Genomic DNA, 72,089 nt, shown 5'->3' on the forward strand with positions numbered 1-72,089 from the left:
CAGTACAATGCCTTCTTATTTCATCTATTTGTCTTTCATGGGGAGAAGTCAGTATAAAGCTTCCTTCTTCTGTGGGAATCACTGTAATATTTATTTTCAGAAGAGTTTGGACATTTTTTTATGACAGGTTGATTATATTATGAAAAGAAAGGTTAAGAAAAGAGGCTGAATGCCATTGACTCGATTTCCAGAGCATTATTTTGGGGGCAAATATTTAAAATTGTAACTTAAAATGTTTTAAATCATATAGTATACTCAAAATGCCAAATAATAAGTTGAGAAGAAAACATTCCCTGGAGCAAAATACCAGAAACTCTGGAAATGAGAAACATTCAGTGAACAAATCTATGTATCATTTAACATTTCACATGCAAAAAGAAAATATCACTTGATCTGGAGACTTAGTATACAGTCATCCACATGCATAGCTTTGCTTAAAGCTAGTCTTGACCATAGGAGCTAGGGGTATCAGAAGTTGTCTTATTCATTTAGAAGGAAATTGCTTGCCTTTGAAGATCTGTACAGACAACACCAGCCTGTGCAAAGACTGGGACATTGCCTAGACTCTCCAAGGGGGAATTGCATAAATTTGAAGCAGCAGATAGCTGTTCTGTGAGTACTCATGGAAAAGTGTGTCTCAAACTGCTTTTAGGAGTAATATAACTGTTCATACGAATTTGGATTTGTGTCTGGAATGTTTATCTGATACCTACCATGAATGTGATGGAAAGTTTAAACAAAATTTCTCACCTCCCCCATGGAAAACATTTTAACAGCACTGTACATTATCCAGCATTCCATCTTAGATCTTTTTTTTTAGTGTTTAGAGTAAAAAAAATGGGTTACATGTATTCATTCATATACTACCTGCTATGAAAGTTATTAATACAACTGACTGAACTGCATTTGGCTTTTATACTGAACCTAAGTGAGTACAGAATACTAATGCAATCATAAAGGCTCTGCAACTACAGCCATTTGTCAGTTTTGAAGCTGTATTTACAGCTAGATTGGAATGACAGTAATAGAAGGATTTTCCAAACTCTGTTCACTTCTGGTTTTCTTACTGTAATTTTGTGCATCACACTTGTATCTCTGATTCAAAATTTTACTTAATTCTAAAATCATACATTGTTTCATTTTATATTCCATCAAGCTAAAGCAAAAGACTAAAGCTGCACTCTTAGGCCATGAATTGCCAAAGTGAAACATAGTTAACATTATCACTTTCATCCTGCGGATAAGTTCTAGTCTTCAACTCTGTTGACTTTCACCCCATAGGTAATGGGAAACCTATATTACTATATTCTCTCTTTCCAAAAAATTGAAAACAATTTTCTCTTCCCACAAAACCTGAAACATTAAAGATTATCTCCCACTTTAACCAAAAGTCAAAATCTTTTGTGGATTTTCAAGCTACGAAATAAAGTACACACTAGATGTACCTCTAGGATAGCTAGGAAAGGAAGGGAAAGGAAGATAAGGGTAGGGGAAAACAGTCATCAGTCTAAATAAAGCAAGCTGCAGCGTTTAGTTTTCTAACATCTGCTTTGAATATTCTTGTAGACTAATTGCTCTCCCCTGTTTTTTCTATCTTTGGTCAAAGAAATATTTCCCAAATAAAAATGGCAAGTTTTATTGTATAGCTGTGAGAAAATTTGATTAAAAACCAAAACCACAACACTTTGCCATGCAAAATATGTCATCCTAAATTTTAGAGGGGATTAATCTCTTTTTTTTACCTTTTCTGTTAAAAGAGAGCATACTCATAATATAGCTGTAAAAGTCTTAATTTTTTTAATGGAGAATAATTTGAAGTACTGTCACAGATGAACTGTATATGTTGTTCAGCTTGTCTTTAATTTAAGAACATGCTAGAGAGGACTGATCTCATTTACATCTAATTTTGGTCGAAAGAATACCTGTTTATGATTTCATGTCCTTTCCAATATTATTACTAAGGAAAAATCAGAAATGTTTTTCTTATTTTTACTTATACAGACTATCTTCCCTTCAGTATATCTCATTTTTTCCTTACTTTAATAATTTCCTTCAATTTACATAAGAACATTGGTAGGCTGCAAATTAATGCAAGTGGGAAAAAAAAAAAAAAAAAAAAAGATATGTTAAAATGCAGTGGTAGTCAAAGCAAACAGAATGATAACATGACTAAGGAATGGTTTCATGATAATAACAGAATAATTATCATGCCATTTTATAAATAGATTGTAAACTTTCACCCACAATGCTGTTTTCAGCCTGGACCCGATGAAAACACTGCAAAAATTATATTCTGGTTCCAACGGGAAGGATTTCATTCACAGAGTGCTGTGAACAGTAGTGTCAGCCAGGAGAGAGCCTTTCCTCCCTGCCCTGTTAATGGTGCACCAAAGTTGGGATTGAATATTGGTCAGGCCTGAGGAATGTGAATGACTGGTATTTTTCTACAGTATTACACTACGTTTTCACAATCTTAATATTCAATAAAGTTGTATGTATAAATAGATAGATAGATAGATAGATAGATAGATAGATAGATAGATAGATAGATAGATAGATAGATAGATAGATAGATAGATAGATAGATAGATAGATAGATAGATAGATAGATAGAAATAGTGGTAGCACATATTCTTGCAGAATGGTTTTCCTCTGTTTGTCCTCTGTGCGTTTTTTTTTTTTTTTTTAAACAATGTTCCTTTATTTTAAATCTGTGCATTATAACACTGGTTATAGTCCCATATCAAAATCTACAGAACATGATTATGACCCTCTAGACTCCATTTGGTTTGACCTTACATTTTGAGTGGGAAGCTGAGGAAATCAAAACAAAACCAATGACCCTTCTGCTTTTTGTATTGCAGTGTGATGAATATTTTGAAACATATGTTATGGTACAGATTCAAAAAGTAGCTTAAATAAATTGTGCTGGCATCCAGTGTAGTATAATCATCTGAAACTGTCACATTAATGGTTTCAACTTATCCTGCAAAAGCAAAATATGATAAAAATAGCCAGAACAATCAATCACTTACTGTAACAGTAATTCAGTGTATGGAAATGATTGTTTGAATACTTCACTTATACGGGATATCAGTTAGTATTTGCACTAAAATAGATAGTAAAACACTAAAGCTTGACTAAGAATGATTCCATAATTCCTTCAAAATAATGCCTGTTCCTTAGAGGCTACAGTCTTTTGTATAATCAGTACCAGCACAGGTTGACTGCCAGAATCAGTTAACCACCAAAATCCTCAAACCTCCCCAGATTTATATATATATCTGCTTGTCAAACGATGCTTATAGAAATCAATAGACTTACAACTGATTGCTGTCAGATTCTCATGTTTTATTTCTGATGAATCTTTTTCATCTTATTCATTGTTCTGCTTGGATTACATAGTGTGAAATGAAGCAAATTTGGTCTTACTTTTAATAAAGTTAATTTGAAGTGGATCAACACTATGGTGAGGAGGGGAACCAAAAGAAATAGTGCAGTCATGGTCTATATTTCTTCCCTGCCTCCAGAATTACCAATCTTTAGCTTCTAAGTAGATTGAGGAACATCCTAATTTACTACTTAGTATGAAAATAAATTAAAAGAATAATTTACTGCTCATCACACAACTCCAATTTTATGAAGCTAAAACAAAGGGAAAAAATATCTTATTGTCTGTGTTACTAATTATTTATATGTGTCATTAAAAGCTCAACATTTTGCTTACTGCAGATGTATGATTCACCACTCTTCAACTACCACCCACTGCTTTGGCCTTCCTTAACTTTAGATGTGGCTAAAGATGATTTTGTAAAGATAGCTGGATGTATACATATTTCTTCTAAACCAGCTAGCTAAGAAATAAATCCATTCATACCAGCAGTTCATGTTATTATCATCACAAACACTTGTTACATATTTCTATTTCTTTTCCTCTTCTTTGTGCTACAGAAAATGCATGGGTGAGATTCCTTCCCTTTTTCTTTTCTCTACAGCTGACTAATACCTGTGAGTATTCAGGGAGAAAAATAATACTTAAACTGCTCATTTTGAAGTAATTTTTTTGGTAATATTTTTATTTTATACAGGAAAACAAGCTCGTAGTTAAAAAAAATGCAGTTAAAGTAATGGAAAAATACAAATATTAGAAATGTTGGTATGATAATATGTGTCATGCCATTATCTTGTCAGAAGCTTACAAGATAAAGCATGCAACAAAAGATAAATTTGAATCAGGAAAGTAGTCAGAACATTACACCATTTGCAAAAGAAATGTCATGGAATAGTTCATAAATCCACATTCAGCTGATGTAATGTAGTGAATTCAAATAACAATAGTTGCAAAGATTGCATTATCACATTACCCACTTCTACCTGTTTAAACATTAAGAGGGAAAAGTAATACCTGCCACTATTTACAAAGCAGCAAATGAAAGGGCAAAATGCTCCTATTTTTTGTGGAAATGACTGACCCTTGTTCTCTAAGAGAACAGTTTGATGCTAATAGGAAAAATAAACAACAGATGGCCGGAAGGGAATTTTTTTTTTCTTTTAATGGGTTTTCACTTAACAGAAATCCATAGCTTAAAGTAGGTCATTGTTAGCTGATGATAGAGAACTACAATAGTTCCTAGTAGTTTAGATTAACTGATGAGAAAGACCACCAGCCTGCAAAGATTGCTTCATTGCCAAGGAAAAAATAAATTTTTAAGGACAATTTTGGAGCTTAGGTTCTCTGTTTTAGAAGAAATTTCACCCTTTCTATTCTGTGTGTTTTGGCTTCTGACAAATAGAACATAAATTCAAGAGGTTTATGTGTTTGATTTTGGGTTTTGTTTTGTGTTTTTTTTTTTTTTTTTTTTTTTTTTTTTTTTCTGAGCTCTAGGATAGAAATGTAGCAATCACCTAATACCAAAATACAGAAAATAAGTGCAACTTGTTATCATATCTGTTTTCCATCCCTCATCTGGATATTTTAATACATTTATTGCCTATATATTGGGGCTTGCATTTTTGAAAGAAAATGGGTTTTCTTTTAAGTGATAAAAGCAAGACATTAAGATGTGAGGCAGCATTGGGAGGCATGAATTGATAACTGCAGTGAAATATTGTGAATATAACTTGTACAGCACAGAACAACATTCAAGATAACTTCAAATCCTTTTATTTGTGTAGATGGACCAGGAATCAATCAAAACCTGCAGAATATTTTCCAGCACATAATTTCATATTTCAAACTCACTAAAGGTTTCTGATACACGGAGGACAGCAAATAAATGAAGCTTTTTTACCACCAATAATCTCATCCCTAAGCATTTAAGAATCTTCTTTTTTTGTGTTACTGAAAGCTAAAAGAAGCACAGCTTCTGACTGTAGTCAGAAAATACTGCTTCTCATAACCTGGGTGTTTAACTTCTATACTGGCTCTTATGTCACCACAGTGCCTTAATGTAGACATTTTTCTCAAACTCAGAAGGTCCAAAGTTCAAGAGAGAAGAGAAATGGAAATAGAGTAATAATAAACACAAAAAAAAAGAAATAGGGAACTCATTCTTTCTTTCTGTTGGGAAGCCTTCCTGTAAATTACAATATAGCAAATAAGGGATCCAACAGGGAACACCCAAAAAAAAGATAGTCCAGCAGTGAACTGGAAACTGAAAACAGTATAACAGAGACTGACCTCCAAAAAAGCAAACGACACCAAGAAAGTTGAAAAACGACAAAATGTATGGAATGAAATATTACAGCTAGCCAGGACTCTCCAGCAAAAGGTAACGATTCTCAGGGGAAAACTTTAATTTGAAACCACTTCTTCACATGGAGATCGATAATTGAGGAGGGGCAGGGTTCTCTTAGTAGCACCAAGGGAGGCTAAAACCTGCAGACAGAGGAGAAAAACAGGGAGGGATAGCCTAAGCCTAGTCTAAAAGGACCTTTACACCCCAGCAAGAATAAGAGCAAGCCAAAGATGGATCAGAAGCAAGGAATGTGTTTTTATTAAAAACATAAAGTAAAATTCTGTCTCTGTAACAACTTCTAGAGAAAATAGCAGCATAACATTTGGATGACTATTCACACAGATTAGGGAACTGAAGAATTAAACACTTTCACTCTATTTTAATTTGATTGGTTCAGCAGACAATCATGGAGACAGTGTCAAAAGTCTTTGGGGATTATGAGGGAGCAGAGGACAGCTCTACTGGAAACCTGACTTTTTTTCTGTAGAGTAATTTCTCATCCTTGAGCATTTTCTAATTCTTCACCTCTAGTATTAGAGCAGAGGTGAGAGCACAAGTACTTATATATTAATTCTATTTTTCATATCTAAGAAAGAGACAATGATGACGAATATATACCAGCATAGAGAGTGAAAATAAAATTCCATCTAAGTTTGGTGTGAACTACATTGGAAAGAATAATCCCAAAGACAAATAATGATGACAGAAGGGGAAAGAATGTAATGCAAAAAATAACAGGCTTATTGGTATGCTAAAATATATCTTAGTGTTCATCTGTCTAATACTTACAATCAGAAAAATCAGAACAAATGAATGATAACAGGCCAAGTAAATTCAAAACATTAATAAATGCTTTCAAACAATAAACTTCTATGTCAATATGCCCTGGAACAATGCATACTGTTGAAGTACATCTCAGTAATACTTAATGTAATGGTACAGATATACCAAAGGAAAAGTCAGGAAAGTTTTTTTGTTCTATTGATCTTATTGAAAAAGTGACATTCTTGTTTATGAAAATTATAAAATAATCATCATAATTTACAGAATTTTCATAGTTTTAGTAGTAGGCATGTAAACAGCAGAATTTAAAATTTATTTGTGAAGAGCTGCTTTCCTACAAATAGCTATTGCAACAATTACCACTATAATAAATAAAACTTGTTGATCAATGCTATTTAATGAATTTATTAACCTAAAATGAAGCGGAAGTGTGCATGGTGAGAAAAAATTAATGTTTAGCTGAGAAAAGAGATGTGATTCAGAAGCTTGTGGGCTGTGCATGTTTTAATTATCTACCCACATATGAAGTTGGTGCCTTGATAGAATGAAAGGAAAATGCTGAAAGGATTTTTATTTTGTTAACATCTAGTAGCTAGGGTGAATCAAGAACAGATAAAGTATTGACTTGTAGATTCTACTTTCCTAGTGTAATTCAAAACAAGATTAAAAATTTAACATTAACTTGGAGATAAGAAATACCAGTGACTATACCTGTATAGTATATATTTCATGTCACAAACAACCAAACAAATGCAAAATCTTCTGTTGTTAACCAATGCCATGGATGAATGATCAACCACTAAGTAAAACAATGATTAATACTTTTTCTTATGGTGATAGCTTTGCTCTTCTTAATTCTGGTTTTATATTCAATACTGAAGCCTAAGTTTCTAAAGCTTACTTTTAAAAAGATGTTTAGGAACATTATTTTTTAAGATGTTGGTCCAAAATTAAATAGGAATTGAGTATCTTGATATTTTTCAAGAGCTGATCCCAAGAGTCCTGAAAAATTCATTAATGTAATCCAACTCTTAATGATAGGAATGTCTGGGTTGGTGTGGCAATACCTAGATTGCATTATTCAAGAGTACAACAAGATAGTAATTCAACTTCTTGAGAAGAGATCCAGGTGTAAAACATACTTTCATGCACAGATTTAAGTGGAAGGAAATCATACAAGCAGACCAAAAGGAAATGGTACAACCCCTTTGGTCAAGTGTGATCTAAATTGTTGGAAAATTAAGACCTCTGTAGGTGCAGTTTATGTCTATCAGCTGGTTCCATATTTTAAAAGTGTTTATGTTTATACTACTTGCAGCTGAATAACTTCAACTTGTAGTTTCCACTAGAACATATTCAAAGACATTCCCATCAAAATGTTTGAAATTTGGTGAAATAAATTTTAGAGGACTTTACAGGGATATATGGACACTTAAGTGTCTCTTTGAAGAGACAAGCTTAGACGGGTTTTGAAATAGCACCTAGCCATAACATTCTATTGAAATGGAAACTTGACATATAGAGAGTGATATAGTGCACTTACAATAGGGCATAGAATGGGGTACAGTCAGAGATTAAATATTTAACTGCAAAAGCAAAGACAGAAATCTCATGTGACAAGACTCACATAATAGTGAAGATGCTTACATTCACTTGGTACTTATTTTAGATTCTACAGCTCTTTAAGAACTGGAGTTTTGACTCTGGAGAAGTTGATCTAAGTCCCTGCTTAACTTCTCTTGTAGTCCAAAGACACACTGGGAGAGCTATCTAAATTCCATCCAGATCACTAATAGCTGCTATTCATTAGAAGTTTTGAATTTAACAATTTGTGTTTTCTTGTTGTTGCCACTTAAATAAAATTTACCGCAAATCTTGGCCACTTTAAGAACCACATTGCACTCAATCAGATTTCAAATAGGAACATTTTTAATAGAAACGTTTATACAGTCTAGTTTATGCTATTTTAAGAAATTTCATTGCATTCAGTTTTTATCTAGTAAAACTAAATTAGATTGTTAACATTTATTGCTATTTTCCCTTATTACTTAAAATTACCTAAAAAGAACATATAAAACATTAAATGGAGACCAGAGGCATTCTAACAAATTATCTTATTACCTTTTCCTAACTCTCTAAACCTTCTGGGTTACTTTGCTTTTGTGTATCTTTTGATTCTATGCATTGCAGAACAACTGGATACAATTTGATACCATATAGGAAGGGTGTAAGATCTCACAGTTCTGTTTTGGCTGTACATATATAAGTAGCTTTCTAAGCTACCTGACTATGTTAAAACTTCCACAAATTTAGCCTGTGGTCCAAAGAAATCCTGCTAGAGTTCCTGTGTTACCACCCGTTCAAATTCTAACGTGCTTAACTCAGCACTTTCTAGGTGCACTACACATTAGATTCCACGCAGATCATCGTGCACTGCTGAAAAAAGAGGGATAAATTGCCCTCTAACTGAAATTCATGGAAGGTGGCAATCACCTTCACTGAAGCTACTTTACAGTCCTTACCCTTATTTTATTCTATGGGGCTGGAAGAAAAACTGTATTAACTTTTGTAAATGCATGAAGTTTGTTGTTAATTACAGCCTTTGATGATGGGCTGCATACTTGTTAGATGCTATTTCAGCTCATAAAGCAAAGAAGGGAATGTAATAGTCACCAGGAAACAGAGAAATATTGAGGAAATATTGGGTGGAAAATAAACAAGTGAGCAGAGGAAAGAAACCATAAGCATGAGAAAAACTAAATGGACAAAGGGAAATTAGAGCATCAAGGCCTGAGATTTAAACCTTTACTAAAAAGCATAAACAGAATGGTATGTCTTCGCTGCTACTTTGACCATCAGCCATCTAAACCTTATAGTTAACAGGAAAGACAGACTTGTTGCTTTATCCTGAAAATACCCAAGGTCAAACTAGTCAGCTCTGCACTGCTTAAAAACACAATGCACCACGATGATGGGTGCTAGAATTCACTTATATGATAACAGGTTTTGCAGTTAGCTTAGTAAAATAGTTCTCTGATTAATGCTCATCTGTCAAGAAAAAAAATAAGGAACATCTAGAAAATGAATTGAACACAAAGCAAAACTCTGTGTAAATGGTAGGACTGTTTTTAATAAGCCTTAATTAAATTATGAGCTTATTGGCACAGGGCATTTTGAAGATGAAAAAGGATATATTTACTCAAAAAGAAATTAATTAATGGAGAAAAAAAACCCATGCAGTGGTGATTGAAAATGATTATTTGTATACTGTCTTAATCTTCTGAAGTTGCTATCCCTAATTGCTTGGCCTGAATGCTACAGCAAGAGCTGGAAAAGTCAAAATATTTCAGTCATTAATAGTTAGATATATATTAATGACAGTTTGCAAAGAAAACTTACTGGGGATGCCCAAAATATCATAAGTTTTATAAAAGAAAGGGAAAAGTAAAAAAAAACAAAAACAAAAACAAAACAAAAACAACCAAAAAAAAACCAAACCAAAAAAAAAAAAAAAACAGGGGAGGGTTCTGAAATGTTTTTTAGCTATCCAATCTTTTCCTGTTAACAATCAACTTAAAGTTTGCCTCTGTCGTGGTTTAGGCCTGGTTGGCAGCCAACCACAATGCAGCAGCTCTCTCTCCCTTCCCCTCCAGCAATGAGAAGGGACAGAGAGCCAGGCTTGGGGTTCAAGATAGGACTGGGATGGGGAAAAATTTCCCCTTTATGATCACGAGCAAGAGGCAGACTCGTTAGGGGAAGAAAAAAAAGAACATACATTTATTACAGACACTAACAACACATAACAGAGTAAGACAGTGAGAAGCATTGCCACATCTTGAGAACACCTTCCCCCCACCCCTCCCTTCTTCCCGGGCTCAGTTCTGCTCCCGATATCTCTACCTCCTCCCCCAGTGGCGCAGGGGCAGGGAATGGGGGGTGCAGTCAGCGCTGCCACTTCCCTTATCTTCGGTGAGGGGAGTGTCCAAAACTTGTTCCTCCTGCTCCATCGTGGTCCCCCTCTCACAGGAGACAGTCCTCCACAAACTTTCTCCACCATGAGTTCCTCCCATGGGCCGCAGCATTCCCCACACTGCTCCGTCATGGGTCACTAACTTCCTCCGACTGGATTCCCTCCCACGGCTGCAGCCCTTCCCGAGCTGCTCCGGCGTGGGACTCCCCCACATGCTGCAATCCTCCCAGTGCTGAATTACAGCAGCAGGGCTGCCTTTTCCCACAAGACCCCGGCCTTCTTTGGGCACAGCACCTTGATCATCTGAGCAGGAGCAACAGGCCGTAAATCAATGTCTGCTCCACCGTAGATCTTCATGGGTGGCAGGGGGGTGCCGCCCTGCCATCTCACCACAGGATACAGGGGGGTCTCTGCTCCGGCACACCTCCCCCCTCCTTTCTTCCTCCGTTCCTCCACTGACCTTGGTGTTCATGCAGCTGCAGCAACTCCTCCTCACAAGTCCGACTGCCTGTCACCACGTCCCTTCTTAAATACGTTATCGCAGAGGTGCAGCTGATTGGCTCAATTTTCCAAACAGAAGCGGAGCTGACTTGGAGCTGGGGGAGCTTCAAGAAGCTTCTGACAGGGGGCCACCCCGATAGCCCCCTCCCCTGCCACCAAAAAACTCCACCATTCACTCAACCCAGGACAGCCTCTTCCAAAGTTACCACATTGTTGTATTAACACTTAATATTGGTCTTGTTTTCTGTATAGGAGTATTGTTAGGTATTATTTATGGTTATATGAAGGATTTTTCCTCAAGGACCTTCTCATTTTGAATATCCTAAATACTTTGATAATAGTTCAACAACAGATTTGACAATAGAAGAATTTGTATTTGCAGGAAAGAATGCTTATGGGTTTTGAATATGAGCCATTTTCTAGAAGTTATTCTAGAAAGGGATCAACATCTGTTGTGTGTCCTTAACAGAGGTGGTGCAAGTACTTTCAGAAAACTATTGTCCGTATCTTCCAGCATTTCTGGACAACATTACAGAAGGGTAATATGTGACATTTCACCCTGCTCTGGCAACCAGACATCAACAAATCAACGTATTTATTTAGCACCTTTGTGCCTGACATCTCTAGGAATCTCCCACGTATTCTCGGTTACTTTAAACCTCCCCCAAAATACTGAATTTTGCAAGCAGTGCTGCTAGTATGCTAATATGTAAGACTCTATTTATACTTTACAGACTCAAATAAAACCCCTGAATAGAGCTACAGAAAAAAAAAAAAGACAACGGGGCCTATTTACAAAGTAAATCATATCAAATTTATGCTGAGATGGGCTGCTTGCCTACTTAAAAGTTCTTTGGATGATTTCTGAGCTGATAAGTAACACTTTTGTACATGATATATCATACGTTTATACCTCTAATCCATTTTGACATGACATTGAAGGTACTTATTCCATTGTCCTGTCTTTCATTATCCATGTTCTTTCTGCTGAAAATAGTTACTTATCATAAGTTCATGTCTGACATATTCAGTGAACAGATCTACAGCTTCCATGCTTACAAATTTGCCTCTAATCCCTGGCCCAAAACAATTATAATTTAATATTTCATTGCCATTTTCAACACACTACACAGTAAGGCAAAGTTTAAAGTTGTGTGAAATCTGAGAAACGCTTTCTCATAAAAAGTGAATCTTCTTTCTTTTGTTCTTTCTTTTTTTTCCCCCATAATGAACTGGAGAAAAACTTGACAATTTAATCTAAGACCCATACTAGCCATGACTGTCATGTGATTTTGAGACTAAAAATATTTATTTTCTCTTCCAAGGTGGTTTTGTTGTGCTGTTACACTGTAGGAACGAATCGGAGTCAAAATACGGTTTAGTCTTGGATCACTCTTCGTGTCTGATGTATTAATATCTTCTCACTAGTGCAGTATGGATTATTCAAACTATTTGTCTCTAACCTAAGTATCTATTAGATTAGGCACTAATCCTTTCTTACTCTTCTTCACAGAAGTACAGCCAGTTTCACAGGGTACCAGTGTGATTAAATGGCAAAAACGGATACTTTGCTCTGTTCTTAGCAAGTTTAACCCATCACTGAGGATTTTGAGATAGTGTGGAGGGAGCACAGCAGTTGATACACTTCCCAAGCTATTGCTGCTGTTCCATCGTTTGAGGACTGTGAAGGTCTGCTTATGAACTGGTTCAAGACAGTTCGATTACAGTAAGAAACAAAGTAAAGTTTTCAGCAGCTCTTTCATTATATAACCAAAGCCTGAATTGTTCCAGGTGGAACTGTGAGAGATGTACACATTTATACCACCTCATCTACTGTTACTGGTCCTTGCTGGAGCGGTGGGGGTCTCAGGAGACAAGGAAACTGGAGAAGTGACACACTGTGAATCACTGATATCTGAGCTTTAGCTTATTATATTGAACTCCATTATCAGTAACAGCCACAAAATTCTAGCGATTAATCACCCTGAGTCCTCAGCATCACTGAATATCTGAGAGCAAAGGGGAAGGAGTATGGCCAATAACAGCAAGCTGAAATAACATTTTCAGGAGAAAATATGTTGGAAGGATAAGCAGAAACCCAATCATCCTTACAGAATGGGTTGTAAACATAAAGAAACATTTCACTCCTGTGAAGTAGAAAGTTCTGCAGATTTGTTAGAAGGCAGTCTGCTCCCTTCCTTTCTCCTCCATCCACATCTGTTAAGTATTAAATTTTACAGACAGAGAAATAGAACCAAGACTTTTAATTGTGTTTCCTCTTTGAAATTTTTGTTAAGGAATATTAGGAGTTCCCATGATCCTGTCCACTTGGTAGGTTAATCTATGTGATAGCCACCTATAAATTATGCAGCTACTTCTTGACCCAGGCTTGTACCCACTTACTCCTTTGTTGCCTGGAGGTTTCCACAGGTGGTGAGCAAGGAGCAGAGGGATGCTGAGAGAGCAACCACCCACAGGGATATTGCCATGTCACCTCTGCTCAGTACAGATGTCAGCGTACCCCCACAGTATTTGTTGCAGTGCCACAAAAATCTATCCTGGTTAAATCCAAACATCTTGTTTTACCACTGTGCTCAAAAGCAATGATTCTGTTTTGATCCTAGAAGAGCAGCACCCTCCTCCACTCAGGTTAATTAGGTGTGCCTATAGGCTCATAATGTGGTGACGTTTCTAGACCCCAAACCATATTTGACTGAGCATTTCTCTACAAAGTACATTACCGTACTACACACGAATTTGCAGCTCCACAGCACTTCAGATATCTGGCTGCTATGGTGTTGCCTTGTCCGTCTTCCCTTATCTGAAAAGAACTGAACTTTGTAAAAACAGGTTTTTAAAAATCCCGTACTCCCTGAATAATATTATTTTATTATTATACTGAACAACTGATTTGACCTATATCAGGAATTTCTCAGTTTCATGTACTATTCCAAGCCTATGTTGCCTTAATGAGATAATTTGTCCCTTTTTTAAAAAAATCTATTTCTACAATGGAAAAAATAAATGAGTAACTCTTCAGCTACAGAGTACTGCACAGTCATCTGCTTATACATCACTATATTGATCTTTACATTATTTTATGTGTTGATTTTATGCATTGTGTCCAGAGTAATGATAATGAGTAGAATTCATATAATCTTTATTATTATTATTTATTATATTATTATTTATTATATTATTATTATCATTATTATTATTATTATTATTATTATTACATCTTCAAGTATCATATAGCATAGGGTTTACTAATTCATAATATACTGAATATCTTGCGCTCTTTTGAATTCATTACAGAGTTCAGAAATCTGACTTTTCAAGTAAGAGAAAAGAACCAGTTATTCTACTGTAAGGAAAAAAATAATTTAAGTAAAAAACAGAACTAAGCAGATAATTTGCAACAACTTACTTGTCTATTTTTTTTTTTTTTTTGTTCTGTAAAATGTTGGTAAATGCATAATAAAGTCTCCTTACAAAAATGATTAAGTTTTCTTACACTTTTTCTAGATGTTTTTAGAAATCTGAAGAAATTATGCAGAAGGATGTAAATGATGCACACTTTGTTTATGAACTGTGTGCTAGGTTGTAGAGCTAAACTAGAACAGAATAACCTGCAATACAGCAAATAAACTTTTCTGTATGTAAACTGATAAAAGGAGTTAATTCCAGAACAGTAGCTCATGAGCAAAATCACAAGTTGTAAGTCCTCACATCTAGGCCTTATTAACAAGTGTAACAGTCTGGAGGTGGGGTTTGGACTGAAATATATGAAAATTTGTATATATATATTTTTTTAAAAAAAAAAAAAAAGAGAGAGAATGAAGATATTTCAGTCAGATAAAGTAATGAGAGGGGTAGTACATTTCTTACCTTGTGTCTCTAAACATAATCCTGTTTCAGGCGCCTTTAAAGACAGTCTCAGCACTGGATTTGTCCAATCTCAAAAAAGGTAAAAGATTAATAGTGCCAGTGATCCTATAATACAGTTTGAAGTACACATAGAAGTGCTTGTGCCCCATAGCTTACCTGGGTTTTTTCCAACTATTCTAGAAGTATTATAAAAGGTCTTACTTTTACCTAAAATAAGTGTCTTGCATATGGCAAGATCAACATCTGAGAAATTTATCTCCTACTACACTTTTGACATAATAGACTATTTTTAGTTACTCAAAATGCATGTAGTATTTTCATTTGAGAAATCATCTGTTTATAATTACATATTTTAACTGATTCATATTTTTCAATATGACATTTAAAGCAGCTATATAAAATGTGCTTTAACAATTGTTAATCAACATTGGTTAAAGTTAATGGAAAGATAGTAAACACTTAATTTTCTATGTCAACAAGAAAAAATGTCATAGCATAAAGTATCATGATAGTGTCAGATCACCAATTCAGAAAAGTTATTTTTGTTATGTTGGTCTGTATTGCCACTGAGGTAGAAAGATCACTTGAAGAGTGGACTGAATTCTGTGTTAGCATCTCCTAAAAGTTGTCTGAAAGTTAGACGTGTTTTCTTTTTAAACTTTGAACTTTCTACAGAATAGTTATTTCCTGTAGTAAAACATGTATCCAGTTTAATAAGTATCTAAAGAGAATCTAACCATGTCTAGCAGTGTAAGTAAAATTGAAGAAACTGACAAATAATCAATGCCCAATCAAATGAGGTAAACCTTAAAGTTATTTGATAAGAAAAATAAGATAAACTTCTTCATACTGAAGTAAAATTGGTCACTAGAATTTTGATAATTTAAATTCGCTAGACCTGTTTTGTATCTCAACCTGGAACACTGAGTCATTCTTATCACTGAACACTTCCTTTGGTTTCTATTAAGCTTCTAAATTATTTTCTTTCCATGTTAACAAATGATATAGCAAGTTCTGGTTCTAACATGTTAGTCAGGTTAATTTTTCAGTGTATGGTACCTCAGGTTGTTTAGAGAAATTATTTAAACACTTCATTCTACCCTTAATGTATGTGTGTAATCCCCCAAAAGAATATCCAAGAATAGTTTTACTAAAATATTTGTTAGGATTATCCACAGTTTAGGATTAGTTTCTGAATACCTTTACTGTGAATATAAGGTTTGCTATTTTTTTTAATTTCCCCTGTGTCTAATTAGGGTATTAAATCATGGTCTGCACAGGAATTGATAAATACTTTCTGATTCTGCACCATTTACCTTGCTTGTTTCATAAATAAAAAGAACTCTAATGGTAGTATATAGAGGAGGGAAAAATTGTATTTATTTCTAATGCATCTAATTTATACTACACATACATCTGTAGCATTTGCATTGACCCCCAGAAAACTACTCATGAATAAACATGTGCTACTTCCTATATGGACATGTGAAAAGGCAAAAGACAAATCAAGACAATATCAGCATGAAAGAACAAGACTGTAACACTAGCAGGGACCAAAGTTAATTACTTTTTTTTTTTTACTGTTGTTTTTAAATGCTTTCAAAAGGTTTTTAATAAATTTTAAGTACATGAATTGAATTCTTTAAATACCTTGCTTGTAAGAAGCATTAACCCTATTAATATGTGGCAAGCTGAAACAGAGACTAAGGAAAAGTAGATCATTAATTTATTTCTACTTCAAATACATCTGAATAAGCAAAGACCTTAAATAAAAAAAAAGTATTCTTTTTATGTGCATAATTTCTTAATATATCTCATTTCTTGGGCCTGCCTGCTGACAGTCTTGTAATGTGTAAACTGCATTTTCAGCATTCATGCCCTTTTTCCCCTTCATATCCCAACCTTTATAGAAACATCATGTCACAAACACAGTTGCTGGGAGAGAGTCAAGGGAATAATTTGAGGATGAATAGGTCATCAACTTTTACTGTATACGATGCAACTCTGGGCCATCTATGACTTTTAGAACGTATTTGATATTCAAGTTACTGATTTTACTGATTTTGAATATAGCATAAATAGGTCAGTGTCTCTGCATGTATATATGTATATAAAAACATGCACCTATGTATTCCTAACTTTTAGCAATATATGTATTGTATAGAATTTGCTAAATACTACTTAATAGTCTCTAACACCCATTTCTGTGATAACTCTTCTTTGTTGGAGTACCTTTAAATAAAAGCAGCAGAACAAAGGGATCAAGTCAATTCCTGAACAATTAAATTGGCCATAACATCATTTTCACAGCTCCAGAACACCTTCTGGATCTGAATGTGGTTTAAGCTGGCAGTATCATAAGCATAAAACTATGGTCTTTCTATTATTTTTTTTTCTTCTGCAACAGTTCTGCTCTTTGCAACACCTGCCAAAAGGTCTAAACAAGACAGAAGAATAGATAGGACCAAAGCTGATACCAGCTGTTCCAGAAAAATCAGAATAGAACACAGATCCATATCCTGGAAATTGAAAGGCAAGGGACAAATTGTTTTGGGGGGAAACATGAAACCAAATGATCTTTTAATGGGACTTTGGTTGTGAAGTTCAGGATGTTCTTGTGTGATGTACAGGAATCTGTCTGTGCCAATGACACTTGAAAATGATCCTCTTTGATTAGCAGCACAGACCTAGCCCGTTCTTAGTAAAACATATGATCTTGCAGTGCATGTCTCATAGAATTTTTGTATGCGATATTATGTCATATTGTGATACTGTTTCCAGATATTAATTTCCTTTTGACAGATCAAAACAAAAGAGATTGAACTTCCCCAAAGAAAAAATAAAAGCCACTCACTCAATATACCATACAGGTCCAGAGCTGGGTGTGCTTTTAGCAAAAACTGTTCTTGCTGCTGGAAAATGGAGCTCTGTGGAGAACTGTGTTGTGACCAGACTGAGCTGAAGGACTGCTTTTGTTACTGAATCAGAAACCATATTATCTTTTCAGATTTAATTCCAAACTCTTTTGGTTAAGATACAGTGTAAACACAAAAAATGGTGTTTTAACTTCTAAAATTAATTGTAGTCTTTCTTGCGTTTACAGCTGTCCATTGATACACCCTATTTATCGGAGGTGCTTTATGCATTTGGTCAGTTCAAGATACCAGGAACAAATACAACCACACTGTTTGCAGGACTGTGCGGCATATAGGTGTCCTGCATCACATGATATGGCACTGAGATCTGCACAAATGGGTTCACTGGTCTACACCAAGTCAACCTGGGGAAACTATGGCTCTGTATACCTCTTAGCTATTGTTAGTAGTTTCTGCCTAGTATTATGTACCAGGTAGAAATGACTGAATGGAACAAATAAAGACAAGACTTTTACCTTGTCTACCTTCATATTATTCTTTTTATCCTTTTACAGGCTGGAGGAAGTTTTATCTGTTCTCACGCAGACTGGATGTAACTGTTTGTTATAATAATTTCCCCAAATCACCAGCAACTTAATGGGGTATTTATTTATAACTTGCTCAGCCCTAAAGTGCATATGTGTAAGATCGTTTCCAAGTACATCATCTTACTGGCTCTCACCTCAGGCTATGGACAGGCTCAAAGGACAGCTTTTAAAACCTGCAGATCAGAAGGCTCCAGGCATCAGTCTACAAAGATGTGGGAAATCACGGAACTTAGCTGGATTTTAGGCCTCGTCTTGGAAAAATATCTGTACTACACTACTGGCAACATGTGCACTATAGCCATAGCAGCAAACCAAAGTGTCCTACAGAGATGCCAAAGCTGGGCCTCATTCAGCTAGCCTCAGCTATGAGCAACAGTCCAGGTACAGCAGGAGAGTAATTACTTATCCTGCAAGTTACATGTATGACTTTAGCATAGATTAATCTCTCCTCTAAATCTGCTTTCAAAGCACGTCTTACTAATATCTTCATTGTTCAGTTAAGGTTAACCTCAGGAATTTTATAATTATTCTTAAGAAATGGTAATGACAAAAATAGCAACAGATTGTTCTACCTTTCTGTGAATTTTCTTATAGCTGGCAATTGCCAGCCCTTCAAGTCTTACTGAGGGTTTCATTTATAGAAGAAAACTGGCAACGTACAAGATTTTTATCGGTTTTTACCTAATCCCTATTGGGTCTTTTTATTCCAATTATAATTCTTCTAAAGAGCTGGAACTTTCTATTTTTCTTTCCATAATTACTTAGGAAAATATTCTGACAGCCTGACTGTTATAGAAGTCTGACTGCTAGAAAACAAGCATTGTGGGAAGGGAGAACAGATACTATTTTACCTAATGCTTACATCCATGGGTCTTGTAGAAATGCACATTTGTAAAAACACATTCTGAAAGACATTTCTACACAGAATTAGCTGTACTGCATATGCAGATGAGATGCTCTAAATAAGCAAACACAACAACTTCTTATTCAAAAGTTAGCCCACCAGAAGGATACTTCACAAAAAATTTTCCTGCTTTGGCTTTTTACCAGTCTCATTTAAAATTTTCATTTGAGACAGTTTGTGGTCAGTGTTTGAATTGTACATAAGTTTCTAGTTCATTTATATTTGAGATACCACAAGCTAAAAAAAAAAAAAATTAAAAAAAAAAATTAACAAGTCCATGAAAATGTCCAATTCAATTAAGTTCTATGCATCAGCTCCAGATTTGCTAAGGTTCACTCTGAACTGGGAGGGGCACACTGGAAATTCTAATTCACAGGAGGAAGTTAGGTGAATTATAGTCTCTGCCAGTAAGACAGATTGAACAAAATGGTTATTATGTTTTTGTATTATGGCTTTTCAGTTAGGGAAGTCTGCCCTGAAAAATAATAATACCCTCTGGAATATAAACTGAAGACTAGTATTCTTTGATTCTTTAGTGAAAGTACCAAAAAAAGGTAAATTCTCTATGTCTGCTCCTTGCTTACTTATTTGATTTTTTTATTTCAAATTTGATAATTCCATAAAAAAATTTATGAGACAGAGACACACTCCCCACTTATCTTGATTTTAGATATTTTAGTTTTAACATCATATTTTTCAACTGAGTAGCTAACCATCTGTGTATATATTTCTCAGGAGGAAAATCATTTACAAATAAATGTAATTTAAACATTCTCAAACTTGGGAGTAGACACCTACTGCTTTGCCTGGCTTGCAATTTGCTTTCCTGGTTCTAAAATTCTCTTAACCTCCCTTGTGTCTTTTTTCTGTTGTTTAGCACTACATACTTCTCCTTCTCATTTACTCTCTTCCATTTTCTTGAAGAAAGATTAAATCTTACCACAAATTATTCCTGACTTATCACATTGAGCCATATTTTATGGACAGAGCAAGATTTGGCCTATAATGTCAATTGGCACATAAAGCAAATGGGATGTCATTTGTAGGTTTATCTCAAAGATTTGTAGGGATATTTTCAAATTGCTACTGGCAGCATAGATTTCTAATTTGCCTTCTATTAAGGAAACTGCTCATAATTTCTAAAGAAATGGTTAAGACTTCCTGATTATCAAAACCTTGGTGAATATCAAGCATTTTCCCCTTAAAATCATTGTAATAGTAAAGAAGCAACAGGGAATTATGATATGTCTGTGTCTAAATAGCCTTAGCAGGTTCTTTTTTTCCATAATATTGCACAATATTTTAGTATGGGTTTAAGCTTCTTAGACCATTTTAAATCAAGAGGAGATATCTTACTAAAATCCTTTGATAATGTAGTTTTCTCTTCTGATGTGGCTAAATACTATTATTGTATTTGTAGTGAAAGACTGTCCAGAACACACAGTAATGACTGAAGTCACATTCTCATAGGGATTATACAAACATACAGGATGACATGACTCTTCAAAGTGTATGACGAAGCAATTAAAAATAAATAGTAGTAAATTTTATTTTATGCAACTTACTACTATCTCAACAGTGAATCAGTCTCACTAAGTTACATCTTCTCTAACCATAGAGTTAACAGTGATTGCACATCATGTTTACTGGAGTCAAGACAGTGACTTTACCAGGACAGAATTTCGTAGTTCTGCCTGGTTTACCACAATATACCGATAAACCTTATTGTATGAGGGAGCCATTACTCTTCCTGCTCAGTCTAAATGCATAGTATGTGAGAACCACAGGTTCTGAAAAACTGTTAAATTTAGTACCGTGGTGACAATTTTAAAATAATTACTAGTATAGGCACATCACATGATATTTAACGTGGCTTCCCTTTTCCTAACACATTTAATTTTATAAAGAGCCAAACACATATTTTTTCAGTATATTAGACTTTCATTTCTGTATCTTAACTTGTAAAGTAACTGATCTTATTTCACAAAAGGACTTCAAACATGCCCATGGAAATAGGGACTTTTCCAGCAAAGTCATTACACATTTCTTCAGTGGAGGGTTTATTATTTGTAAGCAAACATTTGCTACTGGCAAAATCCCACCTAATATATTCTTGGCTTGTATGTAATTCTCTTTTTCATTTTTATCATAGAAAACATTAATTTTTTTGAAGTTTCACTTTTATAGTTAAAATATAGATATGAGACACTTTTTTTTTTTTTTTTTAAGATACCAATAGGCAATTGGAAATATGTCTTCATAAAATTACTGAAGTGTTCATATTCATCAAAGAGGCCACAATTTTCTCATGAACTCTGTGGAGTAGTCTAAGATGATTATTCTCCGTTTCACTTGTAATAGAGATCATAAGTCTGGAGTATTGTAAACACCAGAGTAATCAGTTCAGCTCGTGTCACTACACAGCAGATTTGGGGGGAGAGGGGGGTTTGTGTAGCCAGTAATTTTAGTACATTAGCATGGCCCATCACAATAACAAAGGGTTCTGCAGAGAGGGTTTGACACAGAAAATACAGTGCTTCTGCTTCTGAGAAAAGGCTTCCTGCTTTTGTGTGTAGAAGGATTTCATTAATGAGTCATTCCATAAACAACAGATGGTATGAACAGTTAAACACATGAAGATACACATGAAACTAAGACAGAAGGTCAAGGATCCCAGCGGAGTAGCGCAAAGGCTAATAGAGCTAAAAAAGAGCTAAACATCGCTTCAGCTGGTGTAAACCAGAGTAAGTGTTGACAACAGCCAAGCTATTTACGTACTCCGTGAATCCTCCCTAACTGCTTCTCCTTGTGTCAGCCATGTGTCTGCATCGTTTTTTCAGATATTCTGAATATTGTCAGTTATATTTTAGTAATTCATCAGCATAAGGTGTGTGTTTTGATCCTGTCCTGGTTTCAGCTGGGATAAAGTTAATTTTCTTTTAGTAGCTACTACAATGTGTTTTGGATTTAGTGTGGGAATAATTCTGATAACAAACTGATTTTTTAGTTGTGGCTAAGTAGTACTTATCCTAAATTAAGTATTTTTCAGTTTCCCATGTTCTGTCAGCAAGCTGGGAGGGAGCACAGCCAGGACAGCTGACCCAAACTAGCCAAAGGGATATTCCATGCCATAGAACACCATGCTTAGTATATAAACTGGGGGGAGTTAACTAGAAGGACAGATCGCTGCTTGTGGTCTGTATGGGTATCGGTCAGTGGGAGGTCAGCAATTTCATTGTGAATCACTTGGGGTTTTTTGCTTTTTTTTTTTCTGTTCGGTTTTATTTCTCTCTCTTTCTGTTATATACCTCTTCATTACAAATATGTATTTTCATATTTTAATTTATTTTAGTTATTAAACTGTTCCTATCTCAACTCACAAGTTTTGTTTTTTCTTCAATTCTCCACCTCACCGCACTGGGAAGGGAGGAGTGAACAAGTAGCTGTGTGGTGTCTAGTTGCTGGATGAGCCTAAACCACAACAGATCTGCAGAGAAATGCTATGAAACTGAAGCGTTTCTCCAGGGCTGATTGTGCAAGAGTAAAAGAAAAGAGCTAAGGACATGGAAAGTTTCGGGCTCATAAGGATCAGCAAATAATAAAAGGGACAGGTCTTACAAGAGTTTTTTTCCAATTGAAAAAAACAGGGATGTGACAACTTCTCACTGACTGCACAGTAACTTTAAAAAACCTAATCTAGCTGTAAATTACTCTGCTTTTGTGCAGGTGGCAGTTTAGCCATGAAGTTCACTGCAAACTAATTTACCTTGCAGAGATTATCCTGAACAGTTGCTGGTAAATGATTTTTTGCAGAGGCATTAAGCTTTAAGCAGAAAGGTAGCAAATACACTGTTGACAGTCATTCCACACAACAACTATTGTGGAGTATGTTCATGAAGACAAAAAAAAAAAAAAAAAGTGGAGATAGAAATAAATAGCAGAACAGAGAGCTGGAGAGTAGTCAAGCAACGTAATGTTAGTCTGTTTGAACAATTTAAACAATTTTTCATCTCTTTTTGCATTTAGTCAATAAGATGTCCCTCTACATTTGATCATCTATGTTCAGTTCAGTCCTAAGGTAATGTCTTCTAGATAATCATATGTATTATTCACCACTATATCCAGTCAGCTCCAGAGAGGAAAATAGAAGAGAAAAGATGGAGAAAATAAGCAATTAGAGTTGTACAGAGCATGAAGTTGTACTAAACCACGGACAGGTCCCAGGAGCTTCATGGCATTGTGGTAAGTTAAAGCTAGACAACAAAAATATTTGAACAGAGGAGAAAAGTGGTTAAGTGACCAGGAGAGAAAAATGTTGAGGGTAACACAGCAAAGTCAAGCAGTAGATTATAGTAATGAGATCCATGTTGTTACTGTAAAATGGGATTTTTATGTCTAAACTTAATACTCTTTACCACAAAAACCAACTCACTTGGGTGGCATCCCTGGTTGCCATCCTATCACTTTTGCTTCTTCCCTCCTGCTATCTTATCTCCAATGACCCAATGTCCTTCTCATGCTTCCTGCTGTATGAATTGCTCTGCAGGAGTGGAACACTTTCCTCTGCTCATAACCTAAGTAGTGCCGCCAGTCTGGTAACCCTAATAAATAAAAAGGACAGAACATGTTCTAGGCTAAAATTCCGCCTCATCTGCAGTTTGAAGTTGAAGTAAAATTTTAATCTGAGATAGTGTTTTACATTTATGGGTGGGTGGAATGCTGCTGTGCTGGAGAAAAAATATCTCCCTCCCTAAGGACACCTTTTACAGTTTAAGAATGAAAGAAATGGGACAGTGATGGGGCTGTATGAAAGAATACATCCTCAAGATTTCATAACTTTTGAGCTGATAGCACAACAGAGTGAATCAACATTAAACTGCTCCATAAAAAAAAAAAAACAAAAAACAAAAAAACAAAAATCTACTGAAGTAAAATAGTCATATACTGCAATTTCGTAGACTACTTCACTAAATCTGGGCAGTGCTGTTTCATAGGATGCATACAGAAATGATATTTGAAAGGCCAGTCTTCACTGTTTCATGGTTGTAAAAATCAGAGACAAAACAAAGATAAGGACACTTGATTTGAGCAGTCTCATTACGAGTTTGATTTGGCATTTTTTATGTTCATGAAACACCACCGACTGAATTGTAATCGGTGTTTAGGATTTTTTTAAATGTCTGAAAGTATGTAATGATATGACTTCCAAGAAAGATATGACAGTGGAAAACAACCTCTCTCCAGCAAATGCTGTTGAAATGTAGAGTAGGGGAAAAAGGGCTGATTATGTTTCTATGCTGAGCTAGCACCTTCCTTGCACAAAGAGAAGTACCTCCTCAAGTAATATGGCATTTCTATATAACTGCACATCATTTTACAGCATGGAAACTGAATCATATCCTGATGCCAATTTTAACATTTAAAAGCACGCATAAAAGGGCTTTCCACTATTATTTACAGTCCTTGAAATGGTTGAGGACATTTTGAGTGAAAAGATGCTTAAAATGAGTATAAAAGGGATGGTTTCATGATGACAGAATTGCCATAGGCCTGCCCTGGGTTAAGGACATGTTTAAATGCTAATATGTAGAGTACTGTGTAAATATATCCCCCCTTATTCCTCCCTTTACAGTTCATTCAGTAGAGGTGCCCAGTAGAGATCCCCAGATTTGCACATTTAAGAAGTAAGAGCCAAGTGTTTTTTGGTTGAGAGACTGTGAATCTGAATTTCTCCTTCAGCATATAGGATAAGGCTCCCCTGTTTAAAGAAGTTTTTGACTGATGTGACTGCATATTATTTGATTGTGGATTTAATCTTATGCTAAACAAATTATATGAAAATATTAATGCAGTTGTTTTCGTATGTGCATTCTCCTTATTCCTCTAAAAACTTTGATGTATATACATTAACACAAATGATTTTTGAGACAGTTTGGCTTTTTTTCCACTGCAGAGCGTATGTATTCACATGCCAAACAGAGAATGAGAATTAAATTCCTACTGTATTTTCTAGAGCACCACCTGTTCCTCTCATAAGTCCAGTTCTAAATAACTATAGTTTGCCAGCAGAAATTGAATGGAAGAAACAGAAAAGGTCAAATTTCAAGCTTATCGATAAGCCTAGTTAATAGTCCTCAGAATTTATCCCTAAGGCCTAAATGTGCAGGCAACTACATTGTACAGAGGAACTGAAAAGATTTTAAATGCCCTAATACACACACACACACACACACACACACACACATATATATATATATTCACTTGTATTACATAACTCCCTTCTAAGTGTTCTATTTTATTCCCTGAAGGATTTGGTAATAATTTTTCTTCACATGTGTTTCTTTTTCATTATAAAGATTTGATGAATTGGTCGGGGAAGAGAACACTGCAAGGTGACTTAGGCAGCTATTCATACAGCTTGAGTTTTGACTATTCAGTGGAAGTTCACACTTAGTAATTTGCATAAGAAACCTGTGGATATGAATATGTCTATAAATTGTTCTTTCAGCCAACATGAATAATGGTTTGCAACATTGTACAAATAGGTGAAAATCAGTTCTGCATAAAGCCCAAGCTTTAGAAAAAGGCTTAAGGTCAGATTCAAACAGTGCATAAGCCTCATATATAGTAAATCTCACCCAGATAAAAATATCCCAGTTGAATCTGACTAATAATCTTGTCAAGCTCAGTAGTCTAAAATATTGAGCTTAGTCCTTCACTTGGAATGAGTGTTGTATTTGATGCAGGTAGTTAGAAAATTTCTCTGTTGTATCAGTGTTTCTTCTCTTGTCCCAGTGGGATGTAAGAGTGACATTTCACAGACTAGAACATGCAAGTATAACTTATTCCCTGGTCAACAGCCTCTTGCCATGATAACATTTTATCACTAATCATTATTTTTGTTACACATATTTCATTTTAAAATCTTCCATTCTTCTATTGAAACAATACAAATATTCTTGTGGACCAAGATTGTAAATGAGCACACTCTAGTTTGAGATCTAATTTTTTTTATTTGAAATCATTGTTTTTTTACCAATAATATCCAAAAGCAAATTTTTCACTCCCAAAAAGTAATTTAAGAAACAACAGCTGCAACAGCTATGACTTTCCTTATCATTCTTTACACCAAGACATAACAAAGTATTTACTTCAACAATTTTGATTCATTTAAGAATTTAGCTGAGCTTTATATTTTTAAAAGATATCTTTTTTTTTTAATATTTTTTGAAAGATGCATAAATTTAGATACATTCACTGGCTGAAATGCAAACATTATTATTTTGCCTTTTAAAACTTAGTACAGTGATGGTCATATTTTATTCTTTCAAAGAACTCACAAGTTTAAAAAACCTGACATGCAAATATGAATAATTCAATAGTACCATATAATTTTAAATCAAGTACTAAAATACTAAACAATCACACCAAGTGATTTGATATTCTGTGCTCAATGGTAGTACTATGTATATGTGCAGAGATACATTGTATTATAATTGTGAAATGCATTTTTAGTCAGAGAAAGCATGAAGTGGCTTTTCATTCTAACCTCAGACTTTTCAAAAGCTGAATCTTATGGTGAGTTTTGTGATGCCTCTTCTTGGACCCTGAGATTAAATTTGCCCAGGCCAAGAATTCTTCAGTTGAGAAATGTGATTATGAAGTCTTAACTGAACTCTCCCACATAAATTTTAAATTTTTATCTAATAATTTTGCATACGCTATGTATTTGTGTAGGGAAAGAATATTATACCATGTGACAAACAGAAAATAAGTGGAATTATGTAATACTATTGTTGCTAACTTCATGTTGCTTCACCACACTGTCATTGTCTTTAGTATGGCAGAGGCTACATCCGATCAGTCTAAATAATGATATTTTGGCTGGCATCAGCTGTTAATTCAAAGACCACTGTTAATGATATACTCCTACTTGCAGGAGTTCAAGTAATACTTCAAGTCTGAATAATTACTTCACAGGGTCATCACACCTTGCCTTTCTAACTTCTCTGGTGGAAGAGGAAATGGCATCTGCTTTTGCAGGCCTTATTTTAGATGTATCATTAAACTTTTTTATTCATATCTCATGTAAACAAAAGGTAGTATATGCGATTTTTAAAAGGTGATTTTTTTTTTTTTTTTTTTTATAAAAGGAAGCTATTTTAATCTAATTGTATACAGGGTATTTCACTGGGTATAAGTCATAAAACGCAGGCTGCCAGTGGGCAGCTTCACATCTATTATTCTTCAGTGATTTACCTGCCATGAAAGAGTTGATAAGTTCACACAGAGAAGGTGAGAAGTAAGACCTATAAAGTCTAAATGAAAACTTTGTAAGGCATAAAAAAAAAGATCCTTTTTCAATCATTGAGCCCGTCTCATGAAGGTTGACTTTTATATGATGGATGAACATGGACCACTACCCTTTACTTTAGTATACCCATGTCAGACTACCTCATACAGAGCAGTTTTCCTGATTAGTCCGCCTTATGGAGACAGATGTCTCCCATTCTGGTTAGCGGCCTATCTTATGGTGACAAAACGTTCAAGTTCTAGTCCCAATAACTGAAGTAAGCAACTGCCTGGAGGCTGAAGTGTGAAATAAAGTGCAACAAGCATCTCATCTGAGTAAATATTTTTTCTTTATAAAGTGTTTTCTTGTTTATTTATTGAATTTGGAGTCGTGGGGAAAATTTGAGGACAATTTCAGGAACTTTTTAGAAAAATTACATTGCTGCAATCCAGCACCCATAAAACAACACTTTCCTTTTCTATTGGAGAAAACTGGAAATTATGAGTGAAAGCATCGATAGTAATTTGGATTGGGAAAACAGGGATGGTCCTGGATACTTCAATACATTGGGTTTATCCATTGCCCAGTCCTTCATCATCAGGTGGAATGCATGATGCTGTTGCATCTATTTTGCATCTCCTTTACAAGAATTTCACTCTCTGGCTCTGGAACACACTGTTTATACAAATTATTTAGCAATTTTTAGCAGCCAAATTCTGACAAATTGTAACAACTACAGGGGAAAAAGAAGGGATTATGAGGACAGAGACAGATACTTTGCTGAACTTGGAGGTGCTGTAGTTATCATACCAAATACTTTTGTTTTAAAGCCTAGGGGTACCATTCTTCCCAACTAGGTCTAAATTATCAAATCTGTCTGTAGTCAAATGAAATCTTACCTTTAAGCCTAAGTGTGGCCACAGACTTACAGCTAGTATATTTCAGTAATAAAAAAAAAAAAAGCTTGTTGGTATGAAGCTGAATTACTATGGGTTTTTCTCATTTCTAGTTACATCAAAACTTTGATTTATTTCCAAAAAGATAGTTGCAACTTTTTTTCTCCCCAAAATACTATCTTTCTGAATATGTGCATCATTTAAACAAATGAAGAATGTAGCTATGTTAAAAAGAAAAAAAAAAACAACAACCCTGTTTCTGTTGGTAATATATTTTCTGCTCTAACATCTCTGAGAGCTTTGTTGGACTGTTGAAGTGGATTAGATGATGACTTGGAAATTTCAGTTACATAATGAGTTCAGCACAACAAGTTTCTGAGGGTCACTGGGAAAATATTTATCATCTTTTAAAATTATCAGTTTAATCTCAAATACTCTTATAGGAGGAATCTGCTAGAAACTTTACTAGCTACTGAACCTTATTTCTATTTGATAACATCCCTGAAAGAGTTCAAAGAGAAGGTCAAATACACAGTAACTACAAGTCACTGCAATTTTCGTGAGACTGGTGCACAAAGAAGTACACTTAAGGAAAGAAAGGAAAAAGAAAAAAGTCTGGAGCTGAGCAGGAAATATCTGTTTCTATCCTAGGGGCATTTTTGAAATTGCAAATATTTTTTCCTGTCATGGATTGGAGCAAAAAGTCAATAGCTCAATTTTTTTTCTGAATCCTAGAATCAGATAAATTGATGTGGGTCAAACACTATATATGTATTATATGTATATTTGTGTGTCTGTGTGTACACACATATGTACTACATTATTTTCCTATGATTTCAACAAGAACCATGTCGTCACTGCAGGCTCCTGAACATAGAACCTTGCAGCAAAAACAAAGAAGAAAAGGGCAGGATGAAGAAGCAGAGCTGCTAGCAGAGGAAACAGGACACTTCAGGGCCAGGAGGGTGGTCTCAGATGCTGCCTATAGCCAGTGGAGGCCTGGGTCATTTTGAGAGCAGCTTGGTGTAGGAATCTGATCTGATTTTGGGTACATGACCCAAAAAAAGATCCCTTCCCATCCCCTCTTGTGTATCAGAGCAACATTTGACTTTCAATACTACATTAAACCATAATTATTTGGTGTGATAAAATCTTGAATTCCTCAGCTTTCTTTAACACTATAGTAATATTAAAATTATACCTTGGCAAAGGGCAGTTAAATGTATGTGGCAGAATTAGTGAAAATGGTTGATTTGATACCAAACAGCTATTAAAAATATTTAAACATAAAATGTGTTTTATTTCATAATAGCTCACTATTGCTAATCTATCTATCATAATTTATTAGAGGCATTTTGATGATTATCCACTGAGGAAGAAACCAGGTGTGCCAAATAACATAAGCAAGGTCCATGTTCAAGACAAAAGAAGTGGCATCGTTGGGAAAAGCTGAGACGTGGAATGAAATAGTAAAATAACAGTAATAAGTCTTCATGAAGATATGTTACAGCATGAAGACAAAGATTTCTCACAGATCCAATCTTAAAGGAGTTTTGAAAATGAAGCATTAAATTTTTCAGAATTACACCATATGCAGTGTTTATTGTTCTTGGAAGTATCAAGCAAGAAGCTCACTACTATGATACAATTAAAGAACCAGTAGAGAGTATTTTCCAGGAGCAAGACTGCTTGATAAAATGCAAGTCTTTGCTAAATAGAAGAGGAAAGCGTCAGCAGCCACAGTGAAATTCCAAAAGTTCAGTGGGTCCTGTGAAACAAAATGTTCTTGCTTCAAGCCTAGGGGAATAAAAGATCTATCATCTTGATAACCATGCCTATGCCTTGTGGCATTTCCAGGAAATGATACAGCTTGAAGAGAAACTATTTCACAGTTATCCATCATTTTTCTAAAAGCCAAAATTTCCATATGCTTTTTTTTCACCTTTCTCTCTCCCATTGTTTTCCCCTTCTATGTTTCTTCTCTATTTTCTTTCTTCACATTCAGTTATTTCTCCTTGTTTCTCTTTCTCTTGTTTGCTCTTTCTATTTGTATCTCTTTAGAATAGATTATACAAAGCACAGATATTGCCCTATTAATGAAGTCTACACACATTATATTGCTTGATACAGACAGGAATAAGAATACTGCATAAATACAATAAAACTTTAACATAAACTCTGTAGAGGTTTTGCTCAATTTTTTTTTTTTTTTTTTTTTTTTTAGGGAAAGGGGAATTCAGCTACATTTTATGTATGTATGCATATTTGCACATGTTTACATATATACAAATAATTTTTTTATTATATGGCTTGCCAGACGGCTGATTCCTCAGATTGTGAGGCAAATACAGTAATCCATCAATTAGCAATTGAATTAATCAGATCTAACTTCATGGAAAAAAAAAAAAAAAAAAGACAACTTACGGTTTTCTAAATAGAGGTTCAAGCCATAAGCTAATTTTGGAAGTGTTTAAGTACCTCAGTTTCATACTGTTTTTGTTATGAGTTTTTTTCTTTGTGGGTTTTTTTTTTGAGAAAAAGTCTTGCTCATCAACAAAATAAGACTAGCTAAATACTGTTTAAACTCCTAGGAGATGAGATTTTTTCCAAGTCTCTTAATTATCCAGACATTCTTGCAGCCATGAATGTGGTTCTTAAGCCAAACAAAAGTCTAGAATCAAAATAGCATGAGAACTGTACAGTCTCTTTACGTATTGGTTGATGGTGTTTTCAAGCTTCATACTTGGTGAAGATTAGGAACATGCTGCCTGATTTACAGGTAAGTCTTAATGGCCTGTTTTACAGGTAGCAAGAGTTGTTATTTAAGCATTTAGTTTCTTACATCAGTAAATGAAGCTAGGACCTTCTACAAAAAAATAAAATCTTTGCCTCTGTCAGCCTCTGCAGGTCTGGTTACCAAGTTATCAAGTTACCCAACATACCTTAGTTTAGGCTTGATTTTAGCAGTAAAACCCAAAGAGTTATTGAATGAAGGAGAATCACAAGTTGGAAGGGGGTGGCTTTCCTCCTTTTTGACATTTTTAATATCTAATCAACAAAATATAGGCCTTAAAATTACTTAATGATATTACCTCCAGCAATATTCGTTTTAATTTTAATAAAATCTCTGAAGCTTCAATGGTTTCTTGAAATATATTATGATGAATTTGTATGTATGCGTTTGCATGTGGAAAAAGAAGGTTGCAGGCAAATGGAAGAGATTCAATAAAATGTGGTTTAAATATTATAAGGCTTGCTTTTATATCCTCTAAAATATACATCTAAAATTCAATACCAACAAAATAAAGTATATTTACATCAACAGATTCACCTGTTCACACCTTGTAGTCTAAATGAGGATGATTCTCCATAGGATTCTCCCTTTTTTTTTCAATTTACTGGGGAGCTAACACAACCAGCTTAGACTTGGCAGGTTAACTTTTAGATCAATATGTTTAGTAATATCAGAAAAAAGTTCTGATGGAAATCGGTCAGGGTCTTCCTACAGAATGGAATGTGGAGTTTGCTATATAAGAAAAAAGGAAAATTAAGTATTCCTCTTTCTTTAACATTGTCAGAAGCTTAGATGGGAGGAATTGTCCCCTGAGAAACTGCTTGAATCTGTAAGTACTCCACTGTGATCTAAGAGTATCTCACCACTTTGTATAACATGACATGAGCCTCTGGTAGCATAAAATACTGAAAAACACCCCTCATCTTCATGGAGAAACACAACACATTTAAAATAAATTAAGTGTGGGTTGAGCACTCTGCCAAGAGACAACATCCCTAATTGACAGCTGCTGTTACAGCAGAGAAGGTTGATTAGGGATGAGAGAGTAGTAATTCTCCACAGAAAGGAACTGTCTGATATTATTAAAAATTACCTGCTTGTCACAGATGTTCACTCTGCTTATTTTTATCATGAGTTTGAGTTTGAAAGACTGGAATCCAAATTTATCATTACCCAACACACAAAGAATGTTTTTGGCAGACATTTGTACATTATCAGCAGAAAATGAACTAAAATGCTTGACAAGTTGTAAAAATTCAGAGTAATATATGAAGGTGTTTGTAAGAGCAGCTTTTCTCCCAGTATTTTCTGATGGAGACAGCATTAGCATGCCATAACACTGGAGAAAAATGGGGGAAAATCCTCAGGCAAGAATAAGGAATAAGGTTGTAAAAGAAGAAACAGATTTAGTGAAACAAAATAAAAAGCTATCTTTGATAGTAAAAAAAAGTTGGAAGAATTTTGTAAAAAACATTTAGAACCAGATATACATACTTTTGAGTTGTGCTTCAGGGAAAGTCAATATTACTTTTTAAGATAATATTCATCAGTAATGACAGCAAAACCTGTCTTCCTCCCATTCTCATGCTTATTCTTTTTACAAGTTGATCATTTTTTAACTTCGCTTGGAAGGTTACATCCCAACGTCACTAAAAAATAATGCAAAGACATTTTCCCTAATGGCCATTGACCATAAGTCTAAGAATTGTATGACTCTGTACCTTTTGCTTATAGTGAAGGCACTGCATAATGTGCAAGTGTTCTCTTTCACTGAACGATGTCAAAATCTAAAAAGAAAAATAGTGCGATTTAGAAAGTCTAAGAATAAACAAAAGACAATAAAATGAAAACTAAAGGATATCAAAGGATAACAAGGGTATTTCAAAGTCTGTGACACAGCTTTCTGACAAAAATAGGAGTAAAGAAGAAATACCCTAAAATATTTTCATTTTAAACTTATCTTGCATGTGAACATTATCATCTGATGAGCTGCCAAAATGCTAGAATATAGACACATTTCTGTTCCTCTTCAGTGCCTATTTAAAAGCTTAAAACATTTTGAATGGAGGCCTCCGTCAATGTTTCAGACTCCTGATGCTGACTAGTATTGAAGCACCTTTTTCTTCTTCATATACCGGCTGCATCTGCTACTCCATCTGCACTTCTCTCAACTTGCAGAGATGAGAAGGAGGTTACTAACAGTAAAGCAGAAGAGTTTCTTTATGTGGCTTAGCTTTTTCTCCACCCCATGAAAACCAGAAATGCCTATGAGTGACAAGTTTTAGTTGAGTATCTGGGTAGTCAGTAAACTCCTCATAAAAAACAGAATAAACCAAAGTCTGGTACTTAGCATCAGATATTTTTTTTTTTTTTTAAGTGTTACAGCCTACCTAGTCCCATTTAAGAAATATTTAGCTTTTTCAAAGTTATTTTGATATAGTAGGTGTAAAAACAGTCAGAACCCCTGCAGACTTCAAAGTCTTAAACATTAAAGATGTTTAATTATGTAGAGCCATATATGTATTCTAATTACAGTGAATTACTTTGAGTTACTTGTGATTTACATCAATGTCATTAAGAACAGAAACTGGATCACTGAGGCTGTTATCATTCTCCTTTTGAAGCTGATAGCAAAACTCGCATCAATTTAAAAAGATACAGCCTTTTTTAAAAAATAAACAATATAGTAAGATAGCCAGAAGTGACAAATAGAAACTGTTGATATTAACAAACTAATTGTAAAATACAATTTTTCTATACCAAAAAAATATCACTGAATATAGCTTTGGAAAACCCCAAAAGATAAATTTTACTCAATTCAGTACTGTTACAAAAAACAGCCTATTCCAGCAAAAAACACGGTTGTTCCTTGCACCAGTTGAAACAGCACTAACATAGTATAATATTGCAGACATAATAATAGGTCTGTATATTTGACATGGGTAAAAAAGTCCACCTAAAATAAGATGAGAGCTCATGATTTAAGGGGTTTTTTAAAGTATATTGTTCAAGCATTTATCACAGCAGTGAATAAACCCACTGCTCTATAATGGGAAATTAAAAATTAAGTTTATTTGCCTTTCATCTAACTTTATAATCAAGAATAAACATAATTAGAGGTCCCAAAGGCTTGTATAACAATATTTCATGAGAGACAGATATGAAGAACACCAACAACAAGAAACTTCCAGGAATGTGTGAGCGATAAATCAGAATACTATTACTCTCTTGTTTGTATGCTCAGACATTTCATTTGGATACCCAAGTGAGAAGTTATGGTAAACTCTGCATATTTGGAGAGAGTGATTTTGTATACTCCTTTTTAGTTATTTGAGCATTTAAACTATATACACTTTGCTCCCCACTCAAAATGATGAATTTGTATCCCTACTTCACTCTAGTATTTGGTGAAAAAAGTATGCTTTAATTATGTAGTGTTCAGTAAGGGAACACATTCAAAAGTCTTTATTATGAAATACTATAGTGGTGAAAATTTAGAAAATTATGGTCATTAAAAGATCACTAGAAACAACTTGTCTATTTTTCTGAGATTACAACTTTATTGGTACTTCCATGACCTGTAGCCAGCCAGAGAGCAGCCACAGCACATTGCAGAAATCTGAAAGTTACTTTGTGCTGTAACTTTTCTCCAGACAATTTATTCCGCTTCAGCTCAGGGCAGAAAAAGAATAGAAAATTGGTGTGATCAGGTAGATCTTTTACAATGGATAACAGCTTTTCCCTAGCAAAAGCCAGTTCTAACATTGACATTCCAGGAGTTGCAATCAAAGTAAAAAGTGAAACAATAGTTGCTAAAGAGTCTACTGTAGCTGAATTTCCTCCACCATTTTAAGTTTAACTTTCCTGGTACAATATCAAATTGTGTAATGTCTATGTTTAGTTTGTGAACCTGATCGGAAGTTATAAACTTAAATGTCTTTTTCTGGTTTTAAAGGATGAATTCAACTGTTACATATTATATCCTATATAGTAAATGTAGCTGTATAAATATATTAAAAATATATCTATTGAAAGACATATGCATAAAAAGCCACATATATATTATATATGTATATTCTATACTATACATATTTTATATGATATAGTTATACTATACACTATATTTTAGATACAATTACATACTACTTCATACTCTATGTTAATTAATTTGCTATTTGTTATAAATTATAAATTTTTATACATTATACCATAACGTACATCTGTAGGGTTTCCTAAGTTCCTGAGTTCATGTAGCAAAGCACAAGATTATTGAAAATTATAAACAGTGGTATTATTCAGGACACTATGAGAAGAAGAGACGATTTATTAGAGCATTCATCATCTAAGACAATTTTAATTCTGGACTACATGTTTCCTTTGGAGACACACATTTCCTCTATTTTTTCTGTATCTTGAGAATGTAACACAAAGCAGTCATCCAGTTATCATGAACACTGAAAATGAGTGGTACTTGCATTTGTATTAAGAATGATAAGTTATCAGAAAGCCCAAGTACTAGCTTAATGATGGTTCTGATTTAAGCTAAAATGTTACTAGAAACTTCAATGGACTTTATTTTTCAAATATCTGAAAGTATTTTTACTAGATTAATAATAAATACTGTACTGAATTATTTTTGGTTAAAATTGTTTAATATTGCAGAAGAGACAAATGGTAAAATATAGAACACATTCACAGGACTTTGGAGTCTAAGTTCTAGTTTTAAAAGTGATATAAAAATGTACAAGCCTGGATTCTGTTTTTTTTTCAACAAGATTTAAACTCTTAAGCATCATGTTTACTCTCAAAATTTTTACCAGATTTCTAAGAACTGAATAATACAAAATACGCAAGTAATAAAAACACCTCTTATGCCATTCAAAGTGTACTTCTTGTTGGTTTTATTCCTGTTTTCCCATAGGTTAAAAATAATCCTCAAATGACTGACTATGGAAACAAATGCAATCTCATCAAATTTGTCTCATTATATGAACAGAAAAGAAAAGACATAAGAGAAAGGCAAGATAAAAAACTACTATGGAAAATATAATATATGTTCCTTATGTTAAGCATCTATTCTCTTTTCCTTGTATTTCAGTCTTCTTTTTTTAAAAAAAAATATACTATTTTCATGCAAATTATGCTGAAGTGATACCTTGTGATTTGAAGAGACATGGGTAATTGCCCTTTTTTGAGCTGGGTAATTATATAGGGTGCCAGAAGCTACTTCTGACAGACTAAAATTAGGTGACCTGCAGATTGACCTCAAACACAGTTTCTGCTGTATTGTACTTAATTATGTATATCTTACAGACACAGATCAAACAGCTAGAACAGTGCCAGAAGGAAGGAGAAACATCTTTCAAGTGGTTTGCTTCCGTTATTCAAGGAAAGGTGTTATACATTTTTTGCTGAAAATACAGTGTGAGCAACCTTGGCAAAGGAAATAGTGACAGAAGTATTCAATGGTGACTCTCACTTACAGCCTCTGCCAAAATTAGAGGGTTTGTCCCTAAGAGGTTACCAAACTAGGAAGATTACAGATGGGGTAATCTTAAATATAGAGAAGAGATAGTAATAAAGAAATCCAGTATTCAGAAGGCTGTCTCTAGGCACTGTCAGGAAGAATATTTTTTGTGTCATTTGTCATAAATTCTCTATTTGTTGATGCTTAAGATAAGAGGAACATTTATCTCATTGTGAATAAATCTACTGCCTTTCATTAATTTTACAAGTCATTTTAGATCAAAGTTAATCTCTAAGAGTTGTACATTTATTCCTCAGAAGTCCAGAAGTTATTCCAAGGTCCATTTGTAGGGCCTAAGTTTGTCCCTCTATTTGGCTAACAACTTCTGAGTTAACCTTGGAGTATGAGACAGAGAATGAAGAGGGGTTGAGCACTATAAATAATATGATTAAGGAAGTGGGGAGAAGCATATTTCTGTAATATAAATATACCTGCCAAGAACAAATACCACAGAATGACAGGAATCCTTTGTATTAAACAAAAGCATCACAAAAACAATGGTTATATTAAAAACATCATCGGATTTTTATTCCTTGACATGGTAATAAAACACAGTAAAGGAAAACCTAGCAGTATTTGACTGGAGGAGTTTGATGTTCTCCACCCAGTTCCATTAGCTCCTGTTTTTCTATTCTGGAAAAGGGGACAAAAAAAAAAGGTTATGCAGTGAAATGCAGATGTTTGGCTCAGATCCCCTAGTAAATCCATTTTCTATTGTACCAAGACTACACCTCTTTAATGAAGCATAGATATTAATATTTCTAAAGGGTTCTCTGTCCTTCTTTTACAATTACAAACCCTTATTTTATGTGCATGCAATCTAAAGCACCTCTTAACATGTTAAAACAAGAGATTTAGGCTGAAGGATATCATTCTGATTTATGAATACTGTCTGTAACTTGTTCAGAATATTTTAAATAAAAAAAAATACATGAAGCATGTGTCAGACTCCAGTCACATTAAAATAATCTAATTCTTTAGTTAATTTGATTTGCTCACTATTTTAAGTAGCTCCTGATTCAAAATCTGTCAGAATATCAAACTTTTTCAGAGCTCTCGCAAGTCTGCTGACCTTGCCTCCCTAATAGAAACTATTCAGTGATCAGGCTTAAATTTGAAAGGAAGTTATTCCACATACTGCTTCTCTTCTGGAGATATGGTCTTGTGCTACAGATGTACAATTTTTATTAGCTTTAATAGAATTCATTTTTTGCCCACACAGAGAACAATTTACTGCAATGTGCCAGTTAATTTTAGAGAGGGTATTTTAGGCTACATGATGATATAGTTATATAGGACTAACATGAAAATGGTTTCAAACTTTTTCCTTTAAGTGTAGCATTTTAAATTTACATTTACACTACACATACCCCAAGGATGGGGAATTTCAGAAAAGTAAGACAGCTAATGCAGAATATTGAAACATAGATCTGAAAAAAATGTGTGCAAATGATTATGAATCCACAATTTAAGACAGAAGGGAGAAAAATCATTAGGTTAACCGAGGTCACACATTGGTAACCATTTATGTATGAGTTAACTACCCAACACATCTATAGGAGTCCTATAATATTCAGTAGATGCAATTTCACAAAGTGATTTTTGCATCCAACTCTAAAACCTTGTTGCAGACTACTTCTTTCTTGTGTCCATGAAGAAAAATCAGACTACCTTCACAGGGATACAGTGACACTGTCAGGACAAAGCTGAAAAGAGTTTTGAGTTTCACCATGCTGCTATTTCCCAAATCTCTGGTGAATTCTTTCTCTAACTGCAACATCAAGTCTCTGAAGGAATCAGAAATCAAAAGCTAATCATTATTTCTGAAAGAAATACTAGGGTTATTCTGGCTCCTTGCATCATCATATTGGTCATCCTTCCCCCTAGCAGGTAGAATCTCCTGAGTGAAGTAACATTACTGTAGAAAATAATGTGGGCAGTGGTAGTTAGAAGAGGGAATTAGATGTGCCTTTTGTTTTTTCAATCCCCTACTATATTTCTATGACACTTTTGTCAAATTGTCCTTGTATGAGCCCATGCTCCCTATAAGTAACCAGTATCTAATATACATGCTGGTAAGAAACTAGGTAATTTAAATGCATTCAAATGTGGATACAGTGGTGAAAGAACTGAAAACTTGTTCTGGAAGACAAGCTCTAGTGAAATAATAACATATAAACTCTGGAAAACAAAGACTTTTTGATTGATCTTCTGTAGCAACCTCCAGCAGTTTAAGATTGCTGCATTATTGTTAGGCTCTATAAGGTGGGGAAAGGACAGAGTGGAACTTACTTAACATTTTTAGAAAAAAAAAAAAAATCACTCTCTTGTTTCAGTGAAACCTTACATTATATTATTTTGATAAACATATTGTTATATAATGCTACAGGATTTTACCTAAGAAAGTCTAGGTGAAGCTGGTATACCTCTTTCCTACAATAAAGGAAATAAAACAGAGATTGCTCCTAAAACTACATAAATTTATAGCATTCCCAAATGGAATTCTATTTAGTCATTTACTATCATGATTATTAACAGGTTCCAAATATGTGTTTTGTAATGAAATTGAAAATAAATATTAAAAGTGCTACAATATTAATAACTGTCACTTTTAGGCTACAGCTAAAAACCAATAATATTTATGTGGGTGAAACAACTTAAAATACTGCTCATATACACAACAGCAGCTCATTATATAGTGCAGCCTACAGACTGAAGAACAGCAACAGTGCACATAAATACATTTTTGAAAACCAAATGGATTAGAATATCTTTGCTTCTAAAAGGCAATAAGTGCCATATTTGCTATTATTTTGCATAAGCTTTAGTTAGATCAGTTTATGTGCTCAATCTTCTTGGAACATGTGAAAACAGTTATTTTCTGGTAGTGGTGCTTTAACATCTTTTCATACAAATGTATTTATTTCTTCAAAACATTCAGGAAATAACAAGACCAAAAAATTAAGAAAATATTGATACTGTAAAATCCTGGGGTAACTACAAAATCAGATTTGTTTCATTTGCACTTAGAGATGAATGATGAAATTCATTTACTGGGAAGATCTAAAAGTGCTCAAATATCAGCTGATTTCAAGTGAGGCTCAAACTGGGACTAAACTCAGCCCCATATAATGTTTAGGCATTATTTTGGCACTCTGCAGAAAGGAAATCGTAACTCTTGTGAACTCATTAAAGTTTCAACCACTGTGACTCAGATCTCATTGATTTCACCGAACGCGGCTGGCTGGGTACAAAAACAAATTCCTGTTCCCTAAGTTTATGTGTGTTTCTCCTGAAAGATTTGAAACATCTACCTTATCTATAGACCAGCATGGGAAAATTGCCTCCTGAGTAGTATCTTCTCCTGTTTGTGTACTGACATATGTAATAATTCTCTGTGCCTTCTTTCACTCTTTGTTCTTATTTTTCTAATTCTCTGGAGAATAAGGAAACTGCTGATTTTGGCTGGGATAGAGTTAATATTTTTTTATAGCAGCTAGTATGGGGCTATGTTTTGGATTTGTGCTGGAAACAGTGTTGATAACACAGGGATGCTTTTGTTACTGCTGAGCAGTGCTCACACAGAGCCAAGGCCCTTTCTGCTCCTCACCCCGCCCCACCAGCGAGTGGGCTGGGGGGGCACAGGGAGCTGGGAGGGGACACGGCTGGGACAGCTGACCCCAGCTGACCAAAGGGATATCCCATACCATATGATGTCATGCTCGGCATGTAATGCTGGGGGAAGAAGAAGGAAAGGGGTAATGTTCAGAGTGATAGTGTTTGTCTTTCCAAGTGACCATTACATGTGTTGGAGCCCGGCTGTCCTGGAGACATCTGAGCACCTGCCTGCCCATGGGGAGTGGGGAATTAATTCCTTGTTTTGCTTCACTTGTGTGTGCAGCTTTTGCTTTACCTATTAACTTGTCTTTATCTCAACCCATGAGTTTTCTCATTTTTACCCTTCTGATTCTCTCCCTCAGCCCACTGGGGGGGGAAGTGAGTGAGCAGCTGTGTGGGGTTCAGTTGTTGGCTGGGGTTAAACCATGACAGAAACTCACACCCTCATGCTTTTTTCTATTAATTCTGTACTTCAGCTCAATACAAGGTAGTATACTGACTTTCATCAAAGAAAAATTAAAGCTTTCTAGCCACTTCCATTTAAATGCAGAGTTATTTTCATGCAGACCTTTTCCTCAGTAAGAGGAACCAAAGATGCAGCTGCCTGTAACTGTCATTACTGTGTCTCATATATATATATGATTAGATTGTGCTTTTCAGAAGGCAAATGTGAACTTTCTGAACTTACCTTTACTTATTTTGAAAACCATAAAGAAACCCTACCATTATATATAATAATTTCAACAGAAGTTTATTTTCTTTTGTGTCTCCTAGCCACAATAACATTATATTTCCTTGTTTCATGTTGCTGCTGTGAGACTCTCTTTCACATGTAATTACTTTAAAACTTTTCATTTATATTTGTAATGGTATTCAGTGGCATGCTGGACTTACAATAAATCATTCTTATTCTCCCTATATAGAGATTGATAGTGGATATGTATATATTGGACTTGTAGTCTTTTGTTCAGAACTCTTTTCTGGCCAATATCACCAAAATATTTAGTCAAAATGTTGGGCAGTACAAGAAACATAAAGCATATTTAGTTTTCACATCCATAGCAATGTATTACTGAGGAATGAAAGAAAATGGAAGGAGATTTACAATCTTGTATTTTTATTGCATGACAGAAGTCCCCAGGACAAATGAGAGACTGGAAAATGTAGGCCTGTTTTCTATATTTGATGGAAACATATACAGTGAGATTTCTCTGGGCTGCCAAGGGAATGATACACAGTTAGAATGTGAACTTCTCCACACTATACCAAAATAAATATTATTTTTAAATAGTAAGTAGGATTCTACTCCATTTCATGAGTTTATGATGTATTTGTTAGTTATGAATCAAGGAGATATCAAAACTTCAAGAAACCTTAATCATCTTTACTATAATAATTTTTTGTAGATGTATTTAAAATTGCAACAAATACCACTCAAACATGAAACAGACTGTGGAAAGCTATTCTGTATGAAGTGGAAGTAATTTGGGGCTGGGAAAAATTCAAAGAAATACTGTTCATCTTGTTAATAAATTATGAGGTGAATAAATATTCCTGTATTTACATTTTTTTCTTTCTTATATATGCAAAAATATGCTACCTTATCTATTCTAACGTATCTTCTGGACTTCCACAAGCAGAAAGAAAGTCGGAAGCATCTCAGAAAAGTAAATTATGGTTCATATTTTTAACTGAAGCTGTTTCATTGTGCTGTCTCAGTTTAATTGAGTTCTTGCTAACACTTTCAAAGAACTTTACTGAGAAAGTCTGCTCCACATAGCATACACCAAGCATAACCAGAATCAATGTAATGACACAAATGTAGTTAAAAAATGTTAGACATACACAGTGTATTCAATCTTGTCTCCTAGTGTAACTGCAACAGATATAGGTCAATCCAAATAGAGTTCCTTGAATGTAATTAAATTCAAAAGAGTTCTCAGAATTCTCACAGGTCTAAGCTCCGTCCACTCTATGAAGTTCATAGTTTCAAAGTATAGCTAACTGTACAAACAACCTATTTGACCTACTTGATATTGTAGCAAAATTTAAGATTAAAAAATTAGAAAAGCTCCAAGCTGACATAGCCTAGAAAGTTCAAATGGTATTTTACTGTACAGCCATTCTCAAATCAAGCACCCAGGCTAAAAATTTAGAATTACAACTGCTATTTCTATCTAATTTCTGAACTTACATTAATTAGAACAAAAAAAAAAAAAAAAAAAGAAGGAAAGAAAAACCAGAATGAAAAATTTGCATATATGAGAGACTATATATGCTACTCAGTATATATGATACCCAATATATGTGAAACCCAGAAGCCATAGGAACAAATAACAAGTTATCAAGAACTAGAGCTACTGCAAAGTTCACTGCTATTTAGGTCCCAGGTGCTAGTTAACTAAGCAAAGGTTTTAAAGGAGATCAAGCCAAGCAGGGAAGGATCTCAATAAGAGACTTCCAGCTACAGTTATAATGATAAAAGCAGCATTTGAACCCCTTTATTAATTAAGGAAAAGCTGATGGTTTAAGTGAGAACATAGTCAGGTGAAGATTTCTAAATGGGTGTGAGGACTGACCTAGGTTTCTTTTTCTTGCATTCATGAATAACACTAAAACAAGAGGCAGACTTCATCTGGTGTGTGTAGAAACCAGTACCAGGAGTTTTCTTTTCATGTCAGAATTAAGATATGAAGGTAGATTATAAAAGGAAGTTAAGGGCTACTGAGATTTTTGTTTCAATTACCATATGCATAATTATGTTCCACCTGGTTGAGTGATATAGATACATATGTGTATAGTTCAATTAAACTTGTGTTCAAAAAGATGTTTAGTCCTCTAGGCATGATTGGGTGTCCTAAGAGACCTGAGGGCAAAGTTTTTCTCTTAGTAGAAAATTCTTCTGTACCTCTCAGAACATTAGTTGAAAACAGAAATCTCTAATTATTAAGAGTATAGACCTAAAAGAGTAAGCTATACAATCAGGTACATAAACAGCTATTCTTGTGATCTTAGTGAATGTACAGAACCACTTAACTACAAAATACATAAGTACTGAATTGACTTCTATGAAAATCTAAGTAGAATTTTTTTAGCTGGGCACTGTGTAGATAACAATGATGTAGTGAACAGTAGAAGCAGAATTTCAGAATGAAAATAATGATTCCTAGAAGAAAAGATGAGAACAAGTGTTTTCTTTGAAATTATTCCAGCACCCACCCAGTCCACAGTATTACTTCACATGTATTATACTACAGTTGTGTGGTTACTGGCTTTTTCTTGTTTAATAAACTTAGGTTTTGACATGTCTCCAGTTATGTCTCTGTTGATAAGTGCTTTGCTCTCACTTTACAGCAGTTATTCTTTTCACCTCAGTTTATGACCTGAAAGTAACAAGGAATCTGGGAAGGTCATATTTTCATCTATGTCCTGACTATAGATCCAGAGTTCATTTCCTTGTTCTAGAACTCTGACATTCAGACAAGTTTCTGTGAAGTTAATTGAAACCCAAATACTTTGAGGGATCCCTGGAGTATGACTGTGGTTCCTTAACCAGGAATGGATGGTACTGGGTTGTGTTCTGGTTGACCTGAAACTCTTTGATGTATGGATAACTGAATACAATAAAGGATTCTTCAGGTTTTATAATTCTTCCTGGTGTTTAAGTCCAAACCAAAAATCCATAACCTACTGATATGTTTCTGCTTTAGAAGGATTTTCTTTTACAGAGTTTGAGCTTAGTTTCAGGAAGTGTCTCACAGTGCCACAATCAGTGCTGCACTGCTCAGGAGCATTCCTGGATTGCACTGTAATGCTTCTGCAAATGTAAGTGATAAATGGCCAGTGGTTTTTATAAAGATAAATAGAAACTGCTAGATGCACCATGACATGAATGATTAGTAAGAACTGTAAGGACTGGAAGAGAAATAAACAGTTGTAAAGAATCTACAGGATAAGTTTGCAAGCCACTAAGCACCATATAATGAGTTTCAATTTGAACAGGACTCTACCTTGTTAGAATTTATAATTTGAGGATTTTCTGATATTCAAATTAAATTACAATAGCTGCAAGCAGTGTGCAGGGCTTGGGTGCAAAGCTAGGGGATTTGATAATGTATACAGTTTTTCCCTTGAGGCCAAAAATGTAATTATTAAGAAGTTCAGAACTGAAAAATAGTCTTGTCATCTGTTTTCATGAGAGATAAAAGATCACTTCAAGGTGAAGAGGTTACAGATAAGAAAGAAAATTAAATTTACAAAACCCAACATGACCAACAGTACAGCTGCTGAGGAATAATAAGAACAAAATTAAATATTAGAATTAGAGGGGGAAATCATTCTACCTCTACTAGACATATGCTATTAAAATATTTAATTCATCTCCAGATTAATTCATTGGATGATGTGAAGATTATTATAGAGGTGATAAATCAGTAGATTAATATGTATTCAGCAGGGATACATGAGGTAGGACTGAATGAAACTCCCTAGCTCAATAGGAGACCAGTTAGCCCCTTCTCACTGAATTGGGTCAAGAGCAATATATCTTCTTTTTACATGTGGTTCTAAATTATCATACTGTCTTAATAACTCCAGATCAGGGGAATATAATGATTGGAAACAGGTTGCTGGTGCAAGCAGTTTTAGCTATTATTCTAAATATTTCTGATTTTTCTAAAGAAATTTTTAGGTATATTTTTGTAAATTAATTATTCTTAATTCTCTAATTAAAGGTGATACTGTCCCTAACTTTTTCTCATCAGATCACATACCCTTATATCCTGAGAAAAATATATCCTTCAGACTTGTCACATATTTGTCTTATTCCACTCATTCCATTCAGCTGTATTAAATGGCCTCAAACTTTGGATTTGTAGTTTTCTATGACAAGTCTCTCTTACGTGAACCTGGGAAAACAATTCAATATTAATATCTTTAGCATTCTTTATTGTTTATATTAGGAAGCATTGAAAATTGGAAACTTTAGGATGAATAAGAGTATGTGGAACAGCTGGGAGATAAAATAAAACAAACCTCAAAATATTTAGAGGTAGAAAAAGAGATTTTTTTTTTTTTTTTCAATAAAAAGATTCCCACAGGTAACAAATAACCAAATAGTGAAGAAAAGTAGACTAGAAATAGGATACCCAAAATTAATCTGTATCTAACCAGGAAGATGTTTTTCTTATTCTTAGGAATTTTCACTTACAATGATGTGTTTTGTTGGAATTATGTTTTAAAGCAGAACACAGAAAATTTTACTTTCAGTGCCTCTGCCTGTCTTACTAAGTAACAGAATAATCTATATCATGTGGCCAGAATCACGCACATGATCACGATGCTCCCTACACTGAAATGAAAATGTGACTTTTTAGTTTGGTAAATCAAAAAAACTGTACTACCTCAGGAAAGGGTAAAAAAAATGTTTATCAACTAGGCACAGACTCTTCTTAGGTACAAAACAAATTTCAAAGGTCTTGCTAACCTCCAATTGCTTGGCATGAACAAGAGAAGATCCGGATCTATAACTAAGCTGTTTTAGTCACTGTTCAATTTGAGTTAATGTAAGAAAGGTGAATTAAATTAAGGTAGCATAGTAATGCATTGTGTCTGGCCACACCTTGAAGGATGTTTGTGATTACAGTACATCAAAGGATTAACATCTAGTGGATTTTTGTTGCTGTAGCTGTCAGTTTTGATTGAGTCTACACTGGTGAGTAATGCAAGACGAGCCAATGCACCATTTCTAAAATGTCACTTGTGATCTATACTATGGATTGCAATTGCAGTATTAAGCGTTCAAAAGAGAAATTAAGTACTTGAAGTTTGACTATCTGGAAATGGGGCAGAGAAGCAATCCCCAATAAGCCTGACCAAATCAAAAACATTGATGATGTAACCTCATATTTCAGAGGACTGTCGGTCTACCAGGCTGAATGCTTGATGTATACTCAACAAAAAGATACTTTCTGCACTTCTAGATAGTGTTATGATTCCTTTCTCACAGTCATCATGTCAAAGTATTTGTTACTTTAAGAGCAGAATAATGAAAAGGTAAAAGCTATGCAGAAGGTAGAAGACATAAAAGCAAATTTGATAAAGGGAAGATGTGAATAAGATATTGAAAGTCAATGTGCAGGAATGGATAAAGGGAAGAGAGATAAAAAGATTAAAAGACACTATTGGCTTTTAGCATGGCTGCTCAAAAGCCAGTATGATAAGTCATTGTTAATGTTCCTTCAGAGTTTATAAAATTATTTCTTTTGGCTGAAATTGGGAGAGAGGGAGAAGGAATGGTCCCAAGACTAATGACAGAGGTTCTAGTAAAATCACTGTTCCACTGGTAATTGTTTTAAATACTACTATTCAAAAATAGTCCCAGGTGCTGTATTTATTTTAGGGATATACAAGACAAGGAATGAAAATGTAAAGCATTTACCAGTGATAATTCATAGCAGACTAACATCCTGATCATTTCTTTTTTTTGGAAAAACCTAATTTGTTACATTTTTATTTATCTAAAATCTTATTTTATCTGAATCTCAAGCATTGAATACATGGAAGTTTGGAAATTAGGCTAGGGATAATGAGGTTCAGCTGAGACTTTGAAGAGAGGAGACAGAATTCAGCTGGTTGTACTGAAAGCTGAGTAATGTGTAAGGAGAAATTAACAGATCATTTCCTTAATGATCTGGTGTAGGATGATAGCTATTGAACAGATTCATTAGCAAAGTTGGTAAAAGTAGGGAAAGTATGTTAACTAATTTTACCATTGACACAAAGTTGGAAGATATCATTAGTACTGAAGAGTTAGAATATTTGACAGGAAGATGAGAATGACTAAGGCATAAAGAAATAGAAACAGAATTAAAATAATCATATCAAAGTCAAGGTCTGAGCTGACAGTAACAGAGAAGCCACTCTTTATTAGCAGCTACAGCCTAGTGTTGGCTTTGAGTTCACTGACTAGGACAGAAGGCGGAATTTGCTCTCTGTTAACCACTGAGTAATTATGAAACAACAATGCAACAAGGCTCTGAAGATTTCAGGTTTCTCTCAAAACACTTCATGTGAGATATTTTCAGTTGAAATGAGGTAGTACCAACAGTCTTATAAATGGCTCTAGACTTTCTAGTATACTGTCCAGAGTTCTGTAGAGGAATTGAGAGAATACGAAAAAAGAAAAAAAATAATTCTTAGCCTCCCTCACAAAAGAAGTCAAAGATTTGGCCTTTTAAGCCAAGCAAACAAAAACCTGAAAAGAGAGAAAAAATAAGTTGTGCACTGTAAATCACAATCATTCACTGAATATCAAAACCAGAATATTCTAATATTTCAGGCTGGTGACATTGGCTGTAGCAAGAACAGAAAATGACATGACATTATGCCATACATAATTCTATGTTTTGATCAAGTCTGTGTGCCACTTTTTTTTGGTTGCAGCTCTACAAAAGATTTTAATTCATCAGGGAAAAGAGGAGCATAGGAGAAGAATTACTTTACTGAAATTCTGACACAAGAATATATAGGTATAAACTGACTATAGATAAAGCGACTCTTGAAAATTAGAAGGTTTTTAATCATCAGTGGGCTGATTCTGTAACAGTGTTTAAATGGCCACACTGAAGCAGAAAACCTCTTTCATTAAAAGGTAGAAATTAAAAAGATTAAACAGTGTATTTGTCATATCAGAGACTAAAATTGATAAATTTCCCAGTTTTGTAGTCTGTAATGAATATGTACAGTTGGAATTACTTCCAGTTTTTAAAGCTAGTTCTAAATACAGACACTGAACTGAGATCTTAAGGATTTGGAGGATCTATATAGTCACATACAGTCTGGTGTCTTGTGGGTCGTGGTACCACAAAAGCCATGTCACACTGATCACTTACTGTTTCCAGTGCTAATTTGATGCTCTCCTTCTTTCCACTTAAATGGGACACTGGAATTGTAAGCATATGACATGCATACTCAGTCAAAATCCCCTATGCTAATTAGGTCAGAATTACACATTGTTATCTTCAATTTACCTGTGTCTGAGACACTGATGTTTTCCTTTTTCATTTCCATAACAACATCTGTAAAAAGAGTAGAAAATGGCACAAAGTTAAGCTGTTGAAATAGAGTTTTAATAAATATAGAAGATAGTCTGATGATAACTTTTGATTAGAGATTTGCTAAAAATACAAAGGGGTCATCTGCATTGCACTTGTCAATTCATTGAGATGTCATTATATTAGCTATATTCTTTTTGTCAATATTAAAACCAGTTCTGCAAATGAACAGTGTTAGGCTGTGTAAAGGCCTTTTCTGCTGATATCTTCCACTGTACAGTCATGATGACATTCATACTCTTGACAGACTATGCTTAACAGCTTTTGTAACATGTAAGTCTAGGATAATAATACCTGAGAAATAAAGAAAGCAAAAAAGCTATCTTTCATGCACAATAAATGGATACTTTTTTAATGGAAAAATAATCATTGTTTTATTGCTTTTTTGTTTTATCAACATATAATAAAATTATATGTAGTCTGAATCACGGAATCCTTATTAAAATATCTCCAAAGCAGAAACAGAAACACAAGAATGTTTAGCAATGTAAAATTTTTGTAGAGTTCAACAAGATTTGTGTTCTTACATCTGTAGGAATGAGATTAAGCCCCAGAAACAGTGCATACACGAAACCATGCTGTAGACAAATTCCAAAAAATCAGAACAATTCAGTCAGAGGTCATTTGATAGTTCAGTTTTCCACAGTGCCATTCACTATTCACCACTTCTCAGTTTTTCACCAGGCTCTAGAATGAGGAGAGAGGAATTTTTAATTCCTTAATATAGAACATGAAGCCATTTAGTTAATCAATCTTTGCACATGTATTATTTATATATTCTCTTATAAACTTTGATCCTTGTTGTGGAAGGATAATTCTAGTCCAGAGTTCCCATCTCCTTCTAAGCCCTACTGTTACAGTTTGATTCTTCTTTTCAGGAGTTTTCTGAAGGTAAAAGTCACATTAAGAGTGTATGTTGCACAAAAATGTAGTAATCCTATTAGTATTAGTACTTTCAAATCTATGGAAGTCTTGAATCATCTTTCTCTGTGAATTGTGAAGATCAAAAACTACATGAAAGATTGTGGAAAACAAATGGCAAGTGAACAGATGAAAGCAAGGAGGGTTTTTTTTTTCATTTCTATGACTCCTGGACTAGTGTCTATTTCAGTTTCGACTTCTTTATGTAGAACCCTAATATATCCTATAGGCATATATGAGTTTTATGAATAAGGAGAAAGTGGGGGTTTTTTATAGATGGTTTTAAGTGCATATTTACATGCACAGGATACTCAGCAACAAAACTGAACACTAGTAGATTTATACAATTTAAAATAAACCAACTGGGGAAAGCAGGGTCATAATAATGTAACCCAATTGTGTGTTAACACACAAGTGTGTGCAACAATATAAATTTTCAAATAACGCTGAACATATTATGATCCTCTTCAAAGAACACTCCTCTGTTAGGGGATAGAGCATATGCTGGATTGAGCATTGAAACAAAAAGAAAAAAAAAAATCCATTGATTATTGCAACTGATCCTGACACTGTTTTATATACAGAGCTCTCCATGGCTTTCTAATAGTTCTTATCCATAGTTGCTGCATTGTTAAACTTGGCACTGAGCCCCATATCTGCAGATCCCAGAACATTAAATATTTAGGTAAAAGTAAGTAAAGAAAAGAAAAGCTAGTCAAACAAATCTTGCATTCACTTGGATGAATACACTGGCCATTTGACAGTATAGTAAACACATTGTGTTCAGCAGCATTGTGGAATTATAGTAGCATTTTACTGATCCCTTTAACTGGTCTTTGCTCAGTGACAGAAAGACACCTAAACAAACATTTTTGCCAGCTGTAGTATTATGTGCTAGATAAGGCAAAATAAGACAGTTTTCACTTACAGCTAAGAGATTTTTTAAAAGAGACAAGATAATAACAGCAGAAGTGATTTGGTACGAAAAGGTAGTGGAGTGTTCTGTGTTTGGGGAAAATCTATAAAATCACTGAGGAAAACTGTACTTGGGACAACTAAGGGTGTAAGCTTCAGGAAAAAGCACAGTGGTGCACAGGGGCTCCATGATCTCTTCCAACCTGTGCTTATGAGAGTCAGTGCCATAAAGGGCAACCCTGCAATCCCATAAATACTATTTCATAGAAGGATCCTGACAAAAATAGGAGGCTGCTTAGTTGAACAGGCAGATGATGTAGCCACAAAATATGTTAATAAGTAATTAGCAATTTTTCATCATTCTGCTAAGGTGCCAAGATCTCTAAGGGTAAATTATTATGGGTTTACAGATCCCGAAAATTTGAGAAGGGACTTGAAAAATTTATTGTGGTGATTCTTTAAGAAAACTTGAAGCTGGCAAGGAGTTAACATCTAAGTGGAAATAATAGATGACACTGTCTTATTGTACCATGTTTTCAGCCTCATAGGTATTGTGCAAAGTTAAATGACTTTTCAATTGTGTAATAAAATAAAGATATCCTATTGAATCGTTTGGAGAAGAAGTGGTCAGATTTGCAATAGTATCAAGTTCTTATCAAGGAAGTAGACACAAATAACTTGAATTGCAGTATTGCAATACCACATGTTGTAAGATTACTTATACTGGGCCCATTATTGAGTGTCTTAGTCCCTCCTTCTTAAAATACATGAATTAAAAGTTCAATTTTCTGTCAATCTAAAATCCCCCAAAACACATGAACAGTAAAAACAAATCTCAGGTGATGATTAAGCTGGTTCTATTTTCTGATATATACAATATTTCTTGTGCTTCAGAAAGGACTGCTGAATTGTAAAATGTAGGTTTTGACCCAAAAATGGGTGAATTCATGGGACTGATTACTTTTAAAAAGTAACAGGAATGCACTGAGAAGCAGATGAAAAATGTATATTAAAAATGTATGGATATGGGGGAAAGAAACCTAATGTATATAGAAGTACAAAAGAAATCTTGATTCACCACTTTTGGGTGTCATGACGAAATACCCTGTACAGAGCCTTTGTGATTATCCAGGGTCAAGCTGGCTGTAGGAGCAAAGCAGTATATCTAGGTGTGTGTGGTCCTGTGTCTAAGTAAATTAACCTCACCTAAAGCATGTTTATTAGTTCAATTTTTTGGAGTCTAACCTGACAACAGTGTTCCCAGTTCAGACCAGTACCTCTGCACACAACTGTGGGAAGACAGACGCTCCATGGGTGGTGGGCTGAATGCCTCTGCACTACTTCTACTGTATGAAACTTTTGTATAGCCTGTGTCACTGCTTGTATCAATGTCACCCGTTTGATTTTGTTAGATGCAGATGAATTGCAGGAAGATACAGGGGAATGATATCATAGATATCTAGAAAGAGACATTGTTATTGACAAGCAAATGATGGAACTGGGGGCAAGGCAGTAAAATAAGGCCAAAAAATAGAGTGTAATTTGAAAGAGATTTCAGTGAAAAAAAATCGAAAAAGTAAGTTTGATAACAGGAAAATGTTCACAAACTAATTTTGATTTCATTGAACTGCTTTTCTTCCTCCAAAAGTCACAACATGAAAAAGAAGTAATTTCAAGTGAAATATTCCAGAAGTGTATTTGAAATCACTTTTATGAAGTTCCTTTTAATACAGAAAAAGCTAAAAATTTAGCAATTTAACAATTAAAGTAATTGAAAACATAGCAAAAAATCACTTTCCATTTCACCTAACTATGGTTTCTGATAACAGCAGCAAACATACTGTTTGTTTAGCCCTACTTAGGATTCATTTCTGTGAGGTAAAAGCAGATCATTTTATCTCTTTTGTTTGCAACTGCACATTAGGAGTATTATTTCTGAATTACACAAGGTTGTTCAGAATATGGACACCAGTAAATGTTTGGCAATGGTAGCAAGGTATGAGGAACTGTGAATCAGCTGGGAGTAGCCCAATCTGAAAATGGCATTCTATGTAATAATATAAAGAAGACAATTAACTTTTCAACATTCATAAATGTAATCATGCTGATCTTTTGTGTCCTGTTTAGACTGACAATTATTTCAGAGGCATTTTCATTCCTCTAAATATTGAAAATCATGATAAAATGCTTCTCGTGGGAAACAAAGCAATCCTGTGAAAGAAGGTATTAGACAGCCCAACCAGCAGCCCAACCAGCAACATAACATGTAGCAAACTGCTACTGGATCATATATGGACAATGATGCAAAATGAACTCATAAGATAAGAACCTGGGTACTTCTGGGAGCACTGTGATTTATCATTTGACAGGCACGTGCTGTGCTGTTTGCTGACTTTGGCAATGCTTTTATGACATGTCATGCCAATAAAGTTACATTGCTAGTGAACTTGTCTGATCATGAAAACACATATCACTTTGTACACTGTTATGCTAATTTATGATGAACATTTTTCACTTGCCTTTCCAAGGGGTGAAGAGTGAATAACACTTGGAGTCACTAGCCCTAGCTGACTGTCCATAACAACTCATGAGTGTTTACTGGACAAATCTACAACCATCAGTCAAGTGGTAAGCTATCGGCTGGGAGAACGATGCTCATTTTGTATGAAATACTCATTTTTTCTTTTCTATTCTTCTCCTCTTCTATCTTCCTCCTTATTACAGCTATCTTAAGAGTGGATCACCATTCCAAACAGTTACACTGCCTTATCTGTTTTCTAGACAGGAAATTCAGATTTCATAGGCCCAATACTGCTTTTATGAGTCTAGAGATTGCCTTATCAAACTTCATGAGTAGTAAGTCAATAAATAGAGGAGGTCAATAAATATACCTATGACCTTCATTGACACATTTTGTTGCTTACTAAAATTTGATACTGAAACCACAGATACTGTTCAGGCTCACAAAATGTGTACTCACCTCTGAGCTTCCATTATATACTTGCTAATGGCTTGCTAATGGTCTTTAACAATAGTATATAGCCTTAATTAAATCCTGATGTTTTTAAAGTTCCCAGTGGCACAATCTAACCTTTATATTGCCTTTTCTGCTTAATTTCTGGATACTTTCTGTGCTTAAATTTGTTTCAGAATGATGAAATAGTGCAAAAAGTCTTGTACTTGGGGAAAAAAAAAAGGCTTCCCAATAAACTTCAAGTATATGATCATTTATTTTAACCTTAGATGTTTCCATTATAAGTAAAATGACACAAGAGGACATATGAGTGTGTAAAAATATTGATTATATCATAGTATGTGAGTCTCCCCTTTATTTTGATTTTGTTATAATGTTTGAAAAAGCTCCATTTATTAAACTTGAGCCTGTTCTTGGTATATTCAATGCTAGTTTACTCATTTCATGTTCGTATATAGTCACTGCCTCTTGTGGAAAACTGTGTGTAAATGTGTAAGAAAAAATTGCAATATTTTAAAGTAAAACAAGGAAACTACTTTTGCCAAAGGGTCTGTAGATATGAGTCATGTGAGCATCTCTAAAGCTCTATTTCTTGTAAGGCTAAAAATCTCTGAACTATCCTGATTGGAATGGTTCAACAATACATGTACATTTTGTCTTCTAATTAATGAGTGTTACTGGCCATGAAATACAATGATACTAATAATCATTAATAATACAAATTCAGACCATAGTTAGTAAGAGGAGAGTGATAACCAGGCATTCTGAAAAGCCTGACCCAGTGTCCATGTATCTATTTCTTGAGAGGTAATACAGTTCAGCTTCAGTGGTCAGTTCATAGTAGTAACATCAAGGAGCACTGAACCAATCAAGCCCTAGCAAACACAGGGAATCAGAAAATGACAGTTACTGTAGAATGGTTTGCATATATTTTTTATCCATTCCCAGAAAACAAAACAAAACAAAACAAAAAACACAAACCCCATGTCTCAGTAACATGATATGATTCAAATAGGAAAAAATCCACCTCATATGTAATAATATGCCACAGGAAAAGAGCTCCAATATCATTCCCCTGATACTGATCTCTTCATCCAATAAAGCCAGGAATGGAATAAAGAATCCTTTATAACCTGAAAGAAAACACTGATATTATAGTTATGAACTGAAGTTTTTCATATTATCTTTGGTTGATGTGGAACTTTCAGTATGATGTGCCTGAGTGTCCACACTGACTCTGCATAGAACAAAATTAGAATATACTGTCATGATGAACTGACAATATTAGAGACTACCAAAAGCATTAATTGAAGAATAATAAATGAAATTCCAGAAAGTGTTCCAAAGGACACAAATATATAGAGCTGTAACACTAAACCTGTCTATCTTTTTCACTGCTACTACATGCCACAGGTGTGGAATAGGTAAAATTATGTAGTGAGGGAGTGATGACAGGTCTGTATCCATACATCATTCCTATTGAATTGCATATATGCACCTTTTATTTATTTAGGTATTTTTGCTATTACTCTTGGATATGTTTCAGCAAGTTAGAATTTCTAATTGACTTAATGGAAACATTCTAAAAAAAAAAATCTGTTCTGAGAACATTTTGCTTATGCATTTGACATTTGCCTGTTTTTCTTCTTATTAGGAATATTTGCATGAAAAAAAAAGAGAAAACATAAGTTCATTTGGTTCCAAGATCTACTTCCCACCTGAAGTCAGAATCAACTCCATATTAACTAATTGAGCTTCAATGGATTTTAAGTAGATTTTATAATTATGGAAATACTCTGCTTGATGCAGGAAAGAAGAAGGTAAAATTGGCTTAAAGCCAGTTTAGCACTCTCCTGGTCGTAGGATAAATCCCAGTACAAGTTAAAATAGCCTCAGGTTTTCTGTAACTTGCACCAGATGGTGAAAGAACCCCTTAGAGGCAATTACATTGGCAGGGATGACTGGAGCATGGTATGCTCCAAGCATAGCCCTTCCTGCCCCAGTACATTTCCAATAAGCATTTCCTTAGCCAGGTTGCTGCAATGACAGCTTTACATTGCTCAGAGATTTCTCCCGTGTGGCATAAATCCCCAGTTAGTCAGAACAGGTTTAATTCTGCTTAGAACTGCTAAAGTTATACATGACCAACTTGGTTTAGATTAACAATTGGCCCCATAGCCATAGCTAATGAATAAGCAATAGTCCAGTTCTGTATGACATCAGTATTATGTTGTTGTTTTTTCTTTTTTTTTTTTAATTATTCTATTTTTTCTTTATCCTCGGAGTAGTTCATACCTACAGATTATCTGTACGGAAAAATAATTTCTGGTACCTACCCTAAAATGCTTTTCATTTAATTGCCATTCACACTCACTTGTCCAATTATCACGATGCTGGAAAAAAACCAGTCCCTCTCCTGAAACTTCAGGTTAGCATTCAATACAGCATTTCAACAGCCTGCATTCTCAGGCCTTATGGATTTAAGCTCTCAGCCTGTCCTCATAGCTCATAACCTTTAATCCTGACATCAATCTCAATGCTCAGTTCAATTACTATAGTGCTGTGTTCTGAAAACTGGCAGAGGCTCAGGGGAAGTTTGTGAAAACTTGCAAGTTCCTCATTCATTTTCATTAGAAAACTGGTAAGACACAAATTTCCTTCAGATGTTCTCCAGAATTCCTCTTACTCATCAGTGAGGTATTGAATAGCATCTTTAGTCAGTGTGTCAGAAAACTGTTCTGATTGTGTTACAGGTCAGCACAAGCCCTGCATGCATTTTTAAATTCCTTTCAGAAGTGCCTGGTGGTATTTTTTCACTTTAATCTAGTGTCTGGTGTGAATGTACGGCTCCAACACTGAGTCTTAAAAGGGTGCTCACCAAAGTCTCCATTTTGTGTATTGCAGGTCCACAGTCTTTTTCTACATCAGAAGATTGTACTGCAGTAGTTATTTCTACATAGCGGCCCTTTCAGAAAACAAAAAAATGCAAGCTGAGGAGCTTTTATAGGGCATAGATTCTGGCATACGAGAACAGCATGCATTTTAAAATGGTGATTATATCTGAGATGAAAAACTGAGGAAAGTTTTGCAAAAATTAAGATTTCATTTCTCCCTAGAATTGTTCCATAGCCATTCGAGAAATATATCTTCTCCCTAGCATCCAAATATTTTATCCTGAGCATTAGGGCTTAGAAGACCAAAACCAGAAGGGTGATTCACAGAGTGAAAATCCCATCTGAACTGACATGGATGGTGTTAAAACCACTTTTATTTTAGAAAGTAGCTCCCCAGCAACAGCAGCGAGACCCAATGGTCTGCTGTCTACAGAGTCTGAGTCCTGAAGAAAGCAAGGTGCCAAAGTTTCTGGGACAGAGCTTATGATTTGTCTTCAGAAATGTCTTCAGAAAATATGAATTACTTGTCTAGACTGAAGGTATCAAATTGCTTTTTGTGACAGAGGTCTCCAGCTAAGAAGCTGACAGAGAAAGCATATTTTCTGGAAAGTGGGGCTTTTTTTCTCTGAGCTCAGCAAGGTACCTAGGCTTGGTCTCTGAAGACTTCTTTGCTTTGGTCCATTAAGTGATACATTTTGGCATTGATCTGAGGCCTTATTTCCCTGTACATTTTCATAGACTTATAGTGTAATCCTACAGTATTTCAAGAAAACACATCAGACCACTTGTTTATATACCACTGTTTCCTGGCCTCCCTGATACATTCTGTACAACACAAAAATCAAGTCTTTACCTTCATTAACATCATGGGTCTCCATCTCATCACAAAACATTGACTTCCTCATTTCTTTATATTTGCTATGTTATACACCCATCAGTGACATACACTAGTGAAGACAGTGTTGTCTCAGCTTCACTTTTGGACAACACCAGAACAGTTATGGTTTTGTGTCATTTGCAGATCAAGAAAATACTGAAAATGTATAATTTTCCAAATACACATGTTGAATATTTTACTTCCAAAATCTATTTTTTCAAAATATAATGTCAACAGATATTGAACACACATACATCACTTACTACTGCCTCTTACTTGGTCTCATGATGAAAATTTAAAAAAACAAATCCAACCCTGCAAACAAGTAAACAATTTCAGCTAGGACTGTCTAACCATAAAGAGAAATTAAATAAACAAGTTAATATTGCTAGCATAAAATTTTCTGAATGATAACAAATAGGTAAAGCAACCCACATAGTTTCTGGAGAAACGCACTATATGAAGGATGTACGTCACAACAACACTTTTTTTTTTTTTTTTTTTCTCTCTGAAAGTTAAGACCTATGGGATCTTATGTATCATTCTCCATTTATTAGTCCATAACTTTATGATATTTTAGCAGCTTTGCAAACTGAAATGCAGTAATGTTATAAATTGTATTGACAACCTTTTCATTCCTAAGCCTCATTTTTATTGTACCTATATCTTGTACAAATTGGCACACAAGATCCTAATAGATTAGGCAGCTAGATTGTTTGACATACAAAAAAATATTAAATGTCACTGTATTTTGATGAAGGTCAATCAATACCAGTTTGCTAGAAAATTCCTTGTATGTACTTCTCAGATTTCAGCCCTTTAAGTCCTTTTTAGAAGAAAAAAGTATTTTTAAAAATTGAAGGCCAGATTATAAAATAACTTGAAAGAAGGGGTGTTTGTTACAATTTTGACACCCATTAGAAGCCTGTAGAGTTATCAATTAATACAATAGAGTATTATATAAACCTCTTGGTCATTAACTATCATCAACATTTTTCATGGACCAAATACATTCATGTCATTAAACCTTTAAATCATGAAACTCTAAGGGAGACATAGTTTCGTGACATTACTGTTAGTCACTGGTAGTGGAATGATGATCACTTTTTAGGAACCGCTATTCTACAATATATTTTTATTATTATTAACACACACTAAAGAGTTTCATAGTCCGTGTTACTAAAATAAATCTAAGATCATTAAATATTTTAAATCAAAATATGACATTAGCAAGCATAAATAAATACCTTGTAGGTTTTATTTATTACACTACCTTGATCCCTTTTTATTATTACTGTGATCCTTTCCTGTTAAGATTAAATCCTCAAAAACAGTAAACACTTAAATGTAGAGTTCTCCCTATGCAAAGGTTGATAGGTTTTCATACTGAGGGTTAACAGAGGTCTTGCATTAATTTTTTTTTCTTTTGAAAAACAATCTTGCATAATAGAAGCATCAATGTCAAGGACATTTCCTATCTGTGATTTTTACTTTCCAATTACAAAAAAGGTGATATTTCAAGGTCATGGAGAAAGGATGCAGTAATATAACATAGTTGGACTGGATACAGTGAAACTTGTACAAGGTAATTGTGAATTTTTATTTTTCTAACTAACAATTGGTTGTCTATTTGGAAGCTCCATATGTAAACAATAAGAATTTGCAAGTATAGTAACACTTGTAAATCTCCCCTTTTCACTCTCTGTTCTGTCTCCTACAGAACACATTTTTAAGAAAAACTGTTGAAAAAATACTCAGATATTTTATGTTGAACCTAAATGAACATTTTTACACCCTTACAAAGGTGTTTGCACACTGTTGGTTTTTTTTTTTTTTCCTTGATAGCAGATTTTAGAAACGTAAGTTTTAAGACAAAATGAGCACGGTTTATACAAGTTGAAGGAATCATAGACATGAAGAATAATAATTTCACAGTCTGCTAGAGCACTTTTTTAAGAAAATTTCACATTTAAGCGATGAGAGCTCTTCGTCTGAGAAAGAAACTACTTAGGGTGAACATACACTCTCTAACTGGAGAAGAAGAAACTTGAATTAACTTTTACTTCTTTAGGTTTAACATGGGATAGATATTTTTCTGGGATACCAAATTCTGTTCACCTACTTTCCCACTAATTTATACTGAGGAAGGGAGAAATTTCTAGGGTGAAGTCACCAACATAGTCAGACTTCCTTCCACTTCTGATAGAAAGCCAATAGTGGGAAGGGATGGAAAGAATGTAGGGAACTCCTGGACAACTGTCCTGGAACACAACATGTCAGGACACCTGATTTCTTGAATTTGTGCTCTTATTTTCTCTTTGTGGAGAGGCTTTTCTTTTTAATTTCTCTTAAACTTGCACAGTAAACACTTTTTTGTCTCTGTGAGATTCCCCCCTCCTCCTCATACCAATATTATACGTTTTCTTTTAAGACAGAACATAAAACTTGCACCACAGAGAGTATTAGGATGTTTACACTCTGACTCATTATGACTTTCTGACTTCCTTTCTCTCCTTTAAAAAACACTTTTTTTCTTGCTATACAATTTCTACAATGCTTATTTGTGCATTAAATTCTCTAAAATATTTTTTCAATTCTGTCTTCCTGATGAAAAGGACAAATATGAAGTAGATTGATGCTAAAAAGTCATGATAGTATCTCAGCATCAATAGATATGCATTTTCTTTCTCAGCCATAGAGCGGAACCATACAAACCTTTTTTTTTTTTTTTTTCATAACCCACTTAAATATCAAATTATTATATAATCCACACAGCAAATTGTACTAGGAGACATTTACCACACCTGCATTTAGAGACAACAGAGTACAGTCAAACACAAGACAGGTTTGAAGTTTTAAATAAAGCCTAATTCCACCTAAAAGCATATTTTTGCTCTGTGGTTTTCAAATAAAATATATATCAGGTGCTTTCTGTTCTGATTCTCAAGTGATATGCTGCTTAGGACCAACCTTTGTCCCATTAGTGGCACATTTAGAAATTGGCAGAACCTGGCCTTCCATAGATTCTTGTAGACCTGTCAAATTGCTTCACAAACCATGCATATCCTCCCCTACTCCAAAGCTATATTTCAAAAGGAAAATGAAGTGTAAAGTTAAATAAGCAAGCAAGCAGGAAGTGGAGGTTGTGAAGGAAAAAAGGCATGATGATCAGAGTACACACATATGTTTACATTAATTTTCTTCAAATCTGACAGTGCATGTATAATTGTTTTTGTATTTAAATGGTTGATTGTGTTTACAAGTATTTCCCACACCATCACATGAAGTATGCAGTTGTAAAAAACAGCTCATTCCTAGTGTGCAAAGCATCATGTGGAGATGAAAAAAAGTAGTTTGCACCAATATGCAAAGCTCGTGGTTAAGAATCAAGAGTTCCTATGCGTAATGATTTATACTGTATAGCAAGGCAGTGAGAAAATGCTGTCAGTTAAGAAGGACTTTTGAGATTAAGCCTTTCTGCAACCCCTTGACCAACAGGCAGGAGAATGTTACCTAAAAACAATAACTAAAAAAATATATTTATCAAGTATAATCATTTTGTCAATAGAAATATTTACTTATTAATGGCAATACATTACGTTTCTTAATCTCTGAGCAAGTGGTCAGTTCAGACAAAGTAATTTACAACAGTGACCACTTGGACTAGTGTCAGCCTGTTGAGGAATGCCTTTAATTCCCTCAGTCTTTCCATCCTCCTCTCCCAGGTTTTCCTTGATTTAAGAATGTCAACAATTCCAAATCCTGTTGATTTCTCTGTGTTTGAATATCTCTTCCTTCCTATTGAAATAGCTATATTAACTTACTTATCTGTTTAGCTGGTAAATTTTTATTGTTGTATCAACTTTTTTAGTAGGTTTCAGGAGAAAAGAAGGTTCACATGCCAAGTAAATTTGCTCTGTCCCTCATAGGTGAAAGATCTCAAAACTCTGCAGCCTCATTCTCTTACAAATTTATCTTTGCTGTTTGAATTTGTCTTTTCTGGCCTACAAAGAAGAATGTAGGTGTGGGTGTGACTGATTAAAATTAAGAGACCTAGAGTTAGGTGTCTACACATATCTAGCTGTGTTTTCTCTGAAATATCCCTATAGTCATCCCAGAATTATTCAATATATTATTATCCTAAAGGTATTCACTCCATCAGTGGAGCTTGGAGAGTGATTCAATTCATCCTCAAATACAGCTTAACTTCCGCAATATAACTCAGTTCTCTAATGACATGCATCTTCTGTCATCCCATCAATAGTTAACATCAGTGAGGAGAATCTGCATCGGGAGATGCAGGGAGTTTACATTGACGGAAATACAATGAGTCTGAGGTCTCAGATGCAAATATCTTCATTTGGTCACTATTTTACAAGAAAGTACAAAGAAAATAGAGATTCAGGAAGTGATCAGGGATAAGACATGATTTAAAAGGAGCGACTGAAATAATTTGAGTTGTTTAGCCTGAAGAAAAAAGTGGGAAGGAGGAAGCGAGTGATACTATAAGAGCATACAGCTACTTTTTTTTTTTTTTTTTTTTTTTTTTTTCAAAAGTAAAAATAATAGTCTGTTTTCTTTGCCTAGAATCAACTTAACAAGAAGTTATAGTCCTAAGCACAAGCAAGTGAGATTCAATGTAAATATTTGGGAGAAAAGTCTGGATTGAAAGCATAGGGAACAAATAGGAATTGTCTGGGAAAGTCACAGGTTTTCTGTCATTACAGAAATGTGAGAGAAGTCAGAAAAATATCTGTCAAGTGACCTGAATCATGGGAATGGACTAGAAAACCTTTCATGTTCCCTATCAACTCCATTCTTCAATAGATAGGTGTCCAGGTTTAGGCTGAAACTGAATTAATATTCCTTTTTGGGAATTAGAATAGTGCTGTGTTTTGGATTTAGCTTTGGGTTTGGTATGAGAAGAATGCTGACAGCATACTGATGTTTTCAGCTGCTACTGAGACTTCAAGGACTCTCCGACTCCCCATGTCCTGCCCGTGCACAGGGGCACAGGGAGCAGGGAGGGAGCACGGCCAAAGCACCAGACCCAAATTGGCCAATGAAATATTCCATATCATGGAAAGTCATGCTCACTATATAGAGGAGGGGTGGTCGGGAAGGGGCTCTCTCTCTCTCTGGCTTCCAGGATTGCGATTGTGGGATCTTGGTATTTCGGGATCACTAGCCTGGAAGGGGCTGGGTATTGGTCAGCGTGTGGTGAGCAATTGCGTTGTGCATTGCCCGTTTATATTTTCTATTACTGTTATTGTTCTTGTTTTATTAACATTATTTAACTGTTCCTATCTCAACCTGTGAGTCTCCCTTTACCCTTCTAATTCCCTCCCTCATTCCCATGTGCGGGGGGTGGAAAGGGTGGGTGATCGGCTGCGGGGTGGTTGGCTGCTGACCAGGCTCAAACCACAACAATAGGTTTGAGAAATACTGAGTTATATATTCAATTTTAATAAACATATTGAGTAGAATTTAAATTAAAAAAAATAGTATGACTTGGCACTGCTGGCTGGTCAAAAAATTAGATACAAAATCTTTACATCATTAGTTATTATCTTATCACCATTTTACCTTTCAAGGTATTAACCATGATGTTACACAAGATGTTACTATGTTGAGAGAGCATGAAGTTCTTTGTGATCTCCAACCTACATTTTTTGGCAGCTCATACTTGATATCTTAAGAGTCAAGTCTCACCCTCAAATCTCTCAATATCCATAAACTGCTTCCACTTTGTTGTTATAAAGAATGTCAGTATCAAAAATTCCTATTAATTATACAAAAATCTTGGGTTTAGAATGTGCATGTTAGTTACTGATCAGCAACAAAATTGACATTTGCTGCTTTGCTTAATTTCATGTTTTTATAATGTGTTCTATAGTCTCATCCATTTTTTAATGTCAGTGTTCTCTATATATGAAATAATTCATGTACATTAATTTTCCCCTAGTTTAATTTCAACCTTTAGTGTCTAGGTTTGTCTCTGATAATACAACACCATAAGAAGATAAAAAAAAGAACAGATTTTTCTCCCAGCCTGTGGTAGAATACCTGAATAAAGGAGGGTAGTGGTATGGCATATCTATATTATGCTTTACACAATACAATTGCAGTTCAGGATTGCATCTTCTTCTCTAAAATTCCTTTTCCTCTAGACTTATTAATATTTTATTGCGCAGGTGTGAGTCTTAATTACAAAGCATGTTAGTTCTGATTGAATAAATTACATAACTAAAACCAACTTTGGATACAGAACAATTCAAGTTATATTAAAAAGTCATTATATTTGGAAGTTGGAGCAAGACACTATAGCTAAAAGGCAATTGGATTAAATTAATTTTGAGATTACAAGACTTTAAGCAGAATTTAGTAAGTGAATATTAACATGTGCGTTTTATTATAACCCTCTCCTCTCTTTTTTCAATTATTATTTACTTTAGATGTCAATGAAAAAAGACACATAAAAGACTCCCAAACCAATTTGCACCACTGCACTTTGCCTCTGCTCAAGCTCATAAAATTTTTCTCCTGTGTCTCAGACACTGGTGAATCAAAGCTGAAGCCATCATGTGGGCTACAATAAACTCTTTGTTCTTCTAACTTGTTTTCATCAATGATATTTTGTTTCCTACAGCTGTGTGTCACAGAAAATATGCAGCTGTCTTGTACAGAGTTCCAAGTATTACTAAGCTAAATGGTTAGCACTATCTTCAAGGCATCATAAAAACAATCAATGAAGCCCAGGGAATACTGTCTTTTATAAACAAGTGTTTAATACTTCAAGACTACTGAATGGGACTGCGCAAGGCTATGAATAATTGTACCTGAGGGCTTATACAATATTAAAGACTGAGAAATGTGTATGCTATCGCAATATCTGCTGTCTTCAGATACCCCTAAGCTCTACTGCAAGCCTTTCATGAATATTCTACAGTGCAAGTCTTGTTTTCTATTGCTCTGTGCAAAATCTTTTGTTTTGATTCTCTGTGCTTCCTTTCATGCTGATAAAGTGTTATGAGTTCATGAAATACTTCCCAAGTGACTAGCATAATGTGCCCAATGCTGGTGAAGCTCTGAGCAAGCATATCCCTTATGCTGAATGCAAAAAGGAAGTATCAGTAACAGCATTATAAACTACACATTTTTAACAAAAATAATATAATAGCAATGCATCAACCTAGCAGGAGTTGCAAATAAATCATTGAAGTTAGGAACTCAGAGCCATGCACAGAAGATTAAATGAATTCATACTGTTATTTTCTTGTCTTTTTTATTCATTATCTAGCACCAAAATGACATGCAATGCCTCAGTCATATTTCTGATATATGTCTGCCAATTTTTTCATGCAAATCCTTCAGACTTAGATAAGAACTTCTGTTGAAGGAAAAGGGAGCATTTACCTGAGTAAAACCTTCTACACTTTCTCTTATTAGACACATTGCAGCTATCCTTAGAGACTTAATTCATTACCTAACAGATCGCTTGAGGTGATTCTACGGATGTGTGAGCAAATATGGAAAACATCATCCAATATGTATATGAGCCCTCTGTAGGTACTGGCACCAGCAGTCACTGGGACACATTGTGTCAGTACCTCACATAGTTTATTTATGATACTTTCCATTAACACTGTTGGATCAGATTTGTTCAAATTACTTCTAGTTTGCATGCATGCAATATTTGTGAGTGGATTTCTGCAAACGCATATATTCTGGGTTTCTCTTAAAAATTCAGCGAATTCACTCTAGCATTAAGGCTTGATTTATTGTGCACTTAAGTGCTTTTGTACATGTATATGTGAATTTTTTGTGCCTATGTATGAAAAGCGTAAGCAAATCTTCCCTAAGGAATAGCTGGCAAAAATCATAGTATAATTACCTATTATAACATACCTTGAATGATGTTTAAGACCATGTTGTAACAACTGGTGAAAGTCAATGTTATTGTAATAACTAAAATGGAGGTACTCTGATTTTAAAAAATCTACTTATTGTCAATTTGTTGGTTGTATTCAACATGTGGAAGTCCCTCTAAAACAATATTAACATAATTAAGAACAGATATGTACCCTAAATTGTTCCTTCTCTAATTCAATAAGATTCAAGAAAAGGTAAAAACTCTATCTTAGAAAAGAAAGGAAAATTTAAGTAACTAAAATCTGAACCATCACCAGTATCTTCATATGGGAAATAAAACTTAAGATTCTCTACCTGCCTGGATTTCTTTGAATTATATACTGCTTCCCACACATTCAGTTAGGATGTTATCAGAACAGATCGGTATGCAGTGAAGGTTCTTATTGCATGGAATGAACTACAGAGTTAATCAATTGAATTGTTTCATGATCTAACTATTTTTAAACACAATTTTCAACAACAAAATGTGAGATTCAGATAACCAAAAGAGTTACACCCCTTCCAAAAGAGCTGAATTCAAAAGATATACAGTCTCTGAATTCTGAGAGATGATCCAGTGATTTGCTCATTTCTATGCTTTTAGAAAGTCACTGCAGAATCCCGGATGGCTGTGACCTACGGGAGACAAACTGACCCATTCAGAGAAGTGCCCCCACACACACCTGAATAAAATCAGGTCTTACTGAGTGTTAAAGAGCTCAATCATTGTAATCAGTGAATGGCTATTTTTAAACTCCAATCTCTGCTCATCCACAAAAAAATGTGTCTTTGGAGCAGTGTTTTTCTGCTAGATCATGATGATTTCAGAGATGGAATACCAAACCAGAAAAATCAATGTTCCTTCCTCATTTCATACATGCTTCAGAGCATGCATTTACTTCTTTCTGTCCAGAGAAGAAAAAAGAGAAAGCATCTGGCTCTAGACCAAGTTTCTTCTGCCGCAGGACCTCTGGATATCGTTCTGCAGAAAAGCTTCTTTCTAATGTGAGTCTGGATAAACAATCAGGAATCCCAGAAGAGTCAGTCTGTAGTACAGTTTTCTTCAGTCTCACTTTTGTTATCAAGGTACGCTTGGATGGAAATAGGGTGTAAATGTTCAATGACTCAGGTCTGTGTTATTCTGGTAATATGTGTAAACTTCAATCCCCAGCTAAGAATCAGCTGCAGTCAGCAGGACATTGAAATTCATAACAGAATAACAAAAGAAATGAGCAATGTTGATCTCAGCCTGTGCCTTGGTAGTTTACTGTTTTAGTACTACTTACAATTTTCATTGCAGTTTTCCTCAAAGGCTCCGTTACAGAATCAAACCCTATTTGTCTGGCTCTGTGAGAAGAACACAATATATATATATAAAAAATCCCACAGAACTATCAACATGATGGTCATCACTCATTTGTTGATTCCATAGTCTTGGTTATAAAATAGTTTGTCCCCAGCTTCCCCTTTTCCTAACCATTTCTATTCCCCTTCTGCACAATATCTCCCAAACTATATTTAGAAATCCATCTCGGCTCCCAGATCACTTACTGCTGCCAGCTTGGATGAATTCATCACTATGTACCTCTGGTTTTACTTATTTAGAACTATAGATAGATGTATATGCACAGAGAGAGACAGACACTATCTTAGATTTTACAGTAGATTTGATGGCACTTTTAATTAAGTCAGTTAACAGAGTTCGATAGCAAGATAGACTGTTTTTCATTTACCATACGTATTTTCTATATTATGTGGAATTATAGATGCTAAAATCAATTTGATAGCAAACCATAGATACTGGTAGAAAGGCAAAGTCAAAGCTCAGGGTAGAAGGGCTGGTAGGATAAACATTAAATATTTGATTGTTAATTTTAGCACTTTGGATTTCTAGTCTATAAAATAAAAAGTGGGTCAAAACCCAAGATGTGTCCAGCCATGATAATCTTATACTTGACAGCAGACTAGTAAGTCCTTTAAGGTATATTTCCAAAGGGGTCCTGGACTTAAATCTATGATTAACACAAATGTGTAATTTTTTTTCTCTATACTAAAGGAACACATTCATATTGAAGGTAAACCTACTAATATATGTTGATGACATAAGACCAGCTTCATAGCCCATATGAATTAGTAGATGAGAGTCACCTAGTTGAACTTTCTGAATAGGAGAGAGAATCTGAACAATGCCAAAAGCATATCAGTTAATGAAATGTCAAAACAAAGCAGTTTGAAGAGAAATACAGGACTTTGAAAGGCACAGCCAGACATTAAATTAGAAAAGAAATTTTATTTCTGTTGTAAAGAATTACTTTTGTTCCTGTCTTTTAATCCTTCCTTTGTGAAAATGTCAAACAGCAATAAAGACTAGAAATTGAAAAAATCACAGAGATTACAGATGTTTTCCCCAGAATTGCTCTACACATTTTTAATGATTTGGTTGGCTATTACAGTGTATGATGTCATATACAATATCAAGCACAAAATAATTATATACAACTAATAACTGAGCACTATCACTCAGGTATATCTAAGGTTTAGGTATACTGGGTTGACCATAGAATCTAGGAAGAAGAGTATTGTATGTATGTATCTGTCCAATATCTGTGCTGCATTGAAGTTGTTCCACTTTCTCATTCTTGGCTCTGATGAGAGACTTGTATCACACAGAGCAAAAGTTTTTTCCCAGATTTCTTGAGATTATCTGAAAAAAAGCCTCAGCTCAGAGAAATGTCTTTATAAATAACAACTGCTTATTTCCCAAGCAATAGTCATTTTATTAAATCCAGCTCCTCCATTTCAGAATTCGTGTCTGTGCAATTCAAGAACTTTTTCCACTGCCACAACTGTCATCCAATGTATATTTGTCTGATTTTAATGTGTGCTTTAAAACCAAGTAGAACTCCAACTAACAATTACTCTATATATGGGTATATGAAACCTGTTAGAATGGATTTACAATAGAATAATAATAATGATAATAATAACAATAACAACAACAACAACAACAACAACAACAACAATAATAATAATAATAATAATAATAATACAAGGATCACTTGACCATGTATGACGTTCTAAAAACAGTTTATGAAATCCTGCTGAGTAAGCTTAATTGGTTAATAGGAACCAAATTCAAGGACACTAAAACTCAGCTCGCTTGTCCCTCATCACAGGAGTGAAATTTCTGGTTTATTTCAGTGACAACTCTCTATATTCAATTATCTATGCATTTAATAATTTATGCTTGCATGCAGTTTATATTTTCAGAATGTTTTGGAAAAAAGAGCAGACATTACAGACAATTACGTGCAACATGCAAATAATTTCAATTTTCTTTTCAGACCAAATCTGCCAGACAGATGGCCCTGGAAATAGCAATGTTGACTAAAAATCAGATATTCAGATGACACAGAAAGAGAAGTAAATGAATTACTATTGTCAAAAAGGGACTCGGGAGTATTTCATGCACCAACAACCACAAGGTAGAGAATGAACCTGCAAGTGTAGGTAAGCAATACTGATGTATGTCAGGATTCCAGGTTTTTTGTGTTTGTTTTTTTTTTGTTTGTTTGGCGTTGATTTTTTTTTTTTTCCCCACAGTGATTTCCAACAAGAACAAAACTAAAAACTAGGAAACATTCTAATTCATATTTGGGTACTATTTTCTGAAATGCTCAGATTCTGCAGCCAGCAAGAGTTCTACCACTGTCTTCCAAAGCAAGAGATTACAAGCACTGTAACCCTTAGCTCTTGCAGAGGGACAAAAAAAAACCCCAAGCAGCTCCTCCCAAACCCATCATCAAAAAAAAAAAAAACAGAACAGTGATGGAAAATTATAAAATTAAGGAATATGCATCCATGATTATTGATGACACTCAGCCAAAACCTGTTTTGTAAGTAACTTGAAGTCTCACTGTATTTCTTGAGGGAAGGGTGCTCAGGGAATGGTTAAGCTTTAGGGAGATGCTCCCCAGAGCTGCTGCATGTATCAACATGAATCTACACACTCTGAGCCTGCCTTGTGATCCCTTCCACAGAGGGTAAGGTGTGGTGAAGGTAGAGGGACTGGACTTTTTAGGCCAGTGTGTTAGCTCAAATGGTTTGTGGGGTCTTCTGGTTCATGATAAACAGGAGGAGGTCTAAGCAGTGCCTTGCATGCAGATGCCAGTCACAACCTGCACCTCCCTTCTGGGAGCCAGGCCACCAGGAGAAAGACATAATAAATTAAAAGGTTGAAGAAAAAAAAAGCAAACATATTTCAGGAAGTATCAAACAGATGTGGAGGCATCTGCCTTTGAAGGACCTGGGTAAGTTCTTCCTGTGCCTATACGCACAGAGATCCTCAGCAATTTCTGATCCAGAGAACTGCTAGGCAGCATGCATTCAGTTAGTTTCAGTATTTCCAAACTACGTCAGGTCTTCCTGCTTGAAAGTAAAAAGTTAAAAACAAGTTTAGGAGAGGTATAGAAATATCAAAGACGTGACCAATCAAATGAGTCCTTCAAACCAATGCTATTCCTGCCAGCTCTTGAATATCAAATAAGGCAAGGCACAGACATGACAGAGAGCCTGAAGCCTTGCCCTTCTAATCAGTGCCTGGAGGAAGAGAGTTTCCAGCCACTGAAGTAGTCAACCAGCACCTGACAAGCCATTCATTAAAACAGGACAGTCTATTTATGTCTCTCCTTGTTTCAAGGTTACCATATAAATCAAATTACAAAACCTGAGACCTTTAGGAAGATGAGTAGAGCAATTTGATCCAGAAAAATGGCAAGCTGTAAGAATTGTTTGCAATAAGAATAATAAACAAACCCTGAAATATAACAATAATCATCACACAGTTGATATGGCTGAACTCCAGGAAGGTTCAAAAATGAAGTTTTAATAAATTATTACAAAATGTGTCTAAAAACAAAGACTGTTCTTAGATGATACTGCCCATTTCTCTTAAAGGAAAATTGTTCTTGAGAAATCTATAGCAGAAAAATACTAATACATGACTACAAATATAAATCTACCATGAACTTTGAAGAGAAACTGTGTTCCACAGAACAAGCCAATCCTCACAGCTACTGCACAGGATTTTGATGTTCTTATTGCAGTAAATAAATTTGTTTTCTTTGGTGGGTCCTAGTAGCTGAAGTATGTTACAGTCCTGTACTGCAAAACTGAATGACATTTATGTCAACATTTGTGGCCAAAAGCTACATTAAATATGGTCAATTACTTTCATTCAGCATGAAAAAAGAGAGAATGGCAAGCCAGTTTTCTACAGAACAATGAAGCTGTTGTGCCTGCAGGCTACATGGAGCATAAATTGCAATAGAGTGAGAAAACTGGACTTTAAAAAGTACATTTATTTTCTCAAAACACCTGACAATTACCTGTAATCCAAGTACTTTGCTAAAAATCCAGCTGATGACAGCCTTAAAATGGTTATTATTTTTCAGTACCATAGATATACCTGGTTACAACCATTATTAACAAGCCCACTAATGTGTTTATAACTTAAATAATATTGGTTGTTGCTGGAATGGTATTTTACACAGCTGCACAAAAATGTGTAGTAAACCTCAAGGACTTCAGACTGCATAAATAATATTCAGTAGATGTTCTGTAAACTACATTTTTTTTCGGTTGTTTTTGTTTGTCTTTGTGAAATGTATCTTCCAGGCAACTGCCTTGGCTTTGAGCTTCTACACAGGTAGTAAACTTGTGTCCTCCTGACTAGGGCTGTATGATCTCACCTGAGGTTATGTCACCAGCATCTTTCATCACAGATCCAAGGTGGGGCAATATATGATCTATCTCAACACTGAGAGCTGGCTGAATATCAAATCAATCATTTATTTGAGCTAGTCTGTTTAAACATCAGTGTTTGTCATTGATCTTTTTCAGAGTTTTCTTAGGCTATGCGTGTCTTTTGGATGTGAAAAATTGTTCTGAAAATCTGCTAATAAGTCTCATTCATGAGAATGCAGGCTTTTTTTTTTTTTTTCTTTTTTCTTTTCCCTTTCTGGTCAGCCAATTGTATCCCAACTATTCTGAAATGCATATAAAATAACAAGGACAAAGTTTAGCCAGACTTGAAGTTTTAACACAATGGTTTAAGTGTAAGGTGAAGAGGGTTGAATGTAGATTACCCAAAACAACAGGTCAGGTCTAGGGACTGAAAGACAGTCTGGGTAGTACTGAGAGTAAAGAAAGTAGTTTTGTCACTTTGGGGGCTGCTGAGGTCTATATATCATCAATGTCTATGGTGAACCTAAGTAAGTGGCATAGCAGCCTGTCAGATAAATATATGCAATAAATGATACTACACGGTCATGAAAGAGTCATCTAGGTCTACCATCTACTGCAGATATAGCAAAGAAACTCTAATCAAGATCAGGGCAAACTATATTAACTATTTCCTATCTGGCAAGTAAAATTACTTTCCTACAATCTTTCTTCTAAGCATGTTTAATGTTGAGGTAACCAAATCAAAGGCTGTAACATAAATGATTTTTTAGAAGGGCTAGGATGTAATCTAAACATTTATCCAAATTACACACATGAAAGGATACTTTAGATTACCAAATATATATATTTTTCAGATGAGCTAAATATTTTTGCCTTTTCTTAAAACCACAAAAGGACACATAAAGTTAGCTGACTGACTTCTATGAGAAAGCTGTTTACTCTAGAGTCTAGGCAACTTAGCCAAGCCAAAAATCTGAATCCACTTTAAAACACAAATAGCAGACCAGGTATATCATTAGCTGAGGAAGCATTCTAGCTGCTCAACCAAGTTAAAAAGCAACCTCCTAAACCTTGAAACAAAAACATATTAATATAGGAATGTTATACAGAAAACATCCATTACATGTATCATACCAAATAAACCATTATACAGTCCTCAGAGGTCCCAGTCTGCATAGCTAAATTAAAGCAGGGATCTAAAAATGCTGAAAACCTCTTCCAACTAGTCTGATTCGGACAGATTAAAGCAAATGAAAACAGCTTTTCATACCATTTGCAAGGAAAAGTTATGGTAGTCAATTATATTTCAAAGTGCTATAAAATATATATGATGAGACTGAAATATCAGCATTTCCAGACTACT

The sequence above is a fragment of the Tyto alba genome, unplaced genomic scaffold (genome assembly GCF_018691265.1).
Source record: "Tyto alba isolate M040663 unplaced genomic scaffold, T.alba_DEE_v4.0 Super-Scaffold_6, whole genome shotgun sequence".
NCBI lineage: Eukaryota > Metazoa > Chordata > Aves > Strigiformes > Tytonidae > Tyto > Tyto alba.